Below are 72,089 nucleotides of genomic sequence, written 5' to 3' on the forward strand. Positions count from 1 at the left end.
ATCGCATGGTCATATTTATCATGGTGGTTCGACGTGAGCTTTACCCAGTAGTGCAGCTGCTATTTTTCTACATGAGATATAGCAGATGGTTCTCCATCATCACTATGACCAATGTTTGGCTTTATTGACCGTCGTCTTTGCGGGTCTTACATGCGACTCCAAGAAAACATCTGAGTGCTTCCGAAAGGCAGCGCACACCTATAGCATGCATTACGCGGTCCAGATCAGCGAGAGAGACTTTGTTCTTAGTCGCCAACATTTGCTTGTCGCTCATGCGATGTCGTTTAATCTCCGTTCTCATTGCCTACGAATAACGTCTAACCATCTGTTCGTTTCCACGTCTCCAAGTCTCAGATACCCGGAGATGAAGCAACTGCATACTAAGCGCTTCTCCCGCGTCTCGGAAACAGGGCTTGACCTAGTGATTGTTATCGCGCTGCCCGCGCTCGCCAGTGATATAAGGCTCGCGTGAGTGCTCCCAAGCACTAGCACCAAGGCTGGAGGCTTGGACACCAACTTGGGTCGCATTCGTGCGTGCAGAATCCCCGGTGCAGTCATGAATTTCGACAAACGAATTTTGGTCATCGTGCTATTGGCGTTTACGTGTGGAAGTCACAGCTCAGGTGAGACCGGCGTTATTTCAGTGATTGAATTGGGTTCTTTGTTTGGGCACGTAGCAATTGAAGGCACAGGAAACACGAAAAAAGAGAGGAGGTACGCAACACCAGTGGAGCCGTACCGATTCCCTTCCTGTTAATTCTGATGCTATTCCATTTATGTCTTGCTGATTCGATTTATTTCTTATCCGTCTCACGTAGCGGATGATACATTTGACAAGCAGGAGTGCGAGCCTATGACGAAAGGCAAGAATAATGGAAAATGAAAGAAATATCCGCGCTGTTTGTACACATTGCGCTTGTTGTCTTTCTCGCGTTTCTAACACTTTCGTTTACACTGTGACGGATGTCATTCTGCGCAGTTATCTCGTCTTTATGAATTGCGGTCTGCTTTGGTGGTGTATGTGAGCTGAGTACTGAAGCTTTAAGGTTATGTTGTAAGTAAAGTTTTACGGGCTGGTGAACATTTTACACAGTCAGATTTGATCTATCGTCATCATCATCGTCGTCAGCCTGTTTTATGTCCACTGCAGGAAATCCACCAGTCACTGAGAATTCAGTGGCCACAGCTTTTGACAAGCTTTTAGGCTTTTACAGTGGGGCTGGTAGAGCCCCGCTGGGTTTCCCTTTACGTTCGCGACTTGGCCGAGCTGGGGGAGAGAGAGCTGAGAGAGAGTGAAAGCAGAGTACAAAAATAGCATCGCCTGGCATAGGGACACAGAGGAGATTTTTCAGCACTCAATTGAGAAAAGAAAATATAGGTGCCCTTTCTGCTTAAATTACGGTATTTATTTAATAAAATACTGTTGTCTTGACCACATAAACGTATGCTACCATCAATATTCGTGCTGCTAAACGCTTGCCACGTATAGGTGGCGCTGACCAATAATAATTATATAATATTTTTTCGTATTTGATAGTTTTTATTACTTTTAAAATGCAAGAATCTAGGTAATAGCATCCCGCACATATCAACCACTGCATAGAATGCAATCCGCAAGTTTTGTTCTTGTCACAGGCCCAAGAAACAAGAACTGAAAATACTAAAAGAAGCCTAAATCACCCGCCACAATGATTGATTAATCAATTGAGAAGAAGATTCTCAGGTCCGCAGAAGAAAGCATCGGGCAAAAGCAGAAACGACACAAAGGCGTTGGACTACAGTACAACTAGTCTTTGGGCGAGATACTGCGTATTTATACTTGAGAAAGACAACATGGCACAAGAAACACGTTTACGCACCTCTGACCTAATGTAGATCCACTCAGCGTCCTCACTCCAAATTCAAACTTTTTTTCACTTAATCCATTCTTTGATGGTGCCTTCGTAAACCAGCTAGGCGGGAGGTCTATGAAACTGACTGGCAATAGAACTTTACCTTCTTCAGGGGAGTGGTGAGCAGCCAACTCTCCAATAGAATGTGCTCATTACCATGATGACACCAACTCGCAGGAGCAGGAGACTCCGCGCCGTGCGTTTCAAGTACGAATGCTCTTCCTAGGCCTACGTAACGTGCATTTCTACAGCTCATTGTGAAGAATCTGCAGCCTCCTGTGTGGTTCCAGCCTTTCATTCAAGGATTATTTGATGCACCAGTAGACAAAATTCAATTGATTTCTGCTTTTAGGGTAGCAGCCGGTAAAAAAAAAATATGGAATTTTACGCGCCAAAACCACTTTCTGATTATGAGGCACGCCGTAGTGGAGGACTCCGGAAATTTCGACTACCTGGGGTTCTTTAACGTGCACCTAAATCTAAGTACACGGGTGTTTTCGCATTTCGCCCCCATCGAAATGCGGCCGCCGTGGCCGGGATTCGATCCCGCGACCTCGTGCTCAGCAGCCTAACACCATAGCCACTGAGCAACCACGGCGGGTAGCAGCCGGTAAGGGTGTGTTTGATACGTAGTTCCTGTTCAAAAATTGGAAGAGTGAACTAAAGCTGGTCTGTGCAATGCTACAGGAGTGTTATACACCTCCAATTCTTTTGTATGATCCTGGAGGAATTTTCTTCTTTTACAACTGGTTGATCGAGAAGGAGGTACAGGGTGACGATGTGATGAGACCTACAAAATCCCGGAGGAAGAAAGTTCAAATGCATTTGCTTGAAAAGCTTATACGAACACAACTGCCTCGTGCAGTCAATGAACATAGGATGAACATCAAAGTTCATTCACTACCGTCCGCTTACTCATAACACTTATCGCATTCTCTACTATATTCAATGTGGGTCCACATGCACAAGACAAAAAAAAATGAAATAAAAGCCCTCTGAACTTACCGTTTCTTATCATTTTGTGTCACTTATAGTATGACGCATTTCATCTGAAGTGTTCTAAATGGTATTTACGGCGAATGTGGTACAGGTGAGCGACTCAATTAGTCCAGAGAACCGTCCTAGCGGCAACGGAATATTTTGCATGACCCACCATGGTGGCTTAGTCGATATGGCTTTGCTCTGCTTATGCACAAAATCATGGGATCAAATCAAAGCCGCAGCCACCAAATTTCGATGGAGGCAAAAAGCAAACGCGCGCCCTTATGCCGCGCTTTGGGTGCACGTGAGTGAACCCCACGTGGTCCAACTTACTCAGGAGCGGCCCACTGTGGCGTGCCTCTTAATCAGATCGCGCTCTTGCGTATGAAAACCCCGGAGTTTCTTTTACATTTTGGATATACTCAAATCCCAAAAAACACGCCGACTTCAATAAATTACATAACGTATACGCTTAATATTTAGGATTTCATTCAGCTTAATAACGCCGATAAGAGCCGATCGAAATGAATAAGATTATGTTTTGTTGCTGCGTCAGGCTGTAAACGCTCTCGCAGCCTTACTAGGGTGAAGCCAGACTCCAACGGACAGCTGCCTTTCTTAATGCATATTTCTTACGCCATGTGGGCCTTAGTAGCTGCCACTCGATTGAAACTACGCTAGGGACTGGACTAGAGATGCATGAGGTGTCAAATGTAGACCATTGTCCACAATTCAATACTACCAAACCAAAACGTGAGAAAATTAGTTTTTGTGTTTCTAGATTTGCCTGCGTTTGAGGACCTTGCTTCAAGCCTCCTGAGACACGGCGATTTTCTTACTACACTATATTACATAAAAGCGTGAACACAATCTGTACCACATTCTAAAGTACTTAAGTGCCACAAGCGCCTTTGATGACATTTTGTTGTCGTTTCAATTTATGCCCACCAAACATTTGTAAAGAGGTGAACTGTCTGCGTGTTGTTGGAATACGTTGTACACAACACAAAGTATGTCAATTCTATTTGTGCCTTCAATTGATAATAGGAAGGGTAGCGCTCCAATTGAAAAGCATGCTTTCTGTAAATAACTTGAGCAGGTGTTTCCAAGTTGTCAGTAATTACGCACTAGGAGCACCTTTAACCCAGAAGAAATTTCTGGAAACCCGTAAATATTTTCCAACAAAACACATGGTTCCGTATAATAAGTTTATTTACAGGCTTTTGAAGCTTCCGCAATAAGATTTGCTGGTTCCAGCAATATCTACTCTGTGGCTATTCACTACTTGCGAAGTTGGGTATTTATATAGTTGTAGTCTATTGCTGCGGGTATACTTTGTAAATAGGTTTGCGAGCAGAACATCAGATGTAGCCCAGCAAGGACGACATGGAAGTTTATGTTATCCCAGTGTTGCCATTTGCGTCTACAATGTTCATTTTAAATTTGTGAATACGCGTCGGTATTCCAGTACACATAATGTTCGGAATCATGAGCATCGACATACGGTTTACTGACTATCTGAGAAGATTGAAACAGGTAGCGTTATTATCCTACATGTGTGGAATCTAGGGAATTGTCTCTGCCTACGCCCATAAGGAGGACGGATGCAGCAAAGGATGCAGCAAGGAATAGCCGCCGTAGACAATTTATTTAGACCGATGCTGGGGCTTTTCGTGCCGAAGCCATGTTATGATTATGAGACACACCGTAATGTCGGAGTCCGGATTGATTTTGATCATCAGAGGCTCTTTAACGTACATCCAATATACGGTGTACGGGCGTTTTCGCAATTCGCTTCCATCGAAATGCGGCTGCTTGCATCGAAAGGGCGGGTGCTATAAAATATCACCAGTCGCATTGATAGATATTCAAAAAAATGGATCTATAAAACCATTCTTGGAACATACTTGAACAATTTATCGCGAATAAGCGTGGAAGAAACACCTCCATACGCCTCCATACACCTCCAGCTTTAAAATTCACGCCTAAGTTAGGCTTATAGACACTTTCACTGTTTATAAACATAGGCCCGGGACGGTTTGTGGTTTTCCTCGTTGACGTAGCCCGCAGAATTCAGCGAGCAAGAAAGGCATTGGCTGCGATATTCATTAGCAAGAGTGCGTTAAAATCTAATCCCGCAGATTTTCAACACTTTTCTTCTGTAGATAAGGACAATTTGACAAGTGCATGTTCCCCTAAGTTACATGAAAGATGTTATTCGTTTGTCTTGAGACGCAATGCCCATGTCTTTTATCTCAAAACTTAAATATAGACTTTCCGCCAGTAAAACAACTTAAAAAACGCGCTTTGTGTTCCGGCGCAGTAGACTGATAAGGTCCGTGACCGGAAGTTTCTTGGGGGCGCACTCTCGCTGCAGTTATCGCGCGAGTGAAACTGTTTATAGCGCTTCCGGATGGAACTCCTATTCAGGCATATTAGTGGATGGGATCAAAGAAATGAAAATCTCCTCACTGTACGCGCTCGAAGTATGGACCTCTTGGTTGCAATACAGTTGTTTAAACGAAATAAACAGCGGGCAGGTTCATGGTCAAAATTGTAGGCTGTGTTTATTGCGACTGCCACACGCTAAAACAACCATGAGCCGTTATTCAATATTCATTACTCAGTTAATTATTAGTTGTGGAAGAAAAAACGCTAGGCTACTCACAAAAGTAGAGTGCTGCTCTAGAGGATCACGAGCGATATTAATTTGGCTGCATTGGCTTTCGCGCACCTTCTTTAAAACAGCAGCTGAAGTTGTACCAAAGGTCTGAAAAAAGCTTTAGCACAGTGCTTTTCTGACATTAAGATGTTCTCGCTGTCGATCTTTTAATCAGAGTTCCAGTGGAACACTTTGTGTGTGTATATATATATATATACCGGTGTTGTATTCAAATGGAGTCTGGCGATTGAAGTCTACGCTTCGTACCTGTCGCATTGTTGTCTTTGTTGGAATATTATTTGAATATTCCTGGAAGTAGAGCTCATTAGTTATGGCGGAGTTCAGCTGGAGCTAACACAATCCGTTGGCCAAAGTAGAAACGACGGCGATGCATTATAGCTGCTAAAGCCCAATTGCATGAGCGACTAAGTCGGAGACTGGGACAGGAAAGTGGTACTGTGGACTACACAAAGCGTACTTTTTGCCCTTATTTGGACGAAACAGACGCAGCTTACTAATATTTTTTATGATAATTACTGGAGCGAAAAATACCAACAGGAAGGTCTTTAAAAGGCTTAAGTCGCGTGAGGTGGCTGATGCATAAGCTCAAAAGATTATCATTATACACAGCACAGTTAAGAGACTACCGCGCAGGACACGCTCGCCGAATGGCATTCGTACAGTGAGACGTGCTTTAAAGGAATTCGTGGGGCACGTACGCAAGTGAGCCAAAAGGAGAATGCGCACCTTTCGCTCAAAACTTGGCCTCAGTAAGCCACTTACGATAGTGTGTGCAGAGCCAAAGGACTGCGCGAACGCAGTAAGACAAATTTAGCTGCGTTCCCCTTCACCATCCTTTATCATCATCATCCTATTTTATGTACACTGCAGGACACGGTATTTTAAACTAGACTCACTTATTCAGTTGATCACCAAAACCTGGATGAAGCGACAGTTGTGGCTCCCAGGCAGTTACGGTAGCGACAACTTTCATAACCTTATTATCCGCTAGCCAACAGCGTTAAACCACACTTTGAGTCCGCAAGCCTTGCCCGACATTTCCTTATCAATGAGCATTTAACTATGGCGGAGCTGCTGACTCACTTGGCGTCCATGAACCGGTGCACACCACCGCGAACCGACACTCATTTTCCAGTGCACGCTCAGCTGTGGAGGAGCACATATTTTCTTCACGTAAGGCCCAAAATATAGCTACTATATACAGCAACCCTTCTTGGGTTTGGTGCAAATTTGGTGCAGCCAAAGAAACGCGCTGTACATATAGTTCGCTTATAAAGCGAACTCATGCCATAGAGAACAGGAAACGGCGCTTAAAAGTGGATGTCCGCAGGCCTTCATTGTTCGTTGCTACGGACTGCCGTCACAAAATTAAGTGAAAGGACCAGAGCTGAGGCCTTTCTCACTTTCAGCGAGAATACAGTCGTACTTCTTTACACTCACCAAAGTTACCCCACAAACGTCATTCGGGAGGGCCCACAATACAATTCAACGCGGCAAAGCATTTCATGGATACGGTGGTGGTGCATCGCGTGATCCCGAGGACCGCTCGCTTGCCGCACCTGCACTTGCTCTTGCCCGAAGCTGCGATTATTACGCCGTAACTACATCGATGCGCCAATAACAGCGTTCAAAATCATGAGAAGAAACACGGTGCCAAATGCACAGTGGCAACTCCTGGCAACCCTTGACCGAGGCGAGGGTTGCCATATATATATATAAACAAAGACCACGTTACATTCCCGTCATGCACCAGAATATAACGCGCGGCGCGTTCCGACTTCAGAAATTTCTGAAATTACCTTGCATTATAATCGTAGGTATTTGGTACTCGAGCACAATTAACAGAATAGTTCTGTGGAATTTACCAGTCCCGCGTTAAAGCCCGTGAAAACAGCATGAGGCTGGCTGCTTCTTTTTTCTCAATCAAATCTACGGCTCTCGTAGAAGGCTCTCCCTTTCTACTAAAATGCACCATTAAGGCAAATTTTGCACCACACATGATACAAGCAGACACCGGAAATCAAGAGAAATAACCAGTTAGCCGCCATCTATGAAGAGCGAACACATGACTTCTGTTCTCACCTATATATTCCAATTGTCCGTAAGGGGCAGGTGAGGTGCCCCAATATATGCACCACCCATATGGAAATGCTGTTCCTGAGGCGTGAGACCTTGGTGGATTTTATCACATAAACTGGGCAAAGTCGCACTTTGTATGCATGTGCCACCCGGGCTACACGCCAAGAATATTTGTAGAAGTGAAAATTCTGAAAATTCGAAACTCTGAAAATTAGACCGAAAGCTCTGTACTGCAATGAACGAACGTCGTGACAGTCCGCCGGAGAATCCACACGAAAAATAACCGAAAGCAGTCTTCAAAACACAATGGTATTCGTGAACCTCCACAAGAAAAAAGTTGTATTCTCCGCAGGGTGGTGATAAGGCGCAGAGCATTGTTCTCCTTCGCCCACGCTTGGTGTAGATTGCATGATATATCACGGTTGCATTTGGATATTTATGTGCTTTATGGACAGTTCCCGCGCGACAGCTCCCAGGGATGTTAAGCCTGTGATTTGCATCCCTCACGCGTACGCGGCTCGCTCACGCTCTCACAAGACGGAACCATGGCACGCAGTCTTCTCCTCATGCTTACGTGAAGGAATGTCGCGCTTATTATGGCCACGTGGTGCTTCAAACGTCATTCACGCCTCATTTACATGCGTGTCACGCTAAAACTTATAGTTTAGCATAAGATTAAGCGTGGATTTTTTTAGAGTCTAGAGCTGCTTGCCTCAGGTGAAAAATATATCGAAGCAAATATCCGAAAAAAGAGGAGGCATGTGTATGCTGCAGCAAAACTCCGAGCATGGTGAACACGTCCTAATGGAATGCGAAGGGATTCAACCAGTGAGACCCGGAGGTAACGTACGCCTTCCAGGACCGTTTGGATTTCAAGCAAACGGAAGCATCAAACGGTCATCAGTCGAAATAAGCAAGAAACGTTTAGAGTACTGGCGAAAAAGAAAAGAAGAGATGAGATTGATACGAAAGGATCCATTACAGCCGCAAGTAGCGATAAAATATAGAGAAGTTTGAGAGAAAAAGAAGCTTATTTAGATGTCTACAACTACACTAGAATAAAAAAAAAATGTACAGCATGCCTGATGAAATCAAGCAGGCTACGTGACTACTTGTCCCCGCCCCGTTTGAAAAGGGATGCCAATAAATCACCATAATCATCCCTCGTGTGATGGGATAATGCCAAGTACAAAGGCATCCATGACAATTTCGTAAAGCAGCTAAGCGAGATATGATAGGTTCAACCGAGTACAAGTATCCGGATGGCAACGCCGGAAATGCGATATATTGGTGAAAATTCTCTGTTCCCTATGGGATTAGTGTTTCATTTATCTTACGTTTTTATTAGCAAAGGGTGCAACAGAAGGCTGGAGTACGCGGACGACATAGAGCTACTAGCGGACCATGCAAGATGTTTACAGACATGCGAATATATGTAGCGACGGAACGACATATCTAGGTCTCACGTTTAGCAGACAAACCTAGAATCATGATCTTTATTGAAAAAAAAAAACGAGTAATCACGTGCTTCGAAAATGCAATCTTGTGCTTAAAATTGCATATTTTGTTGTGGTGGAAGTTAACCAAAGGTCGGTAGGCCGTTTGCTTTCTGGGCCTAGTATAAAACTCCAAATCGGAAAGGGCAGGGTGACGTGAGCTAGGTTTCTTTTGAAGCCAGACAAACGCAGAACGAACTGAGCTTCGAAGAAAATCTCAGCAATATGAACCAAAATAAACGAGCGCCTAAAGTTGATAACTATCTGTACCTCAAAAGCATAGACAGGGAAATTGAAGAAAAGGTCAAGGAAGTTGGCGACCAAGCAAAGGGGAACTCAAAGTGCAAATAGGCAACCAACACTCCTCACAACCACAGTAATAGAAACAGAAATATTGAACTGCATGCAAAGGATAGAAACAAAGAATAACATGGTGGTTTACGAGAACAGGAATAAAGTAATGAGGTGGGAAAATGTGTTTGATAGCAGAAAGGGAAGTGCCTTCCTATTTCACGCTCGAGCTGGTTGCCTAAGGACAAGAACATACCGGAGTAAATATTTGCTACAGCATTAGGCATGCGTCTGCTTCATTAAAAATCCGAACACAACTCAGCACATCCTAATAGAATGCGAAAGTATTGACCCAGTGAGGTCCGTAGAGAACACACGCCTTCCAAAAGCGGTTATATTTAAAGTGGATGGAAGACATGAGCCGGTCAGCAGTCGAGATATTCAAGGAATGTTTAGAATATTTGTGGGAAAAAGGCACGGGAGATATTGCAGGACCGCATCCGATACAGGCATAGGTAACACTACAAGGTAGATATAGAAGTTGTAAGGTAGGGAAAGAAAACACAAAGGAGATATAGACAAAATGCTAGACTGAAAAGCATATATTACATACGTCATTAGCTCAAGCAGGCTTCTCACCGGAGCATTTCAAGGGAAGTGCTAACAAATCATCTACAAGATCATCATCATCATCATTATCATCATCATCATCATCAGATAAATCTAATATAGCCAACGCCCCCCGTATCGCCTATGCATTGCAATCGGTAACCATAACGGTGACGCCATGTTGCTACGCGCGCAGGCGTAAACGAGGAGATGCGATTAAGACGGGACGCGCAATGAACGCGATAGCGATGGCGGAGCCATTTGGTTCAGACGCTTACCAGCGCACCGTTTACGAATAATAAATTTTACTTAAAAATGCTATAAATAGCCATAGAATCTTTCTGAAAAGCATACGTAATGAAATTTTTCCATCGCTCACATATACCTCTTACGTATAAATGCTTGCTTTTGCATCATATTTAAATATTGTTAGCGTTACAAAAGTGAAAGGTAGCAACACGGCGGTGTCGTTGTGGATCCCTCTCCCCACACGTAGGGTAGCCAACCAGACTCAACCTGGTTAACCTCCCTGCCTTTCCTTCCTGCCTTCAATCTCTCTCTTTCTCTGGTAATGAATGGGTCGCTTGGTACAGCTCATCGTCGTGATGATTGAAAAGACAACATTGATCGATCTATATCGACGACACACCAAAATGACTATATTATATATTATTTTTTCTGCTGTCGTCTAAAGCAATAAAGGCTCAGTCGTAGGGAATCAATATAGACAACGGGAGATAATGAGATATTGTGGCACTGATAGTCATCATTCAATTTTGTTTTCGTTTGCAGGGACCCCATCTGACCGGAAGACCGACCTGTTCACAAAGATGCTTCGGCTAGGAGTCAGCTATTTAAAATTGGATCCCATGGCGCTACCCGACCAAACGGTGGATTTTTCTTTCTTCGGCCAAGCGTTGCTGCTGGAAGGATCAGTCTCAGGCCTTGGATCGCTTACGCGGACAGGCACGAACATTGTACGAGCCGAAAACGGTACCTTCCGCGCCAGCATAGATGTCGGCACTCAGCAACTGCTTGTAAACTACACGGCCTTGATAAATGCTGCAAGTCTTAGCCACCTGGTCGCGTACATGTCCGCCTCCGTTAGTGCAACCAGGATGACCATCCATCTCAATGAGTAAGTGTGCCTATGAACCTAATTCAGTGTAAAGGAGGTAAAGGAAACTTGGGAAATTAACAATGAAGTATTATATTCTGGCACTTTACGTTCCAAAAGCACGATCTGATAATGAGGCTTGAGTGCCTCGAGCGGCCAGTCCTGCGTAATTTTGCGTGCATTTGCGGGCTTCTCTCGCACTCGGAAATACACTTCTATGTAGCACGCATAGAGCAACAGAAAGCTGTATCCGCAGTTCGTCATAGGATAGGATAGGGATAACTTTAATAAAGTGGCGGCAAACGACGGTTTAACGTGTCGTGACGCTGGCCAAGCGTCTACCCGGGGTTATACCCTACTCTGCACAGTTGCTCTATAGTTGGCTCATTCACACATTTTATCAAATTATAATTTTAAGGTGCTTGAATAAATGACAGACTAATTACGTAACTAGGTGAAGTGCAAAAAAAAAAAAATCTGAGTCTATACACGCGACGGCAAACAATATAACCTTTGTTCTGTCCAGCTTCGTGTCATTCCCATATTTTTAAGCTCTGCGTAAAGTTAGCTGGGATACAGTGCATATGCGTATGTGTGGAGAGTTTTTCCGAACGAAAAGAAGCCCCCGAATACACGCAAGATTGCCGCGCCACTGGCCGCTCGAGGCCCCTTGCGTGTATTCGCGGTCTCCCTTCAGGCTTGGAAAAACACTCTTATGTGGCATGTACTAAGCAACAGAAAGGTGCATCCATTCTTTTTCATGTAGCTGTACAATTTTCTCACTGACACTTTTCATTAAATTATAATATTGGACAACTTGATATATTACTCGAGACTAATCATGTAATTACGTGGAAGGCAAAATATAGTCTGTGTATCTCCAAGCGATGGCAAACTACTTTGCCTTTCTTCTGGCCAGCTACGTGGCATTTGCGTGCTGTTAAACCTTGATGCATGACAGTCGCATACCCTCTATACTGAACAAGAAGAAGTGGAACCAACGCGGCCGATATTCGTTGGTCAAAATGATGTTAATACAACGCACAATGAAACCAAGAAACTCATAGGGTCAATTATTTGTGTAAATTGAAATATAGAAATGATAATTATCGGAAAAATGAAAGTGAAAGAAAGTTCAACTTCTAGCCGATGAGGCTTCACCCACTTGGAATGCTGAACGCAAGAAATTGAAAAATAATTAAGGTGACGTTTCCTAACCCGCATGGCTTGGGAAACCACGTATAACACTCTTTTTTCGGCAACCGACGCTTGGCGTCCACCAGCGCTTGCTGCACATTCTCTGTAGGAACGCGCTTTATTTGGACGTAGTAAGGGCGTATCGCGCATGCTTTACCGCTTTGCTATTCGAACGGACGTGACGAACCGCCGCTCCCTTGGAGGTGACAGCAGGCAGTGAGGGCCCTGCCGCTCGGTGGCAATAACTGGGTTTACACAGGCGTGCGGCTAACCAGAAGATAGCGTGCTGCGTACCATGTTATAGAGGTCCAGCCTTTGCATGCATTCATGCACTACTTTAGGAAACCCCTCGCCTTGCGCACACCTCCGCACGATGGAGAAGCGTTGAAACAACGGCCCCTTCCTCGTGATCATAAAATCCGAGAATGGGAGTCGGCTCGTGGTCGATAGTCAATTAGGTGGCAGCTAACGCACTGCTGAAATGCATTACCAAAATTTCAAAAGCAGTTGTCGAGGCAGTGAAAAAAACGAACACAAATAAATGAAAAATAAAGCTTAGGGGCCGGAGCAAAGACAGCGAGAAGTGCTTCAAAGTAATGTAAATTGCCAAAGTAACGCATTATTCTCATTAATTTGCATTTGTGAAAGTTTAGCCTCATTAAGAGAAAGCTTTAGCTCGGCGGCTCCCATCTAAATACACGGTAACATGGTAACGTTGCTCAAACTAAACGATACGCTGGAAAAGTAGCTTTCACTGCGCTGCAAAACGCGCGGCTGCTCACGACTATTTGATGAAGCTGTTAATTTGTGCAGGCATCGCGATCGTCTCATGCGTGAAATAGTTGCGTCTGAACAAATCGCCCTAGGTGGGGAGCGAGATTCGCGCATCAGCTTCCCTTCAGGTGAAGTCTCTATTTGACACCAGCGCTCAATTTCTCCCCTGGCGGGAGGATTCCATTTCTCTCTGGTAGTGCGTTTGCACCATTGCTTTCCGAGATCACGTTCCTGCTGTATGTGTAACGTCTTGTATGCGATGGCTGCAGGTCTACTGGTGCAGAAAAAAAAACTGCGCATAACTATTGCGGACAGCCATTATAGCGGCAGAAACACAGTTGGTCTGAGACCGCGGGCGAAAATTGAACGCTTGCCGAAGGAACCGTATGAAAAAAGCATATGGCAAAGACGGCGACGCTTTAACTCCATTCTCGCTTTTCATATCCACGGTAGCGGTAAAGCGCTTCTTCCTCTCTGCAATCATTCTCTCTTTTAACGCAAGAACAGTGCTCGCGTTCCAAAGTGGCCTTGCCAGACCATGTGTGACTCAGCAAACGCATCGGAGGACTCCGCCTTGGTTTCTCGAGACACACTTACCGAATACACGCGGCACTCGCGGTTCGCGCGATGGTCACGCCTGCAGGAAAAAAAAAAAAAGGTTGAAGCGCGCGCGTGTGCTTACAGTTAAACGAAGCTCCACCAGGTGGCCCTGCTATTTTCTATAGCATTCAGTTAGAAAGAGCTCGACTATCTCCAGAACACGTGCAGATGGTAGGGCTCTTGATTTGTTGCTATCATTGTTAGCTTCCATGCGCATGGGTGATAGCTGGTTAGATAGTAGAATAGGCTGTACATATATATTATTACGCTCACGAAAGGCGTTTATTTTCAAGCCGGGTAGAGTTAGACACGATGGCCTTGATCAGCTGAGCGCCTGTCGAGATTCAGCTAGCTAGCCGAACGTCGTGTTCCTCGTTCACCTCTCTTCGATGCCTCCCATACTGTTTGTTATGCCTCCCATACGTAAGAGTGTCACATTTCCCTCCGTGCATACGAAGCCCGCCGGGCAACTCAAACAGGCTGTCGGGAAATAAAGGGCTTTAAACGGGCGACATGTGAAAGTTCAGTCTTTGCTGACCGTCGGCCATTTGACGTGAGGTGTGCAAAGCGGTAGGTTAATTCGCTGATACGCTGAGTAATAACATAGGGTCCAACATAGTGGACCAGCAGTTTTTCACATAATCTACGTTTTCTGGTTGGTTTCCAGAGCCACAATAAATCACAAATGTCATATATCACGTGTCGGCGTCGGCGGTCGTAGCGTTCCTTCGAGCGGTCTTGTGAAACACGAGTGCGCAAAGAAGCAAGTCGTCAGGCTTCTTCAGCGAGACAGACTATCTCTGATATACAAAGATTATCGGAGCTGGAAAACGGGAAGATAGTGTCTAGTGTTAACGAGGCGGACGAGCGTAAAGAAGAAAGAAGGGACTGTAGCCTGTAACTTCGTGCTGTGAGGTGTTAAATGCGTACGTAATGAAATGTAGCACGCTGTCCCAATTCTTATGATCTGACGCAACATACATCGACAGCATGTTCGTAAGAGTTCTGTTTGTGCGTTCCGTAAGGTCGTTTCTTCGTGGATGATATGGGGTGGAATGTCGAAAACTTGAAGCACATAGACGAAGCATGTCTTCCACTACGACTGCAGTGAACTGCCGCCCACGATCGCTGATGACGACTCTGGGAAGTCCATGTCTAAGAATGACAAAACCCAGCAGAAAAATACACACTCCGGTTGTAGTAGCCGATGGTATTGCAGCTGTCTCAAAGTAGCGTGTCAAGTGATCGGCACACACGACAGTCCAGCGATTCCCATCAGACGACCGCGGGAAAGGACCGAGAAGGTCGATGCCAACTTGCTCAAAAGGAGTGCTGGGGGTGGCACTGGATGTAGTCGACCAGGAGGAGCACTCGTCGGACGCTTGTGACGTTGACACTCGCTGCAGCTGGACACATACTGGGCGGTCGTCTGGCACATTTTAGGCCAGTAAAACCTTTCTTGAAGGCAGTAGAGCGTTCACGCAGATCCCAAATGGCCAGATGTTGGACCGCCATGCATACCGCGCAAGACGGAGACACGTAGACTCTCCGGGACCACCAGAACATACCGTGGGCTTGTAGCAGAATAGTTCTTTTTGTAAAGAACTCCATCACGAACGCAGAACGAGTGGCTGGTGCTGACTGCATTGCAGTAATGAGCAGTGCTTCTAAAGTTCTGTCTTTTTATTGCTCGACCTTGAAGGCATTTATATCAGGAAATCCTGGCTCCAGTGATGCGATTAGCGGTCGAAGTTGTCCGCGTTGCAGTCCGTCGTTGGAAGCGGTATGCGCGAGAGGCGGTCAGCGTCGGCGTGCCGGCGGCCGCTTTTATAAGAAACGGTAAAGTCATATTCCTGTAAACGCAGTGTCCAATGCGCAAGCCGGCCCAACGGATCACGGAGATTAACCAGCCAGCACAGAGAATGATGGTCTGTCACGACAGTGAAGGGGCGCCCGTACAGGTATCACCGGAAGCGGTAGACTGCGAAAACCACTGCAAGACATTCTTGCTCTGTGACGGTGTAGTTACGCTCGGACTTACTTAAAGAGCGACTCGCATAGGCGACGACGTGTTCTTTGGTGTCGATGCGTTGAATAAGGATAGCGCCGATGCCAATACCGCTAGCGTCCGTATGAACTTCTGTGGGAACCGCATGGTCGTCGGAGAATGGGATGGGACGTGAGACGAGGCTTCAGCTCACGAAAGCTTGCTTCACATTCAGGAGTCCATTCAAAGGGAACACCCTTCTGGGGGAGGCATGTCAGCGGATACGCGATGTTGGCAAATCCACGAATAAACCGGCGGAAGTACGCGTTAAGCCCTAGGAAACTGTAGCTCTTTTACATGGCGAGGTTGCTTGAAGGCTTCCACCGTAGCAGTCTTCGCTGGATCGGGTCGTATACCCTCCTTATCCACTAGGTGTCCCAGAACCAGTGTTTGGCGCTCCCCAAAATGACACTTCTTCGAGTTGAGCACCAAACCAGCTTTGCCCAAGCACTCTAGCACAAGATTGAGACGTGCGTTGTGCTCACTGAACGTGCGCCCGAAAATCACTACATCGTCTAGATAGCACATGCATACTTCCCACTTCAAACTACGCAGGTAGTTGTCCATAAAGCGCTCGAAAGTTGCAGGCGCATTGCAGGCGCAGGCGCTCCTTGTCTGCCTTGTGCATAAGAATCTGCCACTACCCCGACCTCAAGTCAACAGACGAAAATTAAGACGCTGATGAAAGGCAGTCGACAGCGTCATCAATACGCGGAAGATGATATACGTCCTTTTTAGTGATGGTGTTGAGACGGTGGTAGTCAACCCAAAATCGCCATGTACCATCTTTCTTTTTAACCAGAATCACTGGCGCTGCCCACGGACTGCAGGATTCTTGGATTACATTCTTGTTTAGCATTCGGTAGACGTGGTCATTGATCACCTTGCGTTCCGATGGCGAGACTCTGTATGGTTTCTGTCGTAAAGGTTGAGCAGATCCCGTATCTATGCGATGGTGTATACGAGAAGGAGGAAACAATGGTGGCTCCTCTTGCTGCAAGAAGTCAGACAGTTGGGCATGTTCCAGCAGAATATTCGCCACTTCGTGGCGATGCTTATTGCTGGGTGACTTCTTCACCATAGTTAGAATTGAGGAGTGCGCAGCAGCGCAGGCAATAACGAAATAGCGTTCATCTGCAGAATCAGGGGCCTCTGTAAGAATGGCAAGCGATAGCACTTGATCTTCATGGTAGGCGGCAAGTTTCAGACCCTGTCGTAGTATTGCAAGTTCAACCGAACAGTTTACGGCCCATAAGTTAGTGCGTCCCTGAACAACTGACAGCGTGCAATACGGTATCAGCACATTCCTCTTGATGCAACTCAGATGAGCGTGATCCACGGTAGCGTCAAACGTTCAGTCGGTGGTAGGAAAACAGGCAACTGAAAAACAGGCTGCGGATAACGGAGGCACAACTGTATCCCTGGATACACAAAGCACACTTTCATGATATGGTGGGCCTTCCATAAACGCAGCAGAAAAGCTTGTACCTACACTGATTTCACCCGCTTTGCAGTCGAGAGTGGCACCGCACAGTTTAAAAAGAACAAGGCCCAGGATTACGTCATGAGTAAAATGAGGTAGAACAGCGAACTCTGCGTTAAATATTTTACCACCCAAGGTAACGTCTACATTGCACACGCCCATAGTATACAACAACTCCCCACTCACTCCGCGAAACATATCGGCACAATCCCAGCGAAACATCACTTTTCTTCCTAGGAGGCTTTTAAACGCAAGACTCATCACTGAAACAGTTGCTCCCGTGTCCACTAAGGCCATTGAAGAAACTCCATCAATTAATACAGACACATTATATTTAAACATACAAAAGGTTGGAGGTACCTGTCGACATCGAAGATTGTCCAGCGACCTCACCTCCAATGGCCGCATTGACTAGTTTTCCGGAGGTGGCGACGCGTAGCGACGCCGCGGAGGGCGACCGGCTTACGCGAGGAGTGGGTGGTGGTGTCAAGCTGCGATCGGATGCTGGAGAACCGTTCTGCAGCGGCTCCGGGTGCTGGTGAGAGAAGCCTCCTGGATATGTGTGCGAGGGCTAATGCACATCGCCCGGGGAAGCGCGGTACCGCCGGGACATCGTCGATCGGTTGAACTTCGGTGGTTGGTGGTGATTGCAGTACCTGGCAATGTGACCCACGTCGCCACAGCTATAACACACAGGTAAACGAGGATCGATCAACTGCTCCTCGAAGCGCTCAGCCGTGGGGGGGGGGGGGGAGTCGTGTAGCAGAGCGAAGCGGCTGAGCCTGCTGCACAGGAGGAACGGTCGGTCTGCGTGCAAACCTGCTGGGCGACGGTGTTCTGCAAGTCGGTGTTCGGGCCTAATTGTGCCCTCACGTGGCCATAGAGCTCCTCTGTGGTTGACGTCTGTGACACATACCACCGGTTGCCACGAAGCGCAGGGTGCGGCAGGCGCCGTGTGTTGCGTGTAATAAGCATCAGGTTGTTGTATGACGTTGCGCGCAAGTTCCTGGTGTCGCAGCAGTTCGTCATGCACGATCTGCCGTATAGTAGACGAAAGATCGGAGGACGGGCTCTCATCAACGCTGGCGACGGTTGTCACATTCGCCAGGCGTCGAAATTTTAGCACAATGCGACGTGTTTTCAACGTCTCAAACGTACGGCAATGACGTACGACATATGAGACGGAATCAACGTGTTCCCTGCTTATAAGGAAATCGCAGACATCTTCTGCAATTCCTTTGAGGAGATGTCCGACTCGGTCTTCCTCAGACATCTGCGAATTGATGATTTTGCACAGCTTGAGGATTTCTTCTATCTATGTAGTGCTTGTTTCTCCAGGAGTTTGAGCTCTTCGAGCTAGTGACCTCTCGACGCGTTTCTGTTTGGCGTAGGAGTCGCCAAAACCCTTCTTAATTTCCTCAAGGAAGCGCTCACACGTTGTTAGGGAGTCTTCGTGGTTTTAATACCACATCAGTGCTGTCTCACTCAGAAAGAGTAGGACATATTCAAGCTGAGCGAACGAATCCCAACGGCTGTAGCTGCTCACCCTCGCGTAGTGCGTCAGCCACTCGTCGACGTCTTCGCCCACTTTTTTCGCATACGAGCGTGGTTCCATGTAGTGCTGCAAAGGCTCAACTGGCGCTCACCTTTGAGCAGGTGAAACTCAGAGCTGGCATTTGTCCACCTGCGTCCTAAGCCATAGGGAAGGTCGTTGGCAAGACACCGGCAAGACGACGGCTCCAGCAAAGTTCTAGGTGTTGCGACTCCGTGGTACGTTGTGTCGTACCCCGCACCTCCACCACTCTGTTACGCCCACGAAAGATGGTTATCTTGAAGCCAGGTAGAGTCAGGCGCGATGGCCTTGATCAGCTGAGCGCCTGTCGAGATTCACTAGCCAGCCGCACGTCCTCTTCCTCGTTCACCTCTCTTCGATGCGCCCATACTGCTTGCTCAGGCGTAAACCCACTACGTACGTAAGACTGTCACAATATGTATAAAGATATTACGCCTTTTGTCCAAATAAGTTTGTTGGAAGTAGAGCGCTATCCCCTTAATCTCATTGTCTGTGCCTGTGTTTCTTTGACGCTCTTGTTTCAACAGCACAATGGAGAAATCCTTTTTCTTGGCAACCACTTTGTCGAGTTTCATGTGGTTCGTTACGTTTATAAGAGAACAGAAGTATAATATAATGACAGGAGGGAGTAAGTTTTATTTTTGCCGCCAATTTTCCTAACAAAGAATGTAAAATGAAAAATTGAAAAAAATAAAAAACAGAAATTCAAGTACCGAGTTTTCAACTCTGTAACTCAGTAATACTGATATCACAATATTGTCAACTGCACGTATTACGATTACTGCATTTAAAGCAAAGAAAATATAATGTATGAAGAGTACGCTATCCAACAGCAGTCAATCGTTCTCAAATATATCAATATATTGTGACGAAAACTTTCTTAAAACCCTTGAAGACATTGTAAGTGACTTACGCAAGCTGTACACATAAATATCATGTTTGTCCTTGCAGAATGGCTTTTGCGCTGACAGACACGGAAGTAGAAAGGCGATGCAGGACACCCCCGTTGATCCCCCAACAGACATGTGTGTGCCTGTCAGCGCAAGAACTGTTCCGCAATCGTTAACCTACTCGCCCAAATAGCTACTCTGACAACTTTGTCCGCATTAGGCGCTTTAACACATGCAGTTTACCGGACACGAAAATATTTTTTTTGGTGAACAGCTACGGCTTCGCGTACTGTCTTACACTTGTTAGAAACTTGCATACTGTGGAAAAGTTTTGTAAGAAGTGTCAAAATTGTGTTAAATCGAAATTCGCATTTCTACTAAAACATTTTCTTGCGCGAGCTGGTTCATAACTAAAAGGAAAACAGAAGCCCGAAAGAAACACTGACAGGACAAGTACAGAGGACTGGCGCTTCTCCAATGTTGGACAAATACGCCTTAGTAAAACAGAAAACAAGAAAATACTTTACTAAGCCATATTTCCCCTACGTTGATCAAGCGTCAGCCCTGTGTACTCATGTTATATTTGTTTCTTTCGCGTTTATGCCTTGCTTCTGATTCGTTCCGTTGCAAAAATTTACCATTTTCGCTTACAAGCAACACATTTTCTTCAAACCATAACAGTGCTTTGCTCATGCCAGTGTTGCTCGTTTTACATGTATTGGAATAGAGAAACTGGTGTTGGCTTCGAGCTACAGCTCTTAAATAGCGGCGGCCGCACGATAAAGGCAAAACCCGAGCCTAGGGACATGCGAAAACTGAGAATTTCTTGTTTAGGTGGCGACTTTAAACAACATGCCTACTGCACCGTCAGTTCACGTACGGCAGAGCAGAAGACCTTGTGTGTGGATCATTTATTATTTGCATCGCAACAGGGAACACAACAGGAAGACACAGCGCAAGGCACAAGCACGAACAAAGCATTTTCGAAGGCATACGCAATAAACATTGCTTATGTTAGAAGGGAGTTTTTCAGCATGGAGCTCACAGCGTGAAAAACACAGAGATGTAGCTGAGTATTACGGCGCCCTTGCAAAGCAGTTCCAAGAAGCCCAAGCAACAGCTCTGGGGAAGGTAGATTTGCTCGTTGTTTACCCAAATATAAGAAGTGGCACTAGCTTTACGCACCTCTAAAAATGTTTTGCAGGCCATCAGGCGAAGGCGCCCACTGCTCAACAGCAGTGAACAAGAGTCGTGCACAAAGCACCTTTCACGCGCGTGAAAGCAGGTGGATTCCTTAGCGTGGCAAAGCCAAATGTGTCAGCGATGCCGTAGCAGCCAGCGGGACGGGGTTGACGGGTTGCGCCACCTTCGAAACCCTCAACTCCGTAGCGGAATGCTAACACTACGAAAAGCACCAATAAAGCAGGCGCTAAGGATACTAGAGCTCGAGCAGAGCCGTGAATCCGATGGCGGTGGTAGATGGGGGTGATACGCGTGTTTCTTTCGTATAAACTTAGTCTGCCAACAACTATGCCGTTCCTACTTCAAAGTATATGGTGTTCCTATTTCCTTCGACAATCTACAACGTAGAGAAGAGTCTACAAGTAGCACCTGGGCGAGCTCTAAGTATATACATCGATATTCTTCTTTTCTTGCAGAGAGTGATCGTCGATTATGCAATTCGAAGTCGATCTGAGAAAGCATTCAGAAAGCTGAGTTTCGTGAATGCCCGATGTTTTAGTATTGAAAACCTCATCCCATCATTTCTCTGAGCGCAAAGTTATAACGTGTTATAGTTTTATGCCACGTATTTAATTAAACTTTTCCTATTTTGCAGGACTGATGCCGGTGAACTTCAACTCGGGGGTTTTGAACTAATTAAACTCGATGGACTGGAGGTTAAGCTTGACGCAGTAAAGCATGGAGACTTTCTGATTAACACCATTATAAATACTGCTACAAAGCTCTTCAGCGGCGTCTTCCGGAAGATAACTGAACAAATGATTGTCAAAGCAGTCAGAACTCATCTCAAAGAGATAAACAATCTTCTGTCTGCACAATCGTAGGCTAAAGCCACTTGGTAATGTGACTATCAATGATGAATGAATATGTTGGAAAGAATAAAGCATACTCTAAAAATACAGATGTCCGTTATTATAACTTGACTTTGAATTCGTGTAGTATGATTCTGCGCAAGCACACGACGAATACATATTTATGCCTGAAACCAAAGAGGCACTTCGAATGGAAAGTTGTAAAACAGCCAGCGGTGAACTGCAATAAAACAACTAAGGACGACTCCAAACAACTCATAACTGAGATCACCACACGGAATGATGCTTCCGCGCTTAGGAATAACAACGGTTGAAAAGATAAAATTTGCTTGTCAACGTGCTCATGCGATCAAATATTTTCCTATTTCAACATTTTCCATTATTTCCTCATTTTTTACTGCATGCAAGCATTCTGCTTCTACTGTATCAACTGCGACCTAAGTATTTGGGCTTACAACTTTTTCTGCTATAATTTATCTATGTTGAAATTCCAAATAAGAAGGCCTTCTTGAATATAACCCACAGCTTGTCTTCAATGAAATATTCTGTGTTTATCAGCCTAGGGTATTTTTACATATTCCGACATCTAACTGATGCACAAAATACAATGCTCAGCCCCAGGTTGCGCGTTCAATCTCGACTGCTGCGGCCACATTCCGATTGGGTCAGAACGTGAAAGAAATGTCATGTGCCCTACATTCTGTGCCCTTTAGAGAACCCCAGGTGATCAAAACTACTCCGGTGTCCCCCACTACCGTGCGCCTCATAACGAGACGGTGGCTTTGCAATGTATTGGCATTGTATTTGATTTTTAATGGTGCATAAAATATTTGAGACTTCCAACATATTGTTGTATAACAAAGGTGGTAGGTACAAAAGACCGTAGAATAACATTGAAAACAGAGAAATGATGTTGATCTGAGAAGTTTATTCATGCGTTTTTTTTTTTTCGCACACGAACGTAACTCGGTGGAAATTACCAAAGAAACTAGTTAAAAACGGACACCGACCGCGAAAGTTTATAAAAAGAAAGACATTTCGGCTCCCAATAGGAGACTTGTTCACAATGAAGTTGAAGGCGGAAATTTCCGGTTATGTAGGCATTAGCGTGCGACGTATAGCAACGTGCGTACACGTAGGGTTGCTGCCGTCATTGTGAGTAAATGTGTGCTCGGCGGTCTGGATTGTCAGGGAAAAAAAATCCCCGAAGTCCAGTTCTTTTCCTATTCCATTATTTTTGCGTTGTCCCAGTCTCTGAGCCACAACAGTGGAAATTTCGGTCCAAGTAGCATGACGTCAAAAACGGTGCGCAGAAACCTGCTATATAGGAGTTGGCTCAATTAGCAATCCTAGCGATACTAGGGGTAGAGCTAGAAGTGATCCAGTTGCAAATGATGCAACCTTTTACAAATGACGTTGAGAAAATATAAATGGCACCCCCACTTATCATGAACAACGCGTGACGCACATAATCTTCACATAGCACCAAATTTTTATCGCAGTTCATTTATCCGGATTGATTTTACCTTCGCACTATCTCACCATAGAACGCGCTTCCTGAAAGTCTGCTAATGATCGATGATGGGAGAGCGCCTTAAAAATAAATAAAACAGGTAAGTGAATAAACAATGAAAAACAACCTGTTGAACCTGCGCTCCCTTCGTTAAAAGAATGCAAGTTCATCTTTGAAGCCGGGCTATTAGAGACCTTTGGTAGTCTTGGCGAAAGCAGCGTCTAAAAATCATCTCATAGCGCCAGTTTCAGATGTAATTTGTAACTCACAGCCGCCATACTGTACTGCCATCGCACTAAACCAACAATATTGTTTCAAATTTTTGTATTATCGTCAGTATCCCTACAGCGAAGACGTATAAATGTTGGTCCCGCTTGATGGTACTTCTCGGTGTCTTCGTGGATCGTTTCAGTACGCGCGCTTTCCTTGCGACGCACATGAGTGCGCAGACGCAAGACGGGTTAAAACTTGTGGGTGCGCACCCTGCTGAATCAAGAGCGCATTTATCGGTGATAAGACAGTGCACTTACGGCAGTGTGTTGCAATTAGCACACCAGATAGTGACAATTCAATTATGTGAAAGCAACTTGAGTGAGCATGACGCATTCATTTCAACCTGCAGCTGACCAATCCAAGCTGGCTGGATTGTCGCGTTAGTTTCGTGTTCTCCGGACTTTGCTACGACTATAGCCAAAGAGTTTGAACAGACGTTTCTCATACCTAGCCTTTAAAGAATCCGGTTATACTGTGAAATAAACTTTATTTTAACGAAGTTCTTTCCAGTAAAAACTTCAATGGTGCGAACCATTACCCCGACACCGCCATTTGTATCCCTGGTAATTATTACACCATGGCCGGTGACACGGCCGTGTGCCAGCTGGCTTGTCAACTTCAATGTGCATAGCACCCCTTTATTATCTGCTTCGCTGGAGATCAGTGGGCTATCGTCTCTCTGAAAGAGATAATAAAAGGAGCGGTAGAAAATGGAGCTAGTGGAAAACACATACTAAAATGGAATAAATATAAAAAGAAACAAAAAAAAGAAGCGACGAAAGAAAGAAAACACAAAGCAACCAATTGAAAATAACTAAGTGTTGTTGCCTCTAGCTTGAATTTTTTTTATTCAGTACTACCGGTCGCTTTTGATAGCTAAGGCAGGAGTAAGCACATGACGTTTAAATGTTAATGGGCCATCAAGAAAACAACAATAGCAACTACAACAGAGAAGCACATCGGCACACACCGTAAAAAAACCCGTCGAAATGACGGGAAAATCTCGGCAGCTCTATTTCCAAGCATTTGACCATCAATGTGACGGCAGGCCGTCATTTGTAGATTACAGTGTTTGTAGATCATTTTGACGCCTTCCATGTAAACACGAAAACACAACCTGGTCATCCAGGTTTCACAGTATATTGTAGTCAATGTGACTACATATTGTCACATTAAAATGACGGTGTTTTTTGTCATTTTGACTTCTCATGCATCAATGTGAAATACAACCTAGTTGTCAATACGACAATTTGGCCGTCAATATGACTGCATGTTGTAATTATGAAATAACAGTGCTCTTGATTATTTTGACGTCTCATGTGTCAATATGAAATACATCGCCATCATCATCATCATCAGCCTGGCTACGCCCACTGCATGGCAAAGGCCTCTTGTAAACCTGGTCGTAAATTCTCAAGCATGCCGTCATTTTCAAATGATGGTGTTTTTAATTATTGTGATGCCTGGCTTGTTGATGTAAAATACAACTATTGTCAATATGACAGAGTGATGTTTTTCTGTTTTACGCTCTGCTGTCATCTAGACTTCCTATGTCAATTGTAAAAATGTTCATCGGTTGTATGGTCCAAGTCGTTTTTTCGCAGTACATATACAACTGTCACGCCTCATTTACATGTCTGTGTCAGTATGGTCCGCCAAAGTGCGTGACTCACTTGCAGTGTATTGTACATCTGATAAAAGATCCCACAACGCTTGGCATATTTACTTGCAGATTTATTTCTTAAAATGTTGACTGCCAGTTGCCTTTCCGGTTCAGCATGAAGAGCGCCGAATCATTGTAGCACTATGTTACCTGAAAAACGGAATGTAATACTACGATCAGTAAAAACAATAGTACATATCACGTTCGCACAAAATTACACAATAAAACCATATAGACATAAAAAAATGGTGACTGACAACAAAACTACAAATCAAACAACCAAAAATGCAATTCTCTGTCACCAATATCATATGGACTCTAGGCACCTCTTGACTCTAGGTCAACAGGTTTCTTAATGTGGGCTCCTCGTTTTGTTTTTGTTAGCAATTTTCTTGGAAATGTACGTATTCTTTGTTGTGCACTCGCATCAAGTTCCAGTGGTCTGCCAGATATCCGTCAGATTTATTATGTGTATGTCCGAATTCAGGCAATCTTATATTTGTGCTTCAGGTCATGTTTGTGTGAACGTAACCTGAAAGTTAGAAACAAATCTAGGGAAGACCTCACATATCGCCGTAGCTGGGGTCACAGCACATCATATTATCACGGTTCACAAACAGCAGGAACTGATGAAAAGGGCACGAGACTTTAATTGCAGGCCGACTGAAAAACGACCGCGCAGGGACATCTTCTTTTCTTCCGCAATGCGCAAGGTCTTCGTCTGCCTCTACGTGCCGCGTACTGGATGTGGCATTTGCCTCCCTCCTGAGATAGCATCGTCCTGGTGCTCACCTAGCGGCAGGAAGATGTGTCAGACGAAATGTGGGCACTTCATTCCGAACAATAGGGCTTCATGCGCAAATGTGCACAACTTCTGGTGGACACTGCCTCGCCCTGGAGGAAGCAGGGCTGTCAGGGATGACCTCATAGTTCATGTCGCTGAGCCGCCGTAAAACCTTGTACGGACCGATGTACCGCCTGAGTAGCTTTTCTGAAAGCCCTCACCGATGGATGGGACTCCAAACTCACACTTTGTCGCCTGGCTGATATGTGAGGTAGCGGCGCCGTAGATTGTAGCGTCGAGCGTCGTAGTCTTGTTGTCGGGCGATTCTGAATCGGGCGAGTTGTCTCACTTCTTCAGCACGTTGAGCGAAAGCTTCAGCGTCCGTGCCTATATCACCGACGTCATTTGGCAACATCGCATCGAGCAGCGTCGTCACTTCACGGCCATGAAGAAGGCTAAATGGTGTCTATCGCTTTGTTTCCTGTTGAGCAGTGTTGTAAGCGAATGTGATGTACGGTAGAATGTCATCCCAACTTTTGTGCTTCACATCTACGTACATATTGACACGTGTACTTATATTTAACGGGCAACCACGTTTCGCCGCCTAACAAATGTTATCGCACAGCGCGGGACGCGTCTGCATGTATCCGAAGTTTCTGGAAAGTTATCGATGCTTCTATCCGCTGTCTGTTGTCGCCGAACCTTGTGTTATCTGATTTCATCGCGTGACTCGAATATTGTAGAACTTTGTGGAAGGCATGCGGGTCCCAACTATTAGTCTGGAACATTCGACGACTGTTGTATAAAAGCCGACGCGCTTGACCCGCTGATCAGATTTTCGACGATCGCCGACCGTGTTCGCCGCTATCGTTGTGCTATAAGTGTAGCCTCTTTTGTGGGCACAGGTTCACCCAATAGAAGTTAGTTTTGTGTTTCACAGTATTGCTACTGTGTTCTTTGACGTCACGACCACGTCAAAGGCTCAATCGCAGACTCCGAAAGAAGATTTCGGAGCTCAACAAGGTCATCGAAGACCACTGCAAGGCGCTATGCCAGCAGCAGTGGGACGAGCTCTGCGAATCCATCGACGGACAAATGCGCAACGGCAAATCCTGGGGTATGCTGAAGCACCTTCTCGACGAAAGCGGTTCGAAGTCAAATCAAAGGCATACGTTCGCCCGGGCCCTTCACGAAGCCACCAGGTCTAACACGGTCGATGAACTCGTCGCAAAACTCATACAGAAGTGCCTGCCTGTCCGTCGCGACGGAGATCCGTCGACCCAACTCCCGGACTACCGAGGCCCTCTACGCCCCGAACTGGATGAAGACTTCTCCATTGCCGAGGTCAGACAGGCCATCTTCGCGCTCAACCGCAAGTCTGCGCCGGGTCCGGACGGAGTCACCAACAGAATGTTGAGAAACCTCGACGACACGTCGATTGTCTTTCTGACCGACAAGATAAACGAGTCCTGGAAGAGCGGCATTGTACCTGCAGAATGGAAGACGGCCTGCACGGTGCTCATTCCCAAGCCCGGCAAGGCCCCGAACATCGAAAACTTGAGGCCGATTTCTCTGACCTCCTGCGTCGGCAAGGTCATGGAGCGCGTCGTCCTCAACAGGCTTAACGGGTACCTCGAAGACAACGAGGTTTACACGTACAACATGATCGGCTTCCGCGCCGGACTCTCAACGCAGGATGCCATGAAACTAATCAAGCATCAGATTGTGGATGGCCGTTCCAGAGACGTCAAGGCTCTGCTGGGTCTGGACCTCGAGAAGGCTTTCGACAACGTGCTCCACACCTTCATCGTCAAGACCATTTCAGACCTGGGTCTCGGTTCCATATTCCACAACTACGTCAGCTCTTTTCTGACTGACAGGAAGGCCAAGCTTCGCATTGGAGACTTCCGCTCCGAAGATGTGCCCCTCGGAGGGCGGGGTACTCCTCAGGGCGCCGTCATCTCCCCAACATTGTTTAACATCTGTATGATTGGTCTTTCCGAGAGGTTGGCGCGCGTCGAGAACGTCAAGCACACCATTTACGCCGATGACATCACCATATGGTGCTCCCGCGGCTGCGAGGGCAGAGCCGAAGAAGCCATGCAGGAGGCGATTGACGTGATCGAGGAGTATCTCCGCCCCACCGGACTTCGATGCTCCCCCGCCAAGTCGGAGCTGCTACTTTACAGAAAAGACAAGGGAGGCAGACCCAAAGATAGGAAACCAGTCTCTGAAAGCAGCATCAGACTTCGCACTTGTGACGGGGGGGTGATACCCAGGGTCGACGTTATTCGGGTCCTGGGCATGTTTGTCGAATACAACGGCGGAAACGGAACTGCTCTCCGCAAGATTATCGCAAAGACGGACAACGCTTTCCGCCTCGTTCGCAGAATCGCAAACCGGCATCGAGGCATGAAGGAAAGCAATCTTCTCAGGCTGATCAATGCCTTCGTACTCTGCCACCTCACGTACACGATTTCTATGCACAACTGGCTCAGAGCGGAGCGAGACAAGCTCAACGTTCTTATCCACAAAATAGTGAAGAGGGCTCTCGGGCTACCCATCAGGACCCATACCGAGGATCTCTTGAAGCTGGGGGTACATAACACCGCCGAGGAGATTGCCGAAGCCCAAGAACGCGCGCAACTCACTCGCCTGGGCACCACAGCAGCAGGTAAACGCATCCTCGAAGAGCTGGGTTACCACCCTGCGGGATTCCCGATGGTCAGTACCCCGATCCCTAGGTGCATTCGAGACAAGTTCGAAGTCGCCCCTGTGCCCCGAAACATCCATCCCGTCCACAACGAGGTCAGACGCAAGGCCAGAGCAGCCGCCATCCTCAAACAGATCAAGCGACACGACATTAGCGCAAGCTTCGTCGACGCTGCGGAGTACAGTGACGGGAAGAACTTTACCGTCGTTGTGGTCGACTCGGGCGGCAACATTTCCAATAGCGCCTCAATTCGCACTTCAGACCCCGGAGTCGCCGAGCAAGTCGCCATCGCCCTCGCCCTGCTAGACGGTCGTGGGTCCGAAATTTATAGTGATTCCAAAACGGCAGTTAGGGCTTTTCAAAAGGGTTGCATCGCCAAGGAAGCTGTTCGTCTTCTTAGCGGCTCGAGTCCACATGCTCTCACAAACCATTCAATTCACTGGTTTCCCGCTCACGTAGGATCGGTCGAGGGTGCTCCCCCGAACCTCAATGAGTCTGCCCACGAGGCTGCGCGTGACCTCACCGACCGCGCTTCCTCTATAAGGAGCACTGACTCCCCTCCTCTCTACGGTCACAGGGACGCTCCCGCTACTCACAATGAGATTATTAAATATTTCTACATGTCCAGAAGGGTCTTTCCACCCCCTCACCCCAAGTTGAATAGGGCGCAAGCCGTTTCACTTAGGCTCCTACAGACCAGCACATGTCCGTGTCTGTCCGCTCTCCACGAGGCTTACCCCGACGTGTATCGCGACGACGCCTGCCCGTCCTGCGGCCAGACCTCCACTCTACCTCACATGCTCTGGGAGTGCGGGTCGACATACCCCAAGTTCATCAAGGAGGAGTGGGACTCGCTTTTGCGTAGCCCCGCTCTAGAAAAGCAAATCCTGGCCGTCCGGCGTGCCCGCGACCGGGCCGGTGGGCTAGACCTGCCGGTCCCGACGTGGGACTAGCCGGGTGCGCGACGAGTTCGCGTCCTCGCCGGATCTACAATAAAGTTTATTCACTCACTCACTCACTCACTCACGACCACGTGACAATATTCAGCATGTGGGCAATCGTCTTGTTCAAGCGTTCTGGTACGCCGTTCGTTTGCGGGTGATAGGCTATGGTCTTCCGCTGAGGCTAAGCACTGTTCTAAGAAGTGTAGCCGTAAAGGCAGTCCTTCTGCCCGTTATTATCACCGCTGGCGCACCGTGCCTCAGAACCACGTTTTCAATAAAGAATTGCGCTGCTTCGATTGCGGTGCCACTTGGAAGGGCCTTGGTTTCTGCATAGCGTGTCAGGTAATCGGTGGCAACTATTACCCACTTTTCGCCAGTATTGCAAGCCGGGAATGATCCGGGAAGGTCCATCTCGCTTTGGGCAAATGGGGTCGTGGGCGCTTGGACTGGTTGTATTAGCCCAGCTGGTTTCATATATGGTGGTTTCCGTCGCTGACCATCAACGCACGTGCGCACGTATTGTTTCACAAAGGTGGCAATCCTTGGCCAATAATATTTCTCTTTGACTCGGGTCAGTGTTCGCGTATAGCCGAGGTGACCAGATGTCGGTTCATCGTGGCAGGCTTGCAAGACCTCACGACGGAGGTACGTTGGGATGACAAGTAGGCGGCTGCTTCCGCTTGTGGAGAAGTTCTTGTAAAGAACATCATTGCGGAAGCAGAATGATGGCAAGCTTCTTGCAATTGTTTTGGGCCCGCTTATAATCCGGCCTTCTAAAAATTCAAAAAGCGGAATCAGTTCGCTGTCTTCCCGCTGCAGATGAGCAATCGTGGCCGTGTCTAGAACATTTATAAGAGCCATGTCTACGTCATCTTCTGTGACTTCCTGCTCAATCGGTGACCTTGAAAGGCAGTCGGCGTCGGAATGCTTTCGTCCGGACTTGTACACGACAGTCATATCGAATTCTTGAAGCCTTAGGCTCCAACGCGCTAGTCGACCGGACGGATCCTTCAAGTTCGTCAGCCAGCAAAGTGATGATCGCTGACAACACTGAAGGAACGGCCATAGAGATACGGGCGAAACTTCATAACTGCTCATACCACCGCAAGGCATTCGGTTTCTGTGGTTGAGTTATTCGACTCAGCACGTGAGAGCGTCCTGCTTGCGTATGCAATGACTCTCTTGCTTAGTCTTGCAACTGCACGAACACAGCGCCTAGACCTACGTTGCTAGCATTCATATGAATCATGGTAGGAGCGTCCTCGTCAAAGTGAGCCAGTACAGGAGGTGTTTGCAAGCACTGTCGGACATCAATAAACGCTGCTTGTTCTTCTTCGCCCCATACGAAGGCAACGTCTTCTCTTGAAAGGCGCGTTAACGGTGAAGCTATGTGTGAAAAAGTGCCTATAAATCTTCAGTAATACGAGCAGAGACCTAAGAAACGCTTAACTGCCTTCTTATCTGTTGGTGTTGGAAAATTTGCGACGGCCGTGATCTTGTCGGAATCAGGGTGGACGCTTTGATGACTCACAACATGACCTAAGAACTGGAGTTCCTCGAAACTAAAGTGACACTTTTCTGCTTTCATTGTTAATCCGGCGGACCGGATCGTTTGTACAACGGCCAGCAGCTGTCTCAGGTGTTCCTCGAACGTCTTCGAAGAAACTATGACGCCGTCGATGTATACTAGGCATGTCTGCCACTTCAGGCCAGACTGAACCATATCGATGAGGCGCTGAAAAGTTGCTGGAGCTGAGCATAAACCGAAAGGCAGGACCTTGAATTCGTAAAGCCCATCAGGTGTCACAAAAGCAGTCTTTTCTCTGTCCCTCTCGTCAACCTCGATTTGCCAATAGCCACTTTTGAGGACTATCGACCAGAAGTAGCAGGGATGCTTCAGCCTGTCGAGAGAATCGTCGATACGCGGTAACGGGTAAGCGTCTTTGTCCCCCGGTTCAGCCTACACAAAAACGCAGACTGCCGTCTTTCTTTTTGACCATCACTACCGGCGATGCCCACGGCCTTTTTGATGGCTGGATAAGGTCATCGTCAAGCATTTTCTTCAGTTGCTCTCGGATCGCTTCGCGTTCTGTCGGTGCTACACGGCACGGGTTTTGTCGCATTGGTCTCGCTGTCTCCTCCGTGATAATCCAGTGCTTCGTCAGTGGCGTCGGACCAACTCTGGATGTCCACGAGAAGTAATCGCGAAGCTAGAGAAGCAGGTCCACAAGGCGCTGCCTTTCCGCTGGTGGTAAGCTCGCGCTCACGTCAAGAACAGGTAACGGTGCTGAAGCGTCTTGCTCTCCTTGTTGTAATGCAAAGCATTCGCCGAATTCCGCAATCTCGTCGAGGTAAGCAACTATTGCGCCTTTTGCAATGTGTCGTCGTTGCTTGCTGAAATTTGTCAGCAGTAGTTCTGTTTCCTCATGCATTACTTTGACAAGATTTCTGGGCGTGGCAATACCTTCAGTGAGCAAAAGCGTAATTATCTGCTCGGCAATACCTTCCCCATCGTACTTTGTGTCACATCTGACGGAAACAAGAGGGCAAGATAACGGTGGTACGGTCACGTCGTCTATGTTGCGCAAAGACTTGCGTTGTAGTTCTGCACTTTCTTCCCCAGAAAGGGTTAGTATACCTTCTGGTACGTTGATGACGGCGGCTTTCTGGCGTAAGAAGTCCATACATAAGATTACATCTTTGCAGCAGTAGGGGAAAATAAAATTTTGCGACGAATGACGAATCCGCCAAGTTGATCCTTGCAGTACATTTGCCAGTCTGTGTCAGTAGCTGGCCTTCAGCACCTCTAAGGTGCGGCCCTGACCATTGCATTTTCACTTTGCGAAGTCTGCTCCGTCAGTTTTACAGTTACGATTGAAAAGTACGCACGAGTATCTACACGCGCCGTCACGTTGTGCCCGTCAATTGATACAGTAACATCGGCGCTAACAATCTCGTCTGTCGTCAAATCATCCGGCTGTATCGGCTTCTCGCTCGACGGCAATGGGGGATTTTCGGCACTTCGACGTGTGGCAACCTTCCCCCCTGAGGTCTCGGTCTTTAGTTTCCCCGACGTGGGCTGGGAGATCACCCTCGGGCCACGTCGGTGGAACTGCGTCTGGCAGCTGGAAAATGATGTCCCGGAGAAGGGGAGCGCGACCGGTAACCGGGAGGATCGGCTTGCCAGCTCGTCGAATTTCCGTCGATGTTCGCAAGGCTGCCGTCAAAAGCACGACGGGAAGTAGTGGATGGGAACGCTTGGTACCCTTCGACGCGATAAGGGCAATGACGGCAGATGTGGTCCGCTTCCCCACAGTGGAAGCACTAGCGCCTGTAGTCAGCTGTGCCCCAAATGTCGGTTCTGCGAAGCGGTGGTCGCTTCGGTTGTTCCCTATGGTACCAAGGTGATGCCGATGCTGACTGCTGGTGATACTGCGGCGTCGGCATCGGAGGTGGCGGTCGACGGACAACATCTGCGTAGCTGGGCTGCCACGTCTGGGAATGTGACTGCGGTGTCGGCATGGGAGGTGGCGGTCGACGGATAACATCTGCGTAGCTGGGCGGCCACGTCTGGGAATTCGGCTCGAGAGCCGCAAACGCTTGCTTTATTTCTTGGCGCACAACTTCAGCCACCGACGGAGCTGTGCATTCACTTGGCGTGGCAGTGAGCTTCTTAATTTCTTCCTGAACAATTTCGCGTATCAGCCAGCGCAAGCAACCCTCTTCTGTGACCGTCACTGCTGCGGCGCTTGCCGGTCCAGTGCTGGTCAGCTGATCATACTGGCGGCTGCGTAGGTGTACCCCGCGCTCTATGGCCATCGATTCTTTAATAAATTCATCGACGCTCGTCGGCGGGTTCCGCACAAGCCCGGCAAGCACCTGCTCCTTAACGCCGCGCGTGAGGTGGCTGAGGATTTTTTGTTTTTTTTTGTTTGCCTCGGGCATATGGGGGCCTGCACGACGACACAGACGAGCCTTGTCCTCAGCGAATATGGCAACAGTTTCATTTGGCCTTTGAATCCGTCATTCGAGAAGACGCTGCGCGTGGTCTCGCCTTTCGATACTCCCGAATATATGGAGGAACTGGCGACGGAACTCATCCCAGCTGGGCCAGAGTCCCTCGCGATTTACCAACCATGTGCGGTTCCGTCTTCAAGAGAGAAATACACATGGGATAGCTTCTGTCCAGCATGCCACTCATTATACTTGGCGACGTGCTCGTATTCCTCGAGTCAGTCTTCTGCATCCTCGTAGGCATTGCCTTGGAAGCTCACGGGAGATCGAGGAGTCAAAATAGTCACCTGTGCAGGGCCTTGGTCTGCCATGGCTTGGGTACTCGTGGTAATAGGCAGACTTTCTGGGAGGGGACCAAATTCTGGGCTTAGGCCTAGTAGGCGATGGCTGGCGCGGTGGACTGGTGTTTCGACACGCGGAAAACGTCCTGGGCTTGATGTGGGGCTGTTGCCAGGTGTGCCAAACATTTACCCAGCGCCTCCACCAGTGTCATGATTCACAAGCAGCGGGAACTGATAAAAAGGGACACTTCAATTGCAGGCCGACTGAAAAACGGCAGCGCAGGGATCTTCTCTTCTTTTCCGCAGTGCGCGAGATCTTCGTCTTCCTCTACGTGCCGCGTACTGGATGTGGCAATATTTAGTCTGATTATACAAAAATAAAGTTTTCTTTTATTTATTTATTATTACCCTCGCAGCCAAAGGCATTAAAGAGGGGAGTGAACAGTTACATAGTTTAAGTACAAAGGCTTCTGATTATACAGTTTTATCTAGGGTTTATATCATGAGAACGTTACAAAGTAAGATTGTAAAGTGGTAATACAAAATGCACCTAGGTTATAAACATATAGTAAAAAATACTTCGATTACAAAATGTTAGCTAAAGCTGCTCGAAATCTTTGGTCAGCGTGAATGAATAAGACTTCAGCAGGAAGGTGGTTCTATTCCGTGGATGACCGAAGAAAAAATGACTGAAAAATAAAGCTCTAGTGTGACAAGATTCGAGAACCTTATAAGGGTGGTTGATGCGAGGTGATACTTATTGTGGCTGAAAAATGAAATCGTTGCGGAGTGCTGAATGATGGTATAGCTTGTGAAAAAGAACTAAACATGCGATTTTACCGCGAAAAGAAAATGGAGTAAGGGCAAGGTTGGTTTTCATGGCCGACACACTTGGAGTTCTATTATAGTTACATAAGCTGAACTGAACTCTATTATTTTAAGCAAGTTCATATAAATTAATTAGTTTGTCAATGACAGGATCCCAAACAGCGCATGCATATTTTAGTTTCGCAGCTATAAGGGTCGTATAAAGAAGCATTTTTAGGGACGAAGGGGCGGTTGAAAAGTTACGGTGTGGATAGCCAAGCATACGGTTAGCATTGGTAATTACGCAGTCGGTATGGACATTCTATGTTAGCAGAGATATGCACACCTAGGTATTTATAAGAGTTAGCCAATTCCAAGGGAACATTATTTAAGTAATATGTATGCATGCTGTTATTCGAGATACACGCATCAATTTTAGTTCTAATAACCAATGTTTGCACCAGTTAGCTACAGTAGTTAGACCAGATTGAAGAAGGTTAGGATACTCTGCATTAGATTTTTCATGAAAGATAACACAATCGTCAGCAAATAAGTGAACGGTAGTGAGGAAGGGAGGTCGTTAATATAAATGAGAAACGAAACAGGCCCAAGCAATCAACCTTGTGGTACCATACATAAAAGTCAGTTGACGTGTTTTAGCTAATTCAGTTTGGAGAACACACACAAACTGTCATATAAAAACTGCTAATTTGCTAACACGAGCCATGAGGTTGTATGCGCACCTGTTTAGCCAGATTAAAACTATAAAGCACGATCGCATTCGAGACCCATATTGGTATTAAAAGAAAGGTTAAATAATCATGTTTATGCCTTGTTATGCTTTTGTGTTTATCTTAACTGACCTGTGTGGATGTTCATTGTAGCAATCCACCATGGCAGCCCAGTCGCTGTCATTGCATTACTGAGCTCAAGGGCTTAATGCCAGCCTGGCCAGCCGCATTTTGATGAGGACAAAGTTTAAGAACATTCATGCACTTAATTTTACGTGGTCGGCGAAAACCCGAGCTTGTCAAAATTAATTCAGAGTCCTCCGCTGCGGTATACCTCATTGTCAGATTGCAATTATGCCATGTAAAAATCGAAAATGCCATTTTATTTATTTTTTCTTTTGGTGACTAGATACATCTTATAATTACAAAACATTACTAAATTTTTGTAACACTGGAACACTGATTTGTTCCACACTATAAAGGTATCATAGAATACACACCACAAAAACATATTTCCCTTCACTTCACTTGCATGTTGCAATAATGTTGTAGAGGAATAAAAACAAATGAAAGGTCGAAAAGCACTAGGGAGATTAATTCTACCAACAACTTACCACATTACAACTCAGATGGTTTTGATGAGACTCAGCAGCCTTGGCGTGATGCCGCAATTGAGCCCTTTGTCCAGTCTTCTTGATGGGTTTATTTGCCCAAAGTACCTAAAAAAACAGAGGAAGTTGCAATATATTTGCCTTAACCTGTAGTGTCAAGCACTGTGGCTTCAGGTCTGTAAAGCCATGGACTCTTGAACTGCACTATGTCATGTAAAACGCAGTGTGCTCAAGTGAAGAGAGTACGAACATGGCCCTTCATCATAACCTGCTGCAGACAATATAAACCCATCTATGTGTTTAAGTAGGTGTTATTTCTATATTGTAGTGCCAATAAAATGTTATATAAACGTAACATCATAACAATTTCAGAGCACAATGTGATTCATTTCAATAGCAAGTAAGGGTAAGAGAAAGTAACTAAACTGATCTCAGAAAGCCCGATTGGTCAGAAAGCGTCATGAAATTGCTTAAATAAATTATACATGAAATTAAGAGGTAAGGTCGAAAAGATACTGCAACTTTCCTGATTACACTACTGACAAGCTTAACTTCCAAGCTAGAACACAGGACGACAAGCTTACAGCTCCAAATGCTTTTGTGCATTTTCAATAAAGCACTATATAATTGATAATTAGACACCTTTACCATTAACTGCTTGTGAAAATGTTTACCAGTATTTCCACTGTTTCCAGAATGACACGGACAAATCAGTGAGAATCCCATTTTTTTAGACACAACCATGTGCAAACAACAAGTGATGAAGAGGAAAGCAGATGGTAAATTATTTCTCGCTTTATAGGCGGCAAACAAAATAAAGTCAAATGACAGTGAACGAAAAACATCTCACCTCTGGGTTCTTCCCCTGGTGACAAGTTGTTCTTTTTGTACATTTTCACGTTCTTTTACCTGCTAATTATTACACTTCAATTCAAAACTTAAAGTAACGCCCCATATGTTTTCCTTGGCTTCATGTTCTTGTGTTACACAACGGGCTCCTGCATATATTAAGCTTCTTCTCATTCATTTAATAGTGAGGGTCTCGGCATGGGCAAGTTTGATACCTTAACGTAGCCTACAAGTTTGTCAGACGCTCACTCCTATAGTTCACGTACTGCATGATGCGGTCAGGGAAAAAAGATTTGCATTCAGCACCATGCACATAAGTGGCACTGCCTAACACTCTCAGGGTTATATCTTGTACATACGCATTCATATCCAAGTGGATGTGGGAGTAGGCACCTTGGAACAATTGCTAGTGCACCATACACGTATTATGGAGGTTATGGACTCATCTCAAAGTAACGGGAAGTTGTTTTGTGACCACATTCATAAGTATTTACCTTGGACTTTACTGGTGGTCAGTGCCTATTTTGAAGTTCAAATCACTGTTTCAGTAGTTGTTTCACTTTTTATCTGACTTCCAGTGGACAGCACGCATCATAAATCATAAGAGCAAATGTTACCGCCTGATAAAATTACTGTGGGTTTAAGAAGCAAAACATGACTGCTTGACCTTTGTATCCTGGCGTACAGTGGTTCGCTGTGTGCCACTGTTATATGCTTCAAGGGTTCACTGTTATATGTTGGAAGCAACGCCAAATATATGTAATGCTAAGAATGCTGTGCATTGCACCATAGACTAAACAGAAGTTACCATATGAACAGCTTCAAAATGGTTCATGAATGTTACAATTATTTCCAGCAGTAAGCACATTTTTCTAAACACATGACAGAATGCAGAAATTTTGGCACAAATTGTATGAGTGTAGTCCATTTGCACAGTTTCATGTTTCAGTCTCAAGAAAATGTGAGCGCTGAAAATGTTTAAGCATAGCGAAAGTGTTTTAATGAATTTCAGAATGCTGCGCTTTACTTTAGCTTCATAAACAAAAATATTTATTCTGTAGCACTAGTGCCATTTTCATAACTCAGAAATTTTCATGTAGGTTGTATAAAGCTTAAATGGTAGAACAAAACAAAGGTGCAGGTGATTAGGAAAAACTGTCACTTCGCCATAACATGGAATGTTGGCTGAACCTTTATGACTAAGAATTTGAAAATGCGCTCGTGCAGCTTTTCCTCTATTGCATGGAATTACTATTTGGCCAATTATTCAAAGTTATAACTCTTCCAAAACATTTTATGGGTTATTACTATAGCAGTTAAATTTCTAAGGAAGAAATAAAGCACTTTCACGTCTTTTTTCCTACTGATTGTAAGTCACTACCCAGCTTTTTGCTTATAAGGCTGTTACTTTATTAAACACTTTATTTTAGAATACAGAATAAACTTGTCACAATATGTTATTAGGAAATATTAAGTTGTGAGAAATTGAACAGGGAATGTCTCCGGAGCCAACGTTTCCACAGGAGGACTTGTCTTCATCCTCTTGTCGAAATGTTGGCTCCAGCAATATTCCCTGTTCAACGATATTTCACTTCAAGCCTCTACCATCCTATGAACTTCTTTCTTGTTTAACAAATATTAAAGAAGAAATCAAGTGAAACCCAATCTATATAAGGAGGTTGTACCCTGAAAGGTATATGGCTCTCTTCGTTGTCAATGGAAAGAACACAGCACCACAGGAATAAACTTAATGAATTGTGAGCTGATGCATGACATTCACAAGGGCTACCTAGTTGTGCCTTATGCTGTCATACAGAACTCACTAGCTATATCTATGCATGGAAAAGAAAATGAGACTTCTACTGTTCACCTTGCACTACACAACCTGACAAGAACAATACTTGGAAGCTCCCTACAGGTGAATTTCCTGTTGCCTGCAGTACTTGGTCATAGTACTGATTTTATTTACGGTCCTGATTTTATTTACGGTACTGATTTATTACGGTCATAACCTGAAGCAGATTGGTCATTTTCATTCAAATGCGAACATTTGTAAACATCAGCTTTGATATTGCACTATTGCGCTTATTTACCTCTGCGAAAACTCCATAGTGATAGGGCAGCTAGGAGGATAAGCGAAGTTGAACACGAAGAAGGCACCAAGGAGCAAGCCCATGCCCTTCTCAATGCTGCTGGTAGTGAGTAAGTAGTGAAGGATAGTGAGTGAGGTAGTGAAAAACTCGGCTCCCTCAACAGCAAGGACAACTATGAGATTTCTGAGAACTTTGAGATTTCATTACGGCAGGTTGAAGCTGGCTTTCACTAGTAGGCACCTTTTTTCTGTTAACCTCTCCCATGTTTCTCAATGACAGTCAGGCTGCCATGCAACACAACCATAAGAGTGCTGCGGGCCACTGAATCGTTTCTTTGAAAGTTGATCTACTGGTTCCAACAAATCATCAACCGTTCGCTTGGCATTTCGGTTTGGTCGCCGCTTGTTTTCAAGAAATGTTGCCAGTTGTCGATAAAATGAAGTGCTTCCATCACCAATAACATCTGCAGTTGATGTCAGGTCGGCAAATAATTTGGAAAATTTCGTTATCACCAACCGCGCCACATGTCTACCCGCTGTAATCCCTGGAGACAGATCAAACTTTGCAACAGATGTCCCAAGCACCTTCAGTAGATGACGCCTCACCTGCAGAGTTGGCCTTTGTCCCTCTTCGAAGTCCTTCAGAAGTTCTTGAGGAAGGTTAGTCCGATTGAGCTGTAAGTGATCTATCCACCTATGAGCAGTGATTGATGATGATGTGATAGATCTTCCGGTTGTCGCTGATGCATCTGCCTGTACTGAACTTCTTCCTATGTTGTCTGAGGGCCTTCACTTTGGCCCTCAGACACTTCAATTGGCCTTAACTCCACTGAGGAGTTTCCTAACATAAAACAATTTCAGATGAGGTTTACGATCCTCAGCATCAAGATAAACAAGGTCCTTCGCATGTTCGTAACCCTTTCATCCTAGATAAGTGGTGAGATTTGAAAGTTCTTCATCAGCAATTTCGGGGACTAGTCTCCATATTGCCAACATGATTGACTCCATTTTCTGAGAAAAGGTATGCTGAAAATGTAACTTCATCTATTTGATATACAAGCACACAATAACACACCAATCACTGATCAACAAATAACAATACTGTTCCAAGGTACAAGTATAATACAACAGTCATGTGCTCTTACACACAATGAATAAAGTCAGCATCATGGTTTAGAGTCTACACGTTTTTAGACTCACAGGCAAACACATTTATTTATTTATTTATTTATTTATTTATTTAAGATATTTTCAGGGCCAAAGGCACTACAGAAAGGAGTTGGGGATTATGGCAAGGCGTGCAGCAAACAACAACAAAAAAAATATTACAAGGCGTCTTGTAAAGCGATCTTGAACGTGTGGTCATCATTTCTGCTGGCAATTGCAGAGGGAAGGTTGTTCCATGCGACACTTGTTCTAGGAACAAAAGAGACATTACACAATTTTGTGTGACAAGAGGGTAAACCCACCTTGAAGCAATGATCGGCCCTTGAAGATATATAATGAGGTGGATGAAACAGAACGTCCTTCAGCTCGTTGTTATAATATATTTTATGAAAAAGGTTAAGGCGAGATGACCTTCGACGCAACGAAAGGTGAGGCAAGTTTAGTGTTTTTTTCATAGATGTGACACTGGAATGACGTGCATAATTCGATAAGAGTTTGAGTGAGTGTACTCTGAGTAGGATCTCACATGGCACATGCGTACTCTAATTTAGAACGTACCAAGGTTTTGTAAACTATTAACTTCAGGGACGATAGGGCATCAAAAGCGTTTCGACGTAGATAACCAAGCATGCGATTGGTGTTGTTCGTTACATATATGACATGCGTCTTCCGCGAAAGATTAGAAGAAATGTGAACACCAAGGTATTTATAGCTGTCAACAGATGGTAATGGGTTAGTGAGGCAGTAAGTACGCGGATAATGATTAGTGCTGTGGCAAGAAACTTGCATACTTTTGCATTTAGTTGTATTAAGTGTCATGATCCATTGACTGCACCATTCAAATACCCTATCTAGACCATGTTGCAAGTTGAGATAATCGGCATGGTTAGTAATTTTCTGGTAAACCACGCAGTCATCTGCAAACAGTCGGACAGTTGAGGAGCAAAGGCAAGTAGGAAGATTATTATTATAAATCAAGAAGAGCAGAGGGCCCAAAACGGACCCTTGCGGGACACCAGATGTTACGGCAGAATTAGGTGAAGAGAACTCGTTAGCCGTCACATACTGACTACGGTTAGAAAGAAATTCCTTAATTCATGCAAGTACATTGGGGTCTATGTTAAGTTCATTAAGCTTGAAGATAAGTAGATCGTGTGAGACGGAGTCAAATGCTTTAGCAAAACCTAAATATATGCAATCAATATCAAAGTCATCATCCACGTTAATAAAGTCGTTAGTAAAACATAGAAATTGCGTTTCGCACGAAACTGCTTTACGTAATCCATGCTGATAAATGCTGAAGAATTGGACTCAAGGAATTCAATGAGGTGCGAGTATAATATATGCTTAGGATTTTTACTGCAACGAATGGTAATGATATGGTGGGCTAATTATCGGGGGAATGTACATCACCAGATTCATGCACAGGGACCACCTTCTCTATCTTCCAATCAGAGGGCAGTAAAGACATCTGTATTGACTGTTCAAAAATCTTTGACAATATCAGTGAAGAATAAACTTGTGTACACTTCAGAATTTTTGAGGAGATACAATCTGGACCGGCCGACGAAGACCCTTTTAACTTGACAATCAGCCTTTCGACACCAACTGCATCAATAGCGATAGAATTCATTGGTAAGAAGTTAGTTTTTGGTATATGCGCAAATACTGTGGGGGTGCTCACATGAAAATGAGTAACAAACACATTGTTCAGAACATTGCAGCATCCGCTTCGAACTGCTGGAACATTAGATTGGATTAACTGAATGTGTGTCGTTTTAGTACCGTTAATAATGCTCCAAAACATTGGGGGATTAGAACGAAGTAGCAAAGGAAGAGTTTTATCAAACAATTCCTTCTTGGCTTTTGAAAGCGCAGTACAGAATTCTCTGTTAAATTTTTGATAGCAAGACCAGTGGTCTATTCTGGCTGTGAATTTTGGGCGTCGAAATATCCGCTTCTTTTTTGTTGTGCATGCGTTGATACGTGTTATTAAACCACGGATAGCGAGTACTTGATGAAACTTTCCTTTTAGGTACAAAACGATCAATAAGAGACCAGAGCTTGTTTTTATAAAGCTACTAGTTGTCCTCAACCACTCGCTGCTCAAAACAGGCGAAGGACCATTCAGCAAAGACCTGAAAGTCCCTATTCATTCCAGTTACGTCTGCTTTACCGTAGTCTTGGATGACCCAAGTTTTTTTCTTGTTGGAAACCTTTGCCCGTAGAGTGAAGTGAATTATAGAGTGATCGGTAATTCCCGGTGAATGAGTTAAGCCAAAAGCTAGGCCTGGTGTAGTGGTAAGTATAAAGTCTAGAATATTAGCGGAAGTGGGAGTTATGCGAGTGGGAAGATGAACGAGCTGAGTTAAGTTGAAGTCCTGACAAAAAGGTAGAAATTCTTTGCTTTCAGCTGACGTGTGTTTTAAGGAAACCGAGTATCGTTCCCACCTGACGTCAGGAAAATTGAATTTTGGGTACATGACGAACAGCTGATTGACAACATCAAAAAAAAATTATGGGGTTTTACGTGCCAAAACCACTTTCTGATTATGAGGCACGCCGTAGTGGAGGACTCCGGATATTTTGACCACCTGGGGTTCTTTAACGTGCACCTAAATCTAAGACTGACAACATCGTGCAGTTCATTACCGAAGGACAATGATGCAGTTGGTGGCCCATAACAGACAGAAAAATTATTTCGCGAGAATCAATGAGCACGCGCACACACACAAGCTCAAGCGAGGATACAATTGCAATTACGTAGGAAGCAAGAGTATCGGCAACCGCCAGCAGAACGCCGCCACCAGACCGGTAATCACGATCACATCGGTAAAGCTTGTAGCACTTTTCACAGTCCAAAATTTCTTTATTTTCAACTTTTGCATTCAAAGAACTTCCATCAACAAGCTGTTCAAACAAATCACAATACTATTACAAAGTGAAAAATAATACAATGGTCATATGCTTTTACACATAATGAATAAAGTCAACATTATGGTTCAGAGTCAGCACGTTCTTAGACTCACAGGCAAACACGTTCAAAGAACTCATATGAGCAAGCTGTTCATACTTTACGCACACTGGATCCTGGTTGGAGAATGAGACTACCTTAAGGCCTCTGCCGCCCCATTCTTCAATGCAGCAACCTGTTCCAATGAAGGCAATGATCCTTCCAACAGACACACACCATGTAATCTTCACTCCTTTTAAGCAATTACACTCGCAATACAGGATAACAGATCCAGCTTCGTAGGTGTTACCATTGTAAGTTAGACGCCGGCTCAGTTGAACTGGCTCTGGCGCTGGGAATGCAGATTGCACTGCCTTCACTATTTTGCCATGTATAATGTCCGTCTGAAAGTAAAAGCAGCTTTCTTGGAGCAGATTGTCAGTCATTACATTTCCTGCCCTACAGTCGGCCTGAAGCATTTCATGCTTCGTTGACATTATGAGAGTGATGTTCTTAAAGTTTTGAGAGCCTCGAATAATTTGCTTAAATTATGAATGTTTGCTTTCGAATCGCAGAGTCGAGGTTTGAGCTAGTGGACTGTAACGGTAGCACAGATCAGGGTAATGACACAGAAAATGATGTTTAGGTCTCAGTGGTACCTGTGCGTAAGTACGGACTCTTTCAGCGACGTATTCATTGATCAGAATCCTAAGGCACTCAACTTGAGTAACATGGAGTCTGGGAGACATAATAATAACACCAATCATTTTTAACGTCAAGTACAAGTTCCCTACTTCGTCCTCACAATCGACTATTTTATCATGGATGAGGACAGGGAGCAGTCGTATTAATAGACTCCAACTGCTTGCCCAAACATTTTGCAGCTCTTGTGATTCACAAGTGAGGCTGGCCTGCTTGCTGCATCACGACAACTCAGAGATATATTCTTGATTGGTTCATTTAGCTATGTGACTGTGAACCATTTTCTTTTATGAACAAGGTGCTTAACAACCAATGCTAAATCAAATGAAGCAATCCCTTCTAAAATATGAGCAATACATAGTGGTAATCCTGATGTGACATGGAGAGACTGCAAGGTAATAAAAGAGGAATCGAACTTGACTCCTTTTGAGAAATCATGCTGACCCTGTCCGGCCATGCTCACTTGAGTCCTATGCTTATCACGTGATCGTGGCGATCCAGTCAAGTGAGGGTCTTTAACGAAGTCAACCTTTTTAATTTCACAGTACCGACAGAAGTATTGCGATGTTAAAAAGTTTTCGGTAAAGCCACCAATTTCGTGCCTTCCCAAATTGATCCCCAAAATAGATACGAAGGCACATTTGAAGTGTTCATTCCCACATCGATTCCAGTGCTTTCTAGATCTTAAAGTTCACCGACAACCACCTTCATCACAGCATGATTGCCGTGCTTCAGAAGCGCTGACTCGTAACACACCATCACTAACTGGATGTTATGTACCTTAGTGGTAAAGTGTGAAGGAAGATTGGCCACAGTGTAATACATGCCTATGACTTCGTGCTTTTTTTAGCTGATTCAAGTAGATTTGCAAACTTCAAATGCATCCTGGTACAGGAGCACCTGAATAGCTCCAGTGTTGTTTTAGACAGGCAGAATTTTTGCAAAGAGTTCTATTGTTTAAGCTAGAAAGATACTGGCCATCGCAAATTTTGCTCTTGGTTAATGCTTTGGCACCGTGACATTTCAAAGCGTAGCAGTAAGAGACTGCCTAATTTGTAAATAGTGAAAGCTTCGTTCATTCTTGAAGATTAGCTCTATTTATTTATTTAAAAATACCTTACAGGCCTCAAAGAGAGGCATTGAGTAAGGGGAGCATTACACAGAAAATACATAGAATACAAGACATCCATAAACCGCATCTCTTTGCAAACTACAACCGCAAGTGCAACCGAGATGAAAAAACAATTTTTTATTTCAGGATTCACCAGGGAAAAGAAGAAAACATACTATAATAACAAGGAATAAATCACACAGCTCTATCATATTGAGTTCTTTTTTGTATAAATCCCGCCGCATATATGTGGTCCTCAGCACACCACCATCTGGATTCAAAGGGGTATTTTCATTACGCAGTACTGACAGGATCTTAGCAGATACTTCGTCTATCTTGTGTTCTTCAAGCATCTGACCAATAGCGTGAAGCCTGTAGTCTTGTGCCTGTGAGTTAATTGAATGGATTTACATACTGATACTCTGCAGCAAAGATGATGGTACAAGTTGAAACAACTTCATTAAAAGCAGGGCAGCGTTTCTTATCTGCCATGACTGTACAATTGAGTTAGAAACATTTGGAGATGATGGTACAACAGTGGTACATGGTACATCCACATTGGCAGCTGTTGCGAGGTCATCTCCATCAGATTATGCTCCACAGTGACTTCGATACCCACTTCTACCATGATAGTGGCTTACATGTGACGTGAAAGACTTTGCATTCGAAAACACTTTTTTGCAGTTGACAAAAAAACATGGTGTAGTAACGCCAGAGGAATTGTGTCGCTTAACATGTCCAACATCTTTTCTCAAGAGGAACTGGGCATTACAAAATGTATGAGGACACTTAAAAGCGTCTTCAGGCAAAGTTGAAGGAGCAGTGACCGGAGTGCATTAAATGTTCTAAAATTTTTAGAGCAGGGCTGATTCAGACATGACATGTTTACATTACGAGCATTTGAATGGATTCTTTAACGTAGATATAATTTGTCCAAATTCTGCACTGCAGTCTGGCAACAATGACAAAAGTTCGAGTTAACTTTCTTAGGAAAACGCTCTTTTATGCAGTGAAGCACAATGTTAACTGGAACGCTCATGCATGGTGTCGGAAATTTTGAAGTCCTGAAAATTCGTTCTAAGTAAATACGCATTGCGAACTCAGCGGCTATAATTCGTTGATCGAAAGATGTGCCATAAACTAATGAATTAAAAAGTTAATTAGCGTACTTATGTAAATTATTCAGCTAGGCATTTTGATTTCTCGTGGAAGTAATGGCCCCCTCATTGAGTAGTTTAGATCAGGGATTATAATTGTGCTATCTGCCACAGGCAATTTTTAAAAATTTGGTGCAGCTTAAATGAAACACCCTGTATATTAAGGGGGCTTAAAATGTTTCTAGGTGCACCACACAGCATCGCTTTGCGCTAATGTGACAGTTGTGTTATCCTAGAAATCATTTCTTAGCAATTACTAGGTAAAACAAGTAGCACACTTTGTTTCGCTAGGCACAGGTAATGCGCGAAATACGCAAGAACTTTACTTTCATAATCAAAGCACATAAGTGAAGCGCATCCACAACCTCCTCTGTTATAGAGGAGGTCGTGAGCAGGCCGCGTTTTGAAAAACCCCTGCACAATTTCTTCCCGCACCGTGCTAGCCTTTTGCGCCGGCACAACCCGCTGCACGTGGGCACCCTTCTAGGTAGATTCCTCGTTGGCGTTAGATAATTCTCCTCGCACGGGTGCGGTACGTCGGGCATTACGTAACCTCAACGAAGAATCTATCCCCCTTCAGTAGACAAGTACCATGAACAAATGAGGTTATTAATCAGTTATGTTATACGTGACATCCTTAACTCTATTAAACGTGATCCAATAAGCTTTGTGCGGGTAGCGTTCTTCACACGGGCTTTTATTTACTTATCACTGATGGTTGCCCGCTAATTCTTTAAAATCGCTGCATGTGCTAATCCATTACGTGACAGCACGTGGGAAAACGGCTATCTTGTGCACGCGGCGTACCGACCGAATCATAACTCATAAAAATGATTGCGCGTAATGTGACAGACGATTGGGCACAACACAGAAGCCAGGGAGATTTTACAAAAGCTAATATAATTTGAACGCATGATAACAGTGCCCACCGGAAAGCGAGGTGATTGTTCTTTGGAAACAAGACAAAAATGGCGCTATTTTCTGCAACCCTATGGCCGGCGCAGGGCTCTATGAAATCTCGGAACTTTGCAAGAATGAACGTACAGAAACAATACACACCTTTTTCAGGCGCATTTGCTTCATGGCTGTAGCTTCGAAAACAATGGCGTGGCACAAGAGCAACGCGCGCGCGGTTTCTACAATGGCGGTAACGACGACCCGGGCGAGACGACTTCGACGAAACAATGGAGAGAAAGAGCAACCAATACAGGGAGAGAGAGAGCCGCAAACGGCGCTGCCCTTCCCTTGCCTATTTGTCGTCCGTTCTCTCCTCCGTTTGATACAGAGGCCAACGGCGAAACGCGGCGGCCCTTGTAACATGCCGGCGGCACCATGACGAGGAGCACTCGGATGACGACGCTGCGCCTTGGTTTCGTTCAACTGTCAACGCACATATTGCCGGGCGCGCGCGCAAGTATGTGGCCATTTCCCAAGAAATACCGTGGTCCTCGCAGCTCTCGAAACAGGACACTTCTACACTTGGTACACACAAATGAGTGATCACGCTACGTATCAGTTATCGCGCTTGATGCTTCCTGTCTCTGTGCAGTCGCTATTAGAATAAAATCATTGCACCGGCAAGATTATGTCGCGGTAGCTTCACGTAAGAGGACGAGGTACTTATTTTTTTACAGAGCTACCCTTTCCTTGTCTGGATCTCTTCTGAAACCACTTGAAAAGAAAAGCTTATAAAATGGTGCAGGCATCATTTTTATATGTTCACGTTGGATATATCAACTGAGATTAGATACACATTTTTCGTTACATTCACGGCGTCTATCACCTTCTACAAAGCGAGTTTTAAATTAACGGTATAATGGAATTGTCATCTGACAAACTGCAGCGCGTTTATCTGCCCAGAGAAACAAAATATGTTATCACAGTGCACAAAAAAAGAGCAAATGACCTGGCATCGGCGGCATGAGTATGCGGTGAAAAACTCGTCGTATATAGGAGGGTTGAAATCTGGGCCAGTTGGTACATACTTGAACGAGAAAACCAGTCAAAAACACAAAGGACAAGAAGAGATGTTCACACCACAACGACTGGACTATCAACTGAGGTTTATTAGAACCGGTGTAGTCCCAGCAAGGCCAGCAGAGCATGCGCAACCGCATCATCGCTAATCACATAGCATGAAAAGACAAGAAACGTTTCTATCGGGAACGACTAAGAAATTCAAATTCTTTTTCATGTAAGCGCACCGAGGTTGTACTAACGCAGTCATCACCTAATAAACTGATGTAGTATGCTTCCAAGATTTCTCGCTCTTCTTTGCCCTTGCCCCTACCAAGAATCGTCACATTGCTAAACAAAGGATAACAACCACACTCATTGCAATGGCGAGGCAAGTTTGCACCGTTATCTGACCCCAGGGAGGAGTGGTGCTCACGCAGGCGGTCATTAATACATCGACCGGTTTGGCCTATGTAAAATCTTTCGCACGTGAGAGGAAACTTATAAACAACCCCTGCAGCACATGCCGTGAAACGGTTTTTATGCTGCGTAGTGCACACATGGTTCCTTGCCCTGCCTCGAGAAATGCGCGAACACAGGCCCGAAAGCTTACAAGGGGCAGAAAACACAACACTTACTCCCTGCTTGGCGGCAACTTTCTTAATACTGTGGCTCACTTTATGCACATACGGCATAACTTCAAGTTTCCTACGTTCAGTAGCCCCACCATCTACCACCTTAGTGCGTTCCTTCTTTAGCCTCTGAAGCAGCGATTCAGCCACCGCTTTCAATAGAGGCGGAGGGAACCCTGCGGCTTCTAAACGTTGGGATTGTGCGTCAAAGCTACTTTTAATGGCGTGGTGACAGCTTCTTTCAAGTGCATTACGGAAACAATTGATTGCAATCCCTCTTTTTACAATCTTTGAATGTGCAGATCCAAATGGTAAAAGTGCTTTCTTGCCCCTAGGTGAAAACATCCAGCACAAATGCCCGTCGTCAAAGAATGTTAGTTGCAGTTCTAGGAACCTGATGGAATGATGCAATCAATTGTTTCCGTAATGCACTTGAAAGAAGCTGTCACCACGCCATTAAAAGTAGCTTTGACGCACAATCCCAACGTTTAGAAGCCGCAGGGTTCCCTCCGCCTCTATTGAAAGCGGTGGCTGAATCGCTGCTTCAGAGGCTAAAGAAGGAACGTACTAAGGTGGTAGATGGTGGGGCTACTGAACGTAGGAAACTTGAAGTTATGCCGTATGTGCATAAAGTGAGCCACAGTATTAAGAAAGTTGCCGCCAAGCAGGGAGTAAGTGTTGTGTTTTCTGCCCCTTGTAAGCTTTCGGGCCTGTGTTCGCGCATTTCTCGAGGCAGGGCAAGGAACCATGTGTGCACTACGCAGCATAAAAACCGTTTCACGGCATGTGCTGCAGGGGTTGTTTATAAGTTTCCTCTCACGTGCGAAAGATTTTACATAGGCCAAACCGGTCGATGTATTAATGACCGCCTGCGTGAGCACCACTCCTCCCTGGGGTCAGATAACGGTGCAAACTTGCCTCGCCATTGCAATGAGTGTGGTTGTTATCCTTTGTTTAGCAATGTGACGATTCTTGGTAGGGGCAAGGGCAAAGAAGAGCGAGAAATCTTGGAAGCATACTACATCAGTTTATTAGGTGATGACTGCGTTAGTACAACCTCGGTGCGCTTACATGAAAAAGAATTTGAATTTCTTAGTCGTTCCCGATAGAAACGTTTCTTGTCTTTTCATGCTATGTGATTAGCGATGATGCGGTTGCGCATGCTCTGCTGGCCTTGCTGGGACTACACCGGTTCTAATAAACCTCAGTTGATAGTCCAGTCGTTGTGGTGTGAACATCTCTTCTTGTCCTTTGTGTTTTTGACTGGTTTTCTCGTTCAAGTATATAGGAGCTTCAAGTTTTCCTCATAACATACAAGTATGGTGGTCTCCGAACCATATTTACGTTCAGTTAAGACGCAGCACTATTTGTGCATCTCGCCTGTGCAGGCCGATGGCAGTAAATAAATAACTTAAATTTCTGCAGTCGCTTCAACGCACCCGAAGTATGTTCTCGCCGCCTTACCAGGAGTGCACATCAAACGTCATCTGTTATTGAAGCATTTCCGACAGCATTATGTACTGCCGCTCATCACTGACAGCAGGAACCCTGTCGAAGGCCTCCGTTTATTGAGGCGTGTTCGCGACCGCGACATTGCACACGGCGCGCGTACACGTGCAACGCAATCGCGCACTTTTATTACGTGAAGTAACAAAGGTATCAAGAGCGCCCGGCGTCACGTGAACGCGGTAGTCCAACAGGAAAAGAGCCGCGCGCAACTCGAGGAGAGTAAAGGAAAAAACGGCGGGGCAGACGAAACCACGTAGACAGAGAGACGCCGCGCCGCCCACCACAGACACGTGTTGTATGACGTCCCGCGACGTTTCCCGCACGGGAGCCAATCGAAGCGCGCGTGCTTTCGGGTTCGCTCGCTTTGTCGCACTCTCCACTTCTGTTGACAGCGATATTAGCGTTTCCTTCATATTGTTACGTAGGAAGACGCCGACAAAAAGCTATATATAAGTATATTTACAAGGCAATACGCCGCACTTGGCCAAGAGGCTACAGCCTGCGCTAGCCTTTCATCGTCGTCGTCGTCTTCACCCTGCTCGCCTCTTTGTCATCGCAAATACTGTTCCGTAGCACTACCCCCGGCGGCAAAAGCGCCGTCCCAGGGCGACTAAACGCCGGACTCGGAAGCAGTGTAGTAGGCCTTGATCCTACTGACGTGCACGACATCACTAGATGCCAGAGTAGATGACGAGGTTGAGCTCACAGGAGCAATTTCGTACGTCACAGGCGTCACCTGGCGCAGCACGCGGTAGGGCCCTGTATATCACGAAAGGAGCTTCTCTGAAAGTCCGACGTGACGACAGGGCGACCACAGGAGCACGAGCGCACCAGGCGAAAACTGTACGTCACGGTGGCGGGCGTTGTACTGACGCTGCTAAGTGGTTTGCGAGGCCGTCAGTCGAGTACGGGCAAGCTGGCGTGCATGGTCTGCGAGGGCGATGGCGTCGCGCGCATACCCGCTTGTTCAATTCGCAGCAGGAGGAAGTGCCGTGTCCAGGGGCAAGGTCGGTTCGCGACCGTACAATAGATAAAATGGAGAAAATCCGGCGGTGTCGTGCCGGGAAGAATTCTACGCAACTGTGACGTAAGGAAGCGCAATGCCCCAGTAATGGTGGTCCTTGGAAACGTACTTGGACAGCATATCGGTGAGAGTACGGTTTAACCGCTCTGTCAGGCCATCGGTTTGAGGATGGTATGAGGTAGTCAGCTTGTGTTGAATGGAGCAGGAACGCACAATGTCGGCGATAACTTTCGAGAGGAAGTAACGACCACGGTCCGTAAGCAGCTGTCGCGGGGCGCCATGAAGCAAGATAATGTCACGCAAGAGAACGTCCGCGACGTCACTGACGCAACTAGTTGGGAGAGCCCGCGTGATAGCGTATGGGGTGGCGTAATCAGTTGCGACGGCTACCCATTTGTTCCCAGAGGATGACCTGGGAAAGGGACCGAGGAGGTCTAATCCAACACGAAAGAACGGTTCCACAGGGATGGTGATCCGCTGGAGATGACCGGCAGCTAGCACCTGAGGTGTTTTACGACGCTGGCAGTGATCACAGGCAGCAACATAGCGTCGGACGGAGCGAGCGAGACCAGGCCAATAGAAGCGGCGGCGGACGCGGTCGTACGTGCGGGTTACCCCAAGATGTCCTGCAGTGGGTGCGTCATGCATATGAAAGAGCACAGTCTGTCGTAGATGTTTTGGCACGACAAGAAGAGCAGAGCCGTCAGGAAGGAAGTTCCTTCGGTACAGAATGCCGCCCTGGAGAACATATAGGCGAACCGATACGTCGGTAGGTGTAGAGCGCAGACGCTCGATGAGTACTCGCAGCGATAGGTCTCGGTACTGCTCATCGGCGATGTTAGCGAAGGCAGACACAGAGAAAATGCCGTTGGCGGTACTGCTGTCGGCGTCGTCAGGCTCGTCTACCGGGTAGCAAGACAGGCAGTCAGCGTCCTTGTGTAGTCGGCCAGGTTTGTAGGTGACAGAGTACGAATATTCTTGGAGGCGTAAGGCCCAGCGACCAAGTCTTCCTGTAGGATCTTTCAGTGAGCATAACCAGCAAAGGGCGTGATGGTCTGTGACAACGGAATAGGGTCGGCCATATAAGTATGGGCGGAACGTCGCAACCGCCCAAACTAGGGCCAGACACTCACGCTCAGTGATGAAATAGTTGCCCTCCGCGGGCGAGAGGAGCCTGCTGGCGTAAGCGATAACACGGCTGTATCCGCGTTGGCGTTGTGCCAGTACTGCGCCAATTCCGTGACCGCTGGCGTTTCGGTAGGCGCAGAAGTATCGAAATGGGCCAGAACGGGAGGCGTTGTGAGAATGTCGATTAGATGTGAGAATGCAGAGGCCTCGTTATCGCCTCACTGGAAAGGGGCGTCTTTTTTCAAAAGCTCGGTTAGTGGTCATGCTATGGCCGCGAAATTTTTCACGAAACGGCGGAAGTACGAGCAAAGGCCGATGAAGCTGGGCACATCCTTGACACACTTTGAAACAGGGAAGTGCGTAGCAGCATGGATCGTGCCTCGGTCCGGTTGCACTCCGTTCGCGTCAACGAGATGTACAAGGACGGTAATCTGGCGACGGCCGAATTGACACTTCGGTGCGTTGAGTTGCAGACCGGCTCACCGAAAAACGTCCAGGACCACTGAGAGGCGCTCGAGGTGCGTAGAGAACGTTGGGCAGAATACTATGACGTCGTCGAAGTAGCACAGGCACGTGGACCATTTGAAACCGTGAAGAATGGAGTCCATCATGCGTTCAAAAGTGGTAGGAGCGTTACATAGACCGAACGGCATCACTTTGAATTGATAAAGACCGTCGGGTGTTTCAAAGGCAGTCTTATCGCGGTCGAGATCGTCCACGGGAATCTGCCAGTAGCCGGAGCGAAGGTCAATAGAGGAGAAATAGCGAGCACTGTGGAGGCAGCCAAGGGCGTCATCAATCCGAGGTAGGGGATACACGTCCTTTTTGGTAACCCTGTTAAGGTGCCGATAATCCACGCAAAAGCGCCATGATCCATCCTTCATTTTCTACCAGTACAACAGGTGACGCCCGTGGACTACATGACAGTTCAATACCGTTCTTGGCAAGCATTTTCCGAACTTCGGCGTGAATAACTTGACGCTCAGCCGGTGATAGTGGATACGGGCGGCGATGAATAGGAGGGGCATCGCCGGTATTAATGCGATGTTTAACAGCTGTAGTTTGGGCCAAAGGACGATCGTTAAAGTAAAAAATATCGTGGCAGGAAAACAGAACGCGGCAGAGCTCGCGAGCGTGCTCGGACGGCATGTCGGGCGCTATCATTTTCTTTTAGTCAGCGATGGTACAAGTTACCGACTGCGATGGTAGAGGAGGATCGGCTGAATTGTCGTCTACTGCAATAGATGCTACTGAGTGATCCTCGAATGAGCAAAGCTGGGCCAGAGACATCCCGCGTCGCAGCACTTGTGTCGTCAAGCCAAAATTGACCACTGGCAGGCAGACGCGATTCGCCGTAATAGATAAAACTGTATGAGGTACTGTGATCCGGTGTGTGAGGAGGACGTTTTGCATAGGAGCCGCGATGTAGTGACCGTCGGTTACTGGTGGGGATGACGCGAAGTCAACGTAAGTCAGTGTCGAAGGTGGCAAGCGAACGAAGTCGACGGAAGTGAGGTGGCTGGGCTGCGGTTCAGCGGGATCGAGAACAGGCAGGTCAAGGCGGAGAGTACTGGCGAAAAAATCGATGAGAGCAGAGTGTGCGGAGAGGAAGTCTAAGCCGAGGATAATGTCGTGAGGACAGTGGGCGATCACTGTGAATAGCACGATAGTGGAGCGATCGGCGAAGGAGACGCAGGCGGCACACATACCAAATACAGGGGCTGTTCCGCCATCGGCGACACGCACAACAGGCGTCGTGGCGGGCGTGATTATTTTCCTCGTCTGGTTACAAAGGTCAGCGCTCATTACCAAGAAATGCGCCCCAGTGTCTATGAGAGCAGATACAGAAACACCGTCGACTTGCACGTCAAGAAGGTTCAGATGAGTGGGCAGCGTCAGTAGAGGATTTGGCGGCGTAGGAAGCAATGCAGCGTCACCTCGAGGCGCTACATCGTCTAGTTTTCCGGCTGGGAGCGGCGTCCGAAGGGAGTCGGCGAATGGGAGCCTCGGGGCTGGGGGGAGCGAGATTTTTAGTCGTTGGGGCGAAGGCGAACGAGAATAAGGGCGGTTCGGCGCAGGAGAATCTGTGGCGGCATTATCGGAGCAGGAAGCATAGGGACGAAAAAGGCCACCTTGGGGGCGAGAGTATAGGCAGTATAAGTAGACCGGTTCGGGGAACTCCAGTGACTGCGACAGTGCCGGGAAATGTGCCCGATTCGATGGCAGTGAAAACAAATGGGCTTGTCTGCAGTGCGCCATTCAGACGGGTTGCGGAAACGTGGTGGGTAAGAAGATGCGGGACGGGGCGGAATCGAAGAAGCCGGATGGGTATCAGGGCAATGGTCCGAGCAGAGGGTGTGAATACCCATGTTTGCGAACTCCTGGCGGACAACTGCCTGGATCAGGGACACCGTGACGGCAGGTGCATTGGAGGGGCTGGAGTCGAAGGCAGCCGGATAGGCGGCCTCGATCTCACGCCGGATGATTCTGGTAACATCGCCAGTGCTGCTGGGACTAGGAGCGTCGACACAGGAAGATGTCGCTGGGGTGTTGGGCAGACGGGCAAACTGCTGGTCGATACATCGGCTTTTTGCGAGTTCCAGGCGGCGGCACTCTTTTATAACTGCATCCACCGTCGCCGCGTTGTTAAAAACGAGCAAGTTGAAGGCGTCATCGGCAATGCCTTTGAGGATGGGGGAGACCTTGTCGGACTCGGTCATGTGTGCGTCAACTTTGCGGCACAGAGCCAAGAAGTCCTGAATGTACGTGACGTAGGGCTCTGTTGACCTCTGCGCACGGCCGGAAAGCGCCTTCTGCGCGGCAAGTTGGTGACCGTAGGGGTTGCCGAACAAGTCTTGGAGCTTTTGTTTAAGCGAATCCCAACTGGTCAGCTCATCTTCGTGCGTCTAAAACCAAACTCGAGGTGTGCCACCGAGGTGAAAGACTACGTTGGCGACCATGATAGTAGGGTCCCACCTGTTATTGCGTCTGACGTGTTCGTACAGGCTGATGCAGTCCTCGACGTCTTCCCCAACTTTGCCCGAGAATACGCCAGGATCACGGGGAGCGGGGAGAGTGATGTAGGTCGTCGAAGTGGCAGCAGGTGTCGGAGCCGGCGGAGTCGAGTTGTCGCCGCCGGGAGCCATCACGGAAGGCTCGACGTACCGTCCACTGCGAAGCTCCGTGACGAGGTACAGGGAAAGTCCACCGCCACCAGATATATTACCTAGGAAGCTGCCGACGAAATGCTATATACAAGTATATTTACAAGGCAATACGCCGCACTTGGCCAAGAGGCAACATCCCGCGCTAGCCTCACATCGTCATCGTCGACTTCAACCTGCTCGCTTCTTTGTCATCGCAAATACTGTTCCGTAGCAATATGACGCCCGCAGCTTGTGAAAATTGACTAGGAGAATGCCATCAAAATGACGGTTATTTTTGACAGTGCACAGTAAAAGTTCTGTGGAGCAAATCAGGAATAAAACAAGACACAAACGCATTACATTCAAATCCGAAAATAAAGCATCAAAAGCATAGCAGGGAAAAACCAAGCACACAAAACTTATTGGCTAGAATTGATTGCTGAAAAAAAAATGCATTGAGTGATGACAATGTGGCCACATCGTAAGGTAACTTGTTCCAATCAGATATTCTTCTTGGAAAGAAGGACAACTTGTGTGCATTGGTTCTGCACTGTGGAATTATAATTTCTTTAACATGCTTGTGCCGAGTCTGTCACGTTCTGTTGTACTACATATAAGTATGGAATTCTATTTTGGTATGGTTATTATTGATTGCGAATCACATATTCACATGGTGCAGTTTTCGACGAGATTCCATGGTTGCAATACTGGAGCGGCTTTGAAGATCAGATATGAATGCCTGTCTTCCGTAGGACTGGTGTATGAATCCCAGTGCCTTTCTCTGAACACGCTCAATACTTTTTACATTCGCTTCTTCAGCGTGGGCATCGGAGACCACGTCAGCATATTCCAGTAAGGGACGCACGAGTGAAGTATAAGGTACAAATTTTGTTAATGGTTCCATGTTTTAACCGGTGTCTTATTAGGCACAGTCTTTTGGATGCCACAGAAAATACGTTTTAATGTGGGCCCTCCAACTGAGGTCCTAGCGGATCATTACGCCTAGATATTTAAATTGCTCTACTGGTTCGAGAGAAGCGCTATTAATTTTGTAAGAATACTTCAATGCATCTTTTTTTTTTCGCGTTAAGGTCATATGTTTGCATTTCGTGACATTTAATGTCATCGTCTGGTTTTGTCACCAATTACTAACAGCACATAAGCAGTTCTTTAAAATGAGCAGGTCAACTTAAGCAAGAATTGTAGAATAAATTATGCAGTCATCTGAAAAAAAAAAAAAACGGAGCCGCGCACGAGAGTCAAGCTTGAGGTCATTTAAATATGCAAGAAAAAGAAGTCGCCCGAAGACTGAGCCCTGTGGCACTCATGAAAATACTGAAGCCGTGGCTGAACTGGAACTGGATATATTGACGTACTGCTGCTGGTGAGATAGGTATGAATCAAAGCCATGGTAAAATTAGTTCATTCTGTACGATGTGTCTAAGTTCGAGTAAAAGCTTGCTATGCAGTACGTGGTCGAAGACTTTTTCAAAGTCCAGAAAAATGGCGTCTGTTTGTACTGCTTTGTCACGGGTTTTGAAGAAATCATTGGTAGTGGGTATTAACTGTGTCACAGAATATAACCCGAAAGGAAGTCTATGCTGTGCTTCAGAAAAAAAAAAATATTTTTCTTCCAAGCATGAGGCGATGTGTTTAAAAACGAGTGTTATCACTGTACTCGCAGTACACAACAACCTGATTGGCCCGTAATTAGTAATGTGGAACTTAGAACGGCATTTGTGGCCAGGAATAATCTTAGCCAGTTTGCAATCACTGGTGACGTCACCTTCACGTAGCCTAGTAGTGGAAATAATAAAGAGAAATTTCGGACACCATTCCGCGTATCTTAAAAGAAAAGTGTAGGCTGTCTCTTAGCTAATTCTGACTGCGTCTCCAATCTTGACGCGACGTCAGAAGCTATGTCGGGAGAAAGTTGTGGATAGTTTGTTTCTGGTAACCTTGGGCGCTTTGAGGTGATTTTGGTGGTGGATATAATCGTTGTCATCGCGGCAGTTGCTTCTTGTTCGTTTCGCTTGTCCGACGAAAATTCCTTGCTTGCCGTCTCGCGGGTGCAGACTGTTGTAGTCTAAATATTGCTGGCTATCCGTAGGCTTCCGATAAAGTGTTGTTCTCAGTTTTGCATTTTCTATGTAGACCGTCGTGTCGAGGAAGTTGATTTCACTAGAGAGTGGTGAGCAGTACATTTAATAATCCGGTGAAAGCGGTTGGAATGGCTAATTAAATCGGTTAACACGCTTGTGCCGTGTTCCCATAGTATAAATATGCCCTCAATGTAACGCAGATGGGTGTGGAGTTTTAAAAGGTAGGATTTCAACAGGTCTGCTGCAAGCTGTCCCATGAAAATGTTGGCATACGTGGCGCGAATAGTGTTCCCGTGCTAGTGCCCAAAGTTTGCAGATAGTGAATAGAATAGAATTCAAAATAGTTGAGCGTAAGAACTAACCTAAGGAGGGAAAGATAAACTTCAGGAAGGTGCGTTTGGGATTAACTGCTGGGGATTTCGATACGACTTCAATTACTTCACTGATGCGCATGTTAGCGCAAAGGGAAGAAACATCTAAAGTGATTAGAATAGCGTGGTCGGAAAGGATTTGGTTGGCGTTATTGCCACCGATGATTCGAAGGAAGTGTAGCATGTCTTGACGAAATGATGGGAGGGTGGTGAGGATGTTTCACAGCCGATGATTTAAGAATTTAGATAATGCCTCAGTGGGTGTGTTGTTACTAGACACTATAGGCCTACCTGGAATTTCCGCTCTAACTATTTCTTCTACCGGAACCTTATGTACTTTAGGAAAAGATAAGAGCGGCCTGCTCCTTTGTTCTTGGCCATCAAGAAGCGATACTCATATTGTGTGAATAGTTCCATGGAAATTTTGTATTTCCGGCAATGCCGCGTTGACTCCAGATTTTCGTTTGAGATTAGCCTACATCAAAGGACATTCTAGAGTCAACACGGCATTGCCGGAAACGCAAAAATTTGTCACCCGCTCAGCACGAAATACTTAAAGACCTCGAGGCAAGAAATGATATTCTAACAGAACCAGAAGACGAAGGTGGAAGTATCGGGATCTGGCCTATAAAAATGTGCAATCATGAGGCCTCCAAACAACTCAGCAACCACAACCATTACAGAAATCTCGACTCTAACCCAACATCAGACTACAGACCTATTGTTCAAAGCACAAGTGGAGTTCCTGTCAATGGAACTAATCACGCAGTCTGAATATCGCTTATGATGCCAAACAACAAAGAAGCCGCCCTCTTTAATCTTCTTCCCAAAAACCACAAGGCTTCCGTAGGAGAAATATTTGCAGCAGAAATCCCAGATCAGCCTATAGCGTCTAATTACAACACACCCGTCTAGTGACTATTCAAATTCTCAATTCAACAGCTGTCAAACGTCCCCACCACCCTCCTATCTTTTCTTCAAGAAACGCCGCACTTCCTTCTAATTATCGACGGCCTCAACACCAATCAACTCCTTTCCGATCGCGCTATTCTAGTCACTTTGGATGTTTTTGCCCTTTGCACTAACATACCAATGAGCGAAGGAACTGAAGCCATTTCAATATTCCTCGCAATCAATCCCCAAGCGCACACTACTGAAGTTTATCTGTCGATCCTTAGGTTAGTTCTCACGCTCAACTATTTCGAATTATATTCACTACCAGTAAACTTTCGGCACAATCACGGGAACACCATTCACTCCCACGTATGCTAACATGTTCATCGGACAGCTTAGACCAGAGCTGTTGAAATCCTGCCCTTTAAAACCCCACACCTATCTTCGTTACATTGAGGACATATTGTAACGGAAAGATGAAAGAAGAGAGAGAGAAAGAAAAAGATCGCGAGACGTTTAATGCTGCGTGTTGTTACTTGTGAGCCACCTTAACCCCATTGACTCTGTTTGTATATACATTGTAAATATAGTCTTATACTAGCAGCATCCCAGTAACGTATTGGTGGGAGGTGCGGGGTACCACGGCTGGAAACGGAGCTCCGTAGTGGACGTCGCATCACCGTCCTCACCATGAATGACGGTGAGCACTCGGAATCGGCGTCGTTGCCGCCTCCAGCGTCACCATCGCCCGCTACGCCGCTGTTCCCTTCTGTTGTTGTTTTTGTGCAACCCAAGGATCCCGGAACTTTCTGCGGGACTGATGGCGCCGACGTTGAAGAGTGGGTTGCTATGTACGAACGTGTGAATGGAATTAACAGATGGGACCCTACGCTTATGCTAGCTAACCTGTTGTTCTACCTAAGAGTCACGGCAAAGATGTGGTTCAAAAACCATGAAAAGGAGCTGGCCAGCTGGGCCCAATGCAAAGAGAAATTAGCAGGGTTGTTTAGCAAACCAGCCAGCCCTAAAATTGCCGCAAAGCAGGAACTGGCCTCTCGCGCCCAATCCCCCACATATTCCTATGTTTGGTATATCCAGGACGTTCTCGCGCTTTGTTGTAAAGCCCATCACGACATGACAGAAGCTGAGAAGGTAGGGCTTGTGCTCAAGGGAATTGCTGACGATGCCTTTAATCTGCTCATGTGAAAAAGCTGTTCTACAGTTGATGCTATCATCAAAGAGCGCCGGCAACTCGAGCAGGCCAAAAGCCGACGCGTTCCTTACCCATTCACCAGACTTCCCAATACTGCCGCAACGTCTACATGTGAAGATCAGCCCGCACAGTAGCATGCGTCGCCATCAGAGGACGTGGTGCAAATCGTTCGACGTGAACTGGACGCGATGCCGCCCGTAGCTTTCTGTTCGCGTAGCCCTGATGCTACCCATTTTTCAGTTCCCCTCATGCAAGCCATCGTTCGACAGGAACTTGAGAACTTTGGCCTACATTCTGTCTGTGCTGTCACCGACCCCAGAGCAAACGAACCCCTTCATACTATTTTCGCTCCACCCCGACGCTTTTCTCCGCATTATCACAACCCTACTGAGTGGAGAACTGCGGAGGACCAGCCGATATGTTTCACCTGTCGCCACATTGGTCATGTCGCCAGATACTGTCGCAATTCGTGCCCCTCAATACATCGCACGCCGACCAACTTCAGCCGTTTGAATGGAAATGCCCGCAATGTTTCTTCGCCCACCGCCGAGTCTAACAGCGCCGACAACTCTGCTAGGAACACGTGGTACAGTCGCTCACCATCGCCGCGCCGACACGCCTCGCTCACCGCAAACACGTCGCCCATTTTCCCGTTCGCCGCAGCCACGTCGCCTTTCGTCCCCTGTGGCTCTTAGCCGCATCCCTTCGGAAAACTAAGAAATGCAGCCCTCGGAGGCGGTGCTGCATTGCCCACTACTGCAGCAAATCGTCTGTGTGTTCCCACAAAGAGAGGTGCAATTGACGCTAAAATAGATGGCTTACCTGTCCAAGCACTTGTCCACACTGGAGCCCACGTTTCTGTGATGAGTGCTCGCCTACGTAGACCTTTAAAGAAGGTCCTCACCCCAGCAGCTCCCCGAGTGCTTCGTGTGGTGGACGGCGGCGTGCTGCTTGTACTTGGAACGTGTACTGCGCGCATAAGTATAGCCGGCCGCCCTACTTCTGTTCTCTTTGCTGTGATCGACAACCGTCCTAACTTTTGATCCCATCATTCCGCTCTCATCGACTGCGCAGCCGGCGTTCTTCAGTTGGAGCTGCCTCAAGTCGCCGATGCTCCGAGCACCGCTCCACCGCACTTGTGTTCGCTTCAAGATGTACGTCTTTCACCAGAGGCAGTCACTTCCATCGCCTTGACCGCAGAGCTACAGATTCCCGACGCTGAATATGTCTTTCGCCCCATCATCGACGTGCTTTGAACCGGAACGTTGCTCGTCCGCATAAGCCGATTACTAAAAATAACGTCGCTCTTGCACTTCTGAATTTCAGCCTGTGCCCTCAAGTGCTTCCAGCCGGCATGTTCTTGGCCAGCGTTTCTAATGCTTCCGAATTTAACATTGAAAATCTGAATGCCGACAGCGGTTTCTTAGCACCAATTGCAGCTCACAGCTCTGGTTCCGTAACGGATGATTGGGCGAAGATGATAGCACCTGGCCTCACCTCTGCACAGGCCACGCACATACGTCTCCTCCTCGAATCGTACCTTGACATCTTTGGTTTCGGCGACAAGCCTTTAGGACAAACATCCGTTGTTCACGACCGTATCAAAACTGGAGACACGAATCCTATTCGTCGGCGTCCCTATCGTGTATCGCATGCTGAACGTCAAGTCATCCAATCAGAAGTGGACAAAATGCTCGGCAAAGGGGTCATCGAACCATCAGTCAGCACTTGGACTTCGCCTGAAGTCCTTGTGAAAAAGAAAAGATAGTGCCTGGCCTTTTTGCGTTGATTATCGCCATTTAAACAAGATCGCCCGAAAAGACGTCTACCCACTACCACGCATCGATGACGCCTTGGACTGCTTGCACGGAACTAAATACTCCTCGTCCATTGATCTTCAATCCAGCTATTGGCAGATTTCAGTTGATGAAATGGACCGCGAGAAGACGGCCTTGATCACGCCGGATGGCTTATGTCAGTTCAAAGTCATGCCCTTTGGCCTATGGAATGCTGCTCCGACATTTGAAGATATGATGAACTCTCTTCTGCGAGGCTACAAATGGACCAGCTCTCTCTGTTACCTTGACGACGTTATTGTTTTTTCTCCCACGTTCGGCAGCCAGCTTACCCATCTCGCTGCCATTCTTCCGGTCTTCCGAAAAGCCGGCCTCCAACTGAACTCCCCGAAGTGCCAATTTGGGCGTGGTCAAATTACCGAGTTTGGATACCTAGTTGACGCATCCGGTGTCCAACCAGGTCCCGAAAAAGTTCGCGCCATGCGCAGTTTCCCTGTGCCACGTTCTGCTTCTGACGTACGCTGCTTCGTCGGCCTGTGTTCTTACTTTCGCCGTTTCATCAGAAAGTTCGCTGACGTTGCTTGGCCTTTGACAGATCTTCTAAAGAATAACACGCCGTTCTCATGGAGCCCTGAGCAAGCTCAGGCGTTCGCCGCTCTCATCGGGTTTCTGACGACCCCTCCCATACCAGCCCACTTTGATCCATCTGCACCGACGGCAGTCCACACTGGCGCTGTTCTCGCTCAACAGCAGAATGGTACCGAGTGCGTGATAGCTTACGCCAGCCGCCGGCTCTCACCTGCTGAGAGAAATTGCTCCATCATCAAGCGGGAGTGCTTGGCTTTAGTTTGGGCTGTCGCCAAGTTCCGGCCATATTTGTGCCGCCGCACGTTTTCGGCCGTTACAGACCTAGACCACCACACACTCTACTGGCTGTCTTCCCTCCGGGACCCGACATGACGGCTTGGTCGGTGGGCCTTGCGGCTCCAGGAATATTTGTACGGCCGCACGTTTTCGGCCGTTACAGACCTAGACCACCACACACTCTGCTGGCTGTCTTCCCTCCGGGACCCGACATGACGGCTTGGTCGGTGGGCCTTGCGGCTCCAGGAATTTTCATTTGTTGTCAACTATATGTCTGGACGCCTGCAGAAGGACGCTGACTGCCTCTCGCGTCACCCCGTGGATCCTCCCAATCCTGTTACGCATGATCCGGTGACCTGCGTGATGGCTTTGACTGACATGACCGACATGCACGCTGAACAACAACGCGACGCATCCTTACAGTCCACCATCGCTGGCGTGCAATCTGGCAGCACCGACGGCACGTGCCACATGTTCGTGCTGCATAACGGCATCCTCTACCGCCGAAATATTAACCCTGACAGCCCTTAGTTGCTCCATGTCCTTCCTCGTCATCTGCGATCCATTGTTCACGAACAGCTTCACGATGCACCGACGGCAGGACACCTTGGAGTTTGGCGTACATACGACCGCATGCGACGCCGGTTCTTCTGGCCGGGTCTCTACCGCTCTATGCGTCGTTATGCCGCAATTCGCGAATTGTGTCAGCGCCGGAAGAAACCTCCCCTGCGACCTGTTGGCCGACAACATCCAGTTGAACTTCCTTCTGAACCATTCTTTCGCGTAGGCCTTGACCTGCTTGGCCCTTTTCCGAAGACGACTGGAGGGAATAAGTGGATCGCTGTCGCCACTGATTACGCAACACGCTACGTGATAACAAAGACGTTGCCGGCTAATTTCGCAACTCAGGTCGCCGATGTATTCCTTCACGACGTCATTCTCCAGCACGGTGCACCTCGACAGCTACTTGCAGACCACGGCCACTCGTTCTTGTCTCGAGTTGTGGACGACCTCTTCCGCTCTTGTGCCACTGAGCGCTAGCTGTCCACCGCCTACCACCCACAAACGAACGGTCTTACAGAACGTCTCAATCGAACACTCACAGAGATGCTGTCGATGTTCGTCCCCAACGATCACCGCCACTAGTAGGCCACGCTGGCCCACGTGACATTCGCGTTTACCTCGTCCCCACATGACACCGCAGGATATTCACCCCTTTATCTTTTGTATGCTTGCGACCGCACTTTGCCCTTTGACACCATCCTACATTCTGTGACACGCGTTGCCACTGAGTACGCTCGTGAAGCCATCGATCGCGCTCCCATGGCGCGTCAAGTGGCCTGATCTCGCTTATTAGTCTCGCAACATCTGCAAAAAGAGCGTTACGACCGGTGCCATCACGATGGAGTTCGCCCCAGGTGCTTGGGTGCTGCTTTGGTCACCATGTCGTCAGATCGGCCTCTCCCAGGAGCTTCCCTCTCGCTACACAGCGCCTTATCAAGTCTGACGTCAAGTTAACGACGTTAACTACGAGGTCGCGCCGTTACAGTTTCATCCATCCTCAAGTCCGCCGCCTGTTGACGTCGTACACATTTCGCGGCTGAAGCCATGCTTCGCTCGCAGTTCTTCGCGTACCATGCGCCGAAACAGCGCTTCACCACCCGGGGGTCCTGTTACGGAAGGATGAAAGAGAGAGAGAAAGAAGAAAGTTCACGAGACGCTGGCTGCTGCGTGTTGTTACTAGTCAGCCACTTTAACCCCATTGACTCTGCTTGTATATACACTGTAAATAAAGTGTTATACTCCCAACATCCCCGTAACAATATTTATAACACGGCACAAGGGCGTTAACCGAATTAATTAGCTATTTCAATCGCTTTCACCCGAGTATTAAATATACTGCTCACCACTCTCCTAGTCAGATCAACTTCCTCGACACGACGGTCTACATAGGGAACAGAAAACTGAGAACGACACCTTACCACAAACCTACAGATAGCCAGCAATATTTAGACAATAGTCATCACCCCCGACACTACAAGCAAGGAATTTTTGTCGTACAAGCGAAACGAATAAGAAGAATATGTAGCGAAGACCAGGATTACATCCACCCATAATCATCATCATCGTCATCACAATTATCGTCGGTATCGTCATCATCATGATCATCATTATCATCAGCCTATTTTATGTCCACTGCAGGACGAAGGCCACTCTCTGCGATCTCCAATTATCCGTGTCCTGCGTCAACCGAATCCAACTAGCACCCGAATATTACATAATTTCGTCGCACCACCTAGTCTTCTGCCGTCCTCTACTGCGCTTCCCTTCTCTTGGCACCCAATGTGTCATCCTAATGGTTCAACGGTTATCTAATCTGCGCATTATATGACCTACCCAGTGCCATTTTGCTATTCAAGTCATATAGAATATCGTCTATAACCGTTTGCTATCTCATCCAAACCGCTCTCTTTCTGTCTGTTAAAGTTACGCTTCGTTCCAGCGCCCTTTGCGCGGTCCTTAAGTTGTTCTCAAGCATTTTTGTCAGTCTCCAAGTCCCAGTCCCTTATGTCAGCACTCGTGAAATGCACTTATTGTATACCTTCATTTTAAATGCAGAGAAAAGACGGGGAATCCGGGAGATGGCAATTCAAGGCGATGAGCAAAACGTGAACAAGGTGAATGCAGGAGCCAACGTTTCGACAAGTGGACTTGTCTTCTTCAAGGCGACATATGCTTTCCTCGCCACAGTATATATAGGGGGGGTTCTTCTAAAGGGGAGGGGGTGTGAGGCGGGAGGGCGCGGAAACGAGGGAAAGTGTGTTAGCGTGTCGAATTAGTAAAGGGACGCTGTGTACAAGGTCAAAGCCCCCCCTCCCCTCACCCCATTCTGTCAACCCAGGCGCGTTAGCCGGCGTGTCAAGGGCGTCTGACACGCCAGCTGACAAAAAAAAAAAAAAGAGGAAGACAGAAAAAGAAAAAGAGGGGAAGAAAAAGGAAAAAGGGGGGGGGATACGCCAAGAAATCAAACTAAGTGTTGTTGCCCATAGCTTGAGGTTTAGCATAGCGAATAGATTCTAAAGCTTCCTTTGAAACGTTTATGCCTATTGGTTGCAATGTCTTGAACTTATGGATAAGGTATGATTCTCTGTATTTTCTTTCTCGTTCAGAACGGAAATTTGACTGTAAGATGTAGAGTTTAAGTTCATCAAAGTTATGACCTGGTTGGTTGAAATGCTCGGCGACGGCTGAAACGGAAAGAAGAGAACTTAATCAATTCGTCCAAACTAAGGAGGAAAAATTAATAGATAAATACCAGCGAAAAGATATTAGAGCTGCAGATCCACCCAAAGAAACTAATGTAACCCCTGCAGCACGTAGCTCCACCGACAGTCCTACAGGCGAGCATCCAGAGCACTGCAGCAATGTAGTAGACATATCCCAGAGTCTAAGCCCCGAAGAAGTTGATCTCCTGAAACGTGGCCTAACGTTTTCTCCGACGAACAACGCAGTAAACGAATACGAACTCCACAAAGATATAACAGAGTTTTCACGACGCATGCGCATCAAGGAATTCTTTTTCGGTAGACCAGATGTAGGAAAAGAAGATAGAGACTCTCTTAGACCACCTAGCACGTGGACACCGGAAAACGAACAGTGCCCAGACCTCGATTTATACTTAAAACTGATATCAAAGGAAATTCTAGAGTCAACGCGGCATTGCCGGAAACGCAAAAATTTGACCCCCGCTCAACACCAAATCCTTAAAGAACTTGCGAAAAGGAATGATATTGTAATAAAACCAGCAGACAAAGGCGGCAGTATCGTAATCTGGCCTATAGAAAAGTACAAGAATGAGGCCTCTAAACAACTGAACAACCACACCCATTACAGAAAACTTGACTCTAACCCAACCTCAGATTACAGCAATATTGTGTTAAGCACAATAGCGGAGCTCCGGTCCAGGGAACTAATCACGCAATCTGAATATCGCTTCATGATGCCCAAAAACAAAACAGCAGGCCGTTTTTATCTTCTTCCTAAAATACATAAAGTTCCGGTCGAAGAAATATTTACAGCAGAAATCCCAGGTCGGCCTATTGTGTCTAATAACAACACACCTACTGAGTCACTATCTAAATTCTTAAATCACCACCTGTCAAACATACCCACTACCCTCCCATCTTTCGTTCAAGACACGCCGCACTTCCTTCGAATTATCGACCGCATCAACGCCAACCAAATCCTTTCCGACCGCGCTATTCTAGTCACTTTGGATGTTTCTGCCCTTTACACCAACATTCCCATGAGTGAAGGAATTGAAGCCGTTTCTAGATCCCTCGCAATCAATCCCCAAGCGCACGCTCCTGAAGTTTACTTATCGCTCCTTAGGTTAGTTCTCACGCTCAACTACTTCGAATTCGATTCTATACACTACCTGCAAATTTTCGGCACTAGCATAGGTACGCCATTCGCTCCCACGTATGCGAACATTTTCATGGGACAGCTTGAAGCAGACCTGCTGAAATTCTACCCTTTAAAACCCCACACCTATCTTCGTTACATTGACGACATATTCATAATATGGGAACACGGCACAAGCGCCTTAAACGACTTAATTAGCCATTTCAATCGCTTTCACCCGAGTATTAAACTTACTGCTCACCACTCTCCTAGTCAGGTCAACTTCCTGGACACGACGGTCTACATAGAAAACGGAAAACTGAGAACGACACTTTACCGGAAGCCTACAGATAGCCAGCAATATTTAGACTACAACAGTCATCACCCGCGACATTGCAAGCAAGGAATTTTTGTCGGACAAGCAAAACCTATAAGAAGAATCTGTAGCGAAGACCACGATTATATCCACCACCTAAATGACCTTAGATCAACGCTATCCGAAAGGAACTATCCCCAAGTTGCTCTCGATAGAGCTTATGATACCGCGTCAAGATTGGAGAGACAGTCGGAATTGGCGAAGAGACAGCCCACATTAGAATCTGACAGACCGCCGGCCTTTATAACAAAATATTCTAATGCACTCCCAAACATAAACAACATCCTAAGAAAATACCACCCAATATTATCAAGTAACGAGCGTCTGCGAAAAGCGTTCCCGGATGTACCCAGGGTTACCTATCGCCGAAACAAGAACTTTAAAGACATGTTAGTGCACGCAAAAATCAGCCAGCAGCATTCCCCCGTAATAAAAGCATGCTGTCGCCCTAGGTGCAAAACCTGCAGGCACCTTCAAAGTGACGTTAAAATTAAAAGCACCGCAAATAATTATACACATGAAGTCAAATCTAGCTTCACTTGCACAAGTTCGGATGTGATTTATATGCTTGAATGTTCCTTCTGTAAGAAACAATATATCGGTGAAACAGGACAATCAATGAACGTCAGATTAAACGGACATCGCGCGGACACAGCTAAAAAGCTTCCCAAAGCCGTCGCCGAGCATTTCAACCAACCAGGTCATAACTTTGATGAACTTAAACTCTACATCTTACAGTCAAATTTCCGTTCTGAACGAGAAAGAAAATACAGAGAATCATACCTTATCCATAAGTTCAAGACATTGCAACCAATAGGCATAAACGTTTCAAAGGGAGCTTTAGAATCTATTCGCTATGCTAAACCTCAAGCTATAGGCAACAACACTTAGTTTGATTTCTTGGCGTATCCCCCCCCCTTTTCCCTTTTTCTTCCCCTCTTTTTCTTTTTCTGTCTTCCTTTTTTTTTTTTTTGTCAGCTGGCGTGTCAGACGCCCTTGACACGCCGGCTAACGCGCCTGGGTTGACAGAATGGGGTGAGGGGAGGGGGGGCTTTGACCTTGTACACAGCGTCCCTTTACTAATTCGACACGCTAACACACTTTCCCTCGTTTCCGCGCCCTCCCGCCTCACACCCCCTCCCCTTTAGAAGAACCCCCCCTATATATACTGTGGCGAGGAAAGCATATGTCGCCTTGAAGAAGACAAGTCCACTTGTCGAAACGTTGGCTCCTGCATTCACCTTGTTCACGTTTTGTTCATTTTCAATGATAACAGTAGGCTTCCAGTCCGGAGCTCATGATGTCTGCCGTATGCGATGCAACCGATTTTTATTAATATTTGAATTTCGTTCTGATGGTCAGGCTTCCCTGTGATAAGTTGACCTAGGTACACGTACTCCTTCACAGACTCTAGAGGCTGACTTGCGATGCTGAACTCTTGTTCCCTTGCCTGGCTATACATCATTACCTTTCCCTAATGCATATTATTCTTAAACCCCATTCTAACACTCTCCCTGTTAAGGTTCTCAATCATTTGCTGTAACACGTCTGCAGTGTTGCTGAATAGAACAATGTCATCGGCCAACCGAAGGCTGCTGTGATATTCGCCATCGATGCTTACTCCTAAACTTTCCCAGTTTAATAGCTTGAATATTTTTTCCAAAACGCAGTGAATAGCACTGGACAGGTTGTGGCTCCTTGTCTGACCTCTTTCTTTATAGGTATCTTCCTTCTTTTCTTGTGTAGAATTAAGGTGGCTGTGGAATCTCTGTAGATATTTTCCAAGGTATTAACGTAAGCGGTCTGTACTACTTGATTACGCAATGCCCATATGACAGCTGGTATCTCTACTGAATCAAATGCTTTTTCGTAATCTATGAAAGCCAAATATAGAGGCTTATTGTGCGCTTGGGATTTCTCGATTACCCAATTAATGACATAGATGTGATCCATTATAGAGTATCCCTTCCTGAAGTCAGCCTGTTCCCTTTATTTACTACAGTCGTGTGTTGCCCTTATTCTATTGGAGAGTAAATATGGTAAATATGCGATATAATACGGGGGGTAAGCTAATGGGCCTATAACATTTCAGTTCTTTAACGTCTCCCTTTTTGCGGATTAGTGTATTGTTTGCATTCTTCCAGTTTTCTGGGACCCTTGCAGTCGATAGACACTTCATATAGACAGCCGCTAGTTTTTATAGCATTATGTCTCCTCCATCTGTTATTAAATCGACTGTTTCATGTTCTCCTGCCGCTTTTCCCCGTTTCATGTCTTGCGAGGCCCTTCTGACCTCATCTCCCGTAATAGGAGCAGTTTCATTATCCTGTTCATTATTGTTTCGAATGGCGTACTCCTGAGTCGTCTGCGTACTGTGCAGGTCAGTATAGAATTCTTCCGCTGCTTTTATTATGGCTTCGAGATGACTGATGATATTAGCCTGCTTATCTTTCAGTGCATACATCTTGCTTTGTCTTAAGCCAAGTTTCCTTCACACTGATTTCAGGCTGCGTCCATTTTTTATGCCCACTTCATCCTTTCTCATGCCTTAATTTTCAATATCACTTATATTCACCTTGTTGATCAGTTTTGACAGTTCCGCGAATGCTATCTGATGTCTTTAGTTGGATACTTTCATTCTTTGTCGTTTCATTATTAGGTCCTTTGGTACTTGGGCGAGCTTACCTACTGGTTGCCTTGGGGCCTTACCTCCCACTTGAATTGCTGCTTCTGAAGCCACCCTAGTTATGGTTTCATTCATTGTATCCATGTAATCTTTATCTCTCTGTTCTAAGGCTGCAAATTTCTTTGAAAGTGCCAACCTGAATTGATCTGCTTTTACTCTTACTGCCTCTAGGTTCGCCTGTTTCTTCTTGACCAATTTTATCCTTTCTCTTTTCAAAGTGAGGTGCATCCTAGCCCTCACTAACATATGATGACTGCACTCTATGACTCCCCTATGCACGAGGCGTGAGCGAGTCATTATCAAGAATTTTCAGAGATTATGATGTACAAATCTGCCACGTCCCTTCAAGCAAGCTAAAACAACAACTCGTCCGAGTGAAAGACCGCCTCGAAAAAGAAAAATTTCCGGGCGTCATCTACAAAATTCCTTGCCAGGACTGCCATGCGTGCTACGTAGGCGAGACGGGGAACTTTAAAAGAAGGCTACAGCAGCATCGCAATGATGTAGCCAAAGGACACACGGTCTCCAGCGCCCTGGCAGAGCACCACGAAAAAACTGGACACAGTATTAACTGGAATTCGGCTTCTATCATCGAAAGAGAGAAAAAAAAATTATCATCCCGATTGCTCCTTGAATCATTCTGCATACAATCTACTACTAACACGATAAACCGGACACGGGGACCCCTCCCTGAGTTATACGCAAGCGCATTACGTCTTCCGACGCATATATAATAAAGACCACCATGCATTCGCTCATTGTGAACAAGGCACCCGTATTGGGCGCCGAAACGTCAATCCGTGTTTTGAATTTTTTCAGTTGGCGAGTGTACGTTTATTCAGCCATGTTATTTCCTCGCCAGACGAGTTTTCGTCAAACCCTAGACTTCACTGCACTCTACCCTAACACTTTTACATCCTGCACTAAGCTTGGATCGGCAGAAAGTATAAAATAAATTTCATTTCTTGTTTCATCGTTAGGGCTTTTCCAGGTCGACTTTCTGTTGCTACATTTCCTGAAAAAGTGTTCATTTTTCTCAGCGTATTTCTTTCTGCGAATTCGACCAGCATCTTTCCTCTAGCGTTCCTAGTATCGACGCCGTAGTTGCCAATTGCTTGTTCACTAGCTTGCTGTTTCCCCACTTTTTCATTGAAGTCGCCCATTACTACAGTATACTGAGTTTGCACTTTTCTCATCGCTAATTCAAGATCTTCATAAAACTCATCTACTTCCTCATCGTCGTGACTGGATGATGGAGCGTAGGCTTGTACTACCTTTAATCGATACCTGTTATTAAGTTTGATTACGACTACTCCTACCCTCTTATTAATGCTGTAGAATTCGTCAATGTTGTCCGCTATGTCTTTATGGATTATGAATCCTACCCCGTGTTGCTCCTTATCCGGAAGACCTCTGTTGCAGAGGACATGGCCTTTATTTAGCAATGCATAAGCCTCACCAGTTCTCTTCTCCCTAAGGCCGTGAATATCCCAAACAACCTCTGATAGTTGCTCAAAGGGCCCTGCTAAGCTAGCCTCACTCGACACAGTTCGGCTGTTTAAGGTTGACAGGGTCAGTTTTCATTGGTGGCCTGTCCGGACCCAAAGATTCTTCGCACCCTCTGCTGCGTTACAGGCCTGACCGCCGCCTTGGTCAGGTGTTCTGCAGCTGGTAGGGACCAACGGCCGTGGGTTAATCGTAGATATCATCAGGGATGTTGTCGCCGACTACTGCACCAGGGAGGCCAATTCCTGTTCTGGTGAGGGAGTGTCTTTGTTGCACCCCCTAAATGACCTTAAAACAATGCTAGCAGAAAAACTACCCACAAGTTCCTCTTGATAGAGCTTATGACGACGC

At 46.3% G+C, this 72,089-nt stretch overlaps 1 long non-coding RNA gene across 1 annotated transcript; it reads left to right on the forward strand.

The window, feature by feature from the left end:
• Positions 1-474: 474 nt before the first annotated feature.
• Positions 475-21,853, forward strand: LOC126518571 (uncharacterized). The gene is made up of 3 exons (XR_011892362.1): positions 475-623; positions 10,824-11,169; positions 21,550-21,853. It is a non-coding gene; the product is annotated as an uncharacterized lncRNA (long non-coding RNA).
• Positions 21,854-72,089: the final 50,236 nt, after the last annotated feature.

This window comes from Dermacentor andersoni, chromosome 1 (assembly GCF_023375885.2).
Source record: "Dermacentor andersoni chromosome 1, qqDerAnde1_hic_scaffold, whole genome shotgun sequence".
Taxonomy (NCBI): Eukaryota; Metazoa; Arthropoda; class Arachnida; order Ixodida; family Ixodidae; genus Dermacentor; species Dermacentor andersoni.